Consider the following 72089-nt stretch of genomic DNA (forward strand, 5'->3'; position numbering starts at 1 on the left):
TAAGACTTGCTGTTCCCTAACACTAACCCTAGCCCAAAACGGAAACCCACCACCAGCCCTACACCTTAACCTACGCCGTAGCCTACTCCTGGCCTGTATGGTGGCACTGACCCTTGCGTCAGCATGTAGCCTGACCCTCCCACGTTTCCGTACCCTCACCTGTGCCCTAAACCTTGCCGTTCTGTAACCCTAACCCTAGCCCGGAACGGAAAACCACCACCAGCCCTACACCTTACCCCCAAGCCGTAGCCTACTCCTGGCCCGTTCGGTGGCAGTAACCCTAGCATCAGCAAGTAGCCTGACCCTCCCACGTTTCTGTACCCTCACACGTGCCCTAAGCCTTGCCGTTCTGTAACCCTAACCCTAGACCGGAACGGAAACCCACCGCCAGCCCTACACCTTTCCCTATGCCGTAGCCTATTCCTGGCTCATACGCAGGCACTGACACTTTCATCAGCACTTAGCCTGAACCTCCCAGGTTTCTGTACCCTCACCTGTGCCCTAAGCCTTGCCGTTCACTAACCCTAACCCTAGCCCGGAACGGAAACCCACCACCAGCCCTACAACTTACCTCCAAGCCGTAGCCTACTCCTGGCCGGTACGCTGGCACTGACACGTGCGTCAGCACGTAGCCTGACCCTCACACGTTTCCGTACCCTCACCTGTGCCCTAAGCCTTGCCGTTTCCTAACCCTAACCCTAGCCCGGAACAGAAACCCACCACCAGCCCTACACTCTACCCTACGCCATAGCCTATTCCTGGCCCGTACACTGGCACTGAGCCGTGCGTCAGCACGTAGCCTGACCCTCCCACGTTTCCGTACCCTCACCTGTGCCCTAAGCCTTGAGGTTCCCTAACCCTAACTCTAGCCCGGAACAGAAAACCACCAACAGCCCTACAACTTACGACCACGCCGTAGCCTACTCCTGGCCCATATGCTGGCACTGACACGTGCGTCAGCACGTAGCCTGTCCCTCCCACGTTTCCGTAACCTCACCTGTGCCCTAAGCCTTGCCGTTTCCTAACCTTAACCCTAGCCCTGAACGGAAACCCACCACCAGCCCTACACCTTACACTATGCCGTAGCCTACACCTGGCCCGTACGCGGGCACTGACCTGTGCTTCAGCACGTAGCCTGACCCTCCCATGTTACTGTACTCTCACCTGGGCCCTAAGCCTTGCCGTTCCCTAACCCTAACCCGAGCCTGGCACGGAATCCCACCCCCAGCCCTACACCTTATCGTATGCCGTAGCCTAGTCCTGGCCCGTACGCTGGCACTGAACCGTGCGTCAACATATACCCTGAACCTCCCACGTTTCCGTACCCTCACCTGTGCCCTAAGCCTTGCCGTTCCCTAACCCTAACCCTAGCCCGGAACGGAAACCCACCAGCAGCCCTAAACCTTACCCTACACCATAGCCTACTCCTGGCCCGTACGGTGGCACTGACCAGTGCGTCAGCACGTAGCCTGACCCTCACACGTTTCCGTACCCTCACCTGTGCCCTAAGCCTTGTCGTTCCCTAACCCTAACCCTAGTCTGGAACGGAAGCCCACCACCAGCCCTACAGCTTACCCCCGATCCATAGCCTATTCCTGGCCCGTACGCTGGCACTGACCCGTGCTTCAGCATGTAGCCTGACCCTCCCACGTTTCCGTAACCTCACCTGTGCCCTAAGCATTGCCGTTCCCTAACCCTAACCCTAGCCCGGAACAGAATCCCACCACCAGCCCTACACCTTACCATACGCCGTAGCCTACTCCTGGCCCGTACGCTGGCACTGACCCGTAAGTCAGCACGTAGACTGACCCTCCCACATTTCCGTACCCTCACCTGTGCCCTAAGCCTTGCCGTTCCCTCACCCTATCCCTAGCCCGGAACGGAAACCCACCAGCAGCCCTAAACCTTACCCTACACCATAGCCTACTCCTGGCCCGTACGGTGGCACTGACTAGTGCATCAGCACGTAGCCTGACCCTCACACGTTTCCGTACCCTCACCTGTGCCCTAAGCCTTGTCGTTCCCTAACCCTAACCCTAGTCCAGAACGGAAGCCCACCACCAGCCCTACAGCTTACCCCCGATCCATAGCCTATTCCTGGCCCGTACGCTGGCACTGACCCGTGCTTCAGCATGTAGCCTGACCCTCCCACGTTTCCGTACCCTCACCTGTGCCCTAAGCCTTGCCATTCCCTAACCCTAACCCTAGCCCGGAACGGAAACCCACCACCAGCCCTACACCTAACCCCCAAGCCGTAGCCTACTCATGGCTGGTACGCTGGCACTGACCCGTTGAACAGCACGTAGCCTGACCCTCCCACGTTTCCGTACCCTCACCTGTGCCCTAAGCCTTGCCGTTCCCTATCCCTAACCCTGGCCCAGAACGGAAAGCCACCACCAGCCCTAAAACTTACCCCAAAGCCGTAGCCTATTCCTGGCCCGTACGCAGGCACTGACCCTTTCATCAGCACGTAGCCTGACCCTCCCACGTTTCCGTACCCTCACCTGTGCCCTAAGCCTTGCCGTTCCCTAACCCTAACCCTAGCCCGGAACGGAAACCCACCACCAGCCCTAAACCTTACCCCCAAGCCGTAGCCTACTCCTGGTCCATACGCTGGCAATGACCTGTGCGTCAGCACGTAGCCTGAACTTCCCACATTACCGTACCCTCACCTGTGCCCTAAGCCTTGCCGTTCCCTAACCCTAACCCTAGTACGGAACGGAAACACACCACCAGCCCTACACCTAACCCCCAAGCCGTAGCCTACTCCTGGCCGGTACGCTGGCAGTGACCCGTGCGTCAGCACGTAGCCTGACCCTCCCACGTTTCCGTACCCTCACCTGTGCCCTAAGACTTGCTGTTCCCTAACACTAAACCTAGCCTGGAATGGAAACACACCATCAGCCCTACACCTAACCACCAAGCCGTAGGCTACTCCTGGCCGGTACGCTGGCACTGACCCGTGCGTCAGCACGTAGCCTGACCCTCCCACGTTTCAGTACACTCACCTGTGCCCTAAGCCTTGCCATTCCCTAACACTAACCCTAGCCCGGAACGGAAACCCACCAATAGCCCTAAACCTTTCCCTACGCCGTAGCCTACACCTGGCCCGTACGCTGGCACTGACCCATGCGTCAGCACGTTGTCTGACCCTCCCACGTTTCCGTACCCTCACCTGGGCCCTAAGCCTTGCCGTTTCCTAACCCTAACACTAGCCCATGAACGGAAACCCACCACCAGCCCTACACATTACCCTACGCCGTAGCATACTCCTGGCCCGTACGCTGGCACTGACCCGTGTGTCAGCACGTAGCCTAACCCTCTCACGTTTCCGAAACCTCACCTGTGCTGTAAGCCTTGCCGTTCCCTAACCCTAACCCTAGCCCTGAACGGAAACCCACCACCAGCCCTACACCTTACCCCCAAGCCGTAGCCTACTCCTGGCCCGTACGCTGGCACAGACCCGTGCGTCAGCACGAAGCCTGACCCTCCCACGTTTGCGGACACTCACCTGTGCCCTAAGCCTTGCCGTTCCCTAACCCTAACCCTAGCCTGGAACCGAAACCCACCACCAGCCCTACACCTTTCCCTACGCCGTAGCCTATTCCTGGCTCATACGCAGGCACTGACCCTATCATCAGCAAGTAGACTGACCCTCCCACGTTTCCGTACCCTCACCTGTGCCCTAAGCCTTGCCATTCACTAACCCTAACCCTAGCCCGGAACGGAAACCCACCACCAGCCCTATACCTTACTCTATGCCGTAGCCTACACCTGGCCCGTACGCGGGCACTGACCTGTGCTTCAGCACGTAGCCTGACCCTCCCATGTTACCGTACGCTCACCTGTGCCCTAAGCCTTGTCGTTCCCTAACCCTAACCCTAGCCCGGCACGGAATCTCACCACCAGCTCTACAGCTTATCGTATGCCGTAGCCTAGTCCTGGCCCGTACGCTGGCACTGACCCGTGTGTCAGCATGTAGCCTGACCCTCCCACGTTTCCGTAACCTCACCTGTGCCCTAAGCATTGCCGTTCCCTAACCCTAACCCTAGCCCGGAACAGAAACCCACCACCAGCCCTACACCTTACCATACGCCGTAGCCTACTCCTGGCCCGTACGCTGGCACTGACCCGTGAGTCAGCACGTAGACTGACCCTCCCACATTTCCGTACCCTCACCTGTGCCCTAAGCCTTGCCGTTCCCTCACCCTAACCCTAGCCAAGAACGGAAACCCACCAGCAGCCCTAAACCTTACCCTACACCATAGCCTACTCCTGACCCGTACGGTGGCACTGACCAGTGCGTCAGCACGTAGCCTGACCCTCACACGTTTCCGTACCCTCACCTGTGCCCTAAGCCTTGTCGTTCCCTAACCCTAACCCTAGTCTGGAACGGAAGACCACCACCAGCCCTACAGCTTACCCCCGATCCATAGCCTATTCCTGGCCCGTACGCTGGCAGTGACCCGTGCTTCAGCATGTAGCCTGACCCTCCCACGTTTCCGTACCCTCACCTGTGCCCTAAGCCTTGCCATTCCCTAACCCTAACACTAGCCCGGAACGGAAACCCACCACCAGCCCTACACCTAACCCCCAAGCCGTAGCCTACTCCTGGCTGGTACGCTGGCACTGACCCGTTCATCAGCACGTAGCCTGACCCTCCCACGTTTCCGTACCCTCACCTGTGCCCTAAGCCTTGCCGTTCCCTATCCCTAACCCTAGCCCGGAACGGAAACCCACAACCAGCCCTAAAGCTTACCCCAAAGCCGTAGCCTATTCCTGGACCTTATGCTGGCACTGACCCGTGCGTCAGCACGTAGCCTGACCCTCCCACGTTTGCGGACCCTCACCTGTGCCCTAAGCCTTGCCATTCCCTAACCCTAACCCTAGACCGGAACGGAAAACCACCACCAGCCCTACACCTTTCCCTACGCCGTAGCCTATTCCTGGCCCGTACGCAGGCACTGACCCTTTCATCAGCACGTAGCCTGACCCTCCCACGTTTCCGTACCCTCACCTGTGCCCTAAGCCTTGCCGTTCCCTAACCCTAACCCTAGCCCGGAACGGAAACCCACCACCAGCCCTACAGCTTACCCCCAAGCCGTAGCCTACTCCTGGTCCATACGCTGGCACTGACCTGTGCGTCAGCACGTAGCCTGAACTTCCCACATTACCGTACCCACACCTGTGCCCTAAGCCTTGCCGTTCCCTAACCCTAATCCTAGTACGGAACGGAAACACACCACAAGCCCTACACCTAACCCCCAAGCCGTAGCCTACTCCTGGCCGGTACGCTGGCACTGACCCGTGCGTCAGCACGTAGCCTGACCCTCCCACGTTTCCGTATCCTCACCTGTGCCCTAAGACTTGCTGTTCCCTAACACTAAACCTAGCCTGGAACGGAAACCCACCACCAGCCCTACACCTTACTCTATGCCGTAGCCTACACCTGGCCTGTACGCGGGCACTGACCTGTGCTTCAGCACGTAGCCTGACCCTCCCATGTTACCGTACGCTCACCTGTGCCCTAAGCCTTGTCGTTCCCTAACCCTAACCCTAGCCCGGCACGGAATCTCACCACCAGCTCTACAGCTTATCGTATGCCGTAGCCTAGTCCTGGCCCGTACGCTGGCACTGACCCGTGTGTCAGCATGTAGCCTGACCCTCCCACGTTTCCGTAACCTCACCTGTGCCCTAAGCATTGCCGTTCCCTAACCCTAACCCTAGCCCGGAACAGAAACCCACCACCAGCCCTACACCTTACCCCAAGCCGTAGCCTATTCCTGGCCCGTACGCAGGCACTGACCCTTTCATCAGCACGTAGCCTGACCCTCCCACGTTTCCGTACCCTCATCTGTGCCCTAAGCCTTGCCGTTCGCTAACCCTAACCCTAGCCCGGAACGGAAACCCACCACCAGCCCTACACCTTAACCTACGCCGTAGCCTACTCCTGGCCTGTACGGTGGCACTGACCCTTGCGTCAGCATGTAGCCTGACCCTCCCACGTTTCCGTACCCTCACCTGTGCCCTAAACCTTGCCGTTCTGTAACCCTAACCCTAGCCCGGAACGGAAACCCAACACCAGCCCTACACCTTACCCCCAAGCCATAGCCTACTCCTGGCCCGTTCGGTGGCACTAACCCTAGCATCAGCAAGTAGCCTGACCCTCCCACGTTTCTGTACCCTCACACGTGCCCTAAGCCTTGCCGTTCTGTAACCCTAACCCTAGACCGGAACGGAAACCCACCACCAGCCCTACACCTTTCCCTACGCCGTAGCCTATTCCTGGCTCGTACGCAGGCACTGACACTTTCATCAGCACTTAGCCTGAACCTCCCAGGTTTCTGTACCCTCACCTGTGCCCTAAGCCTTGCCGTTCACTAACCCTAACCCTAGCCCGGATCGGAAACCCACCACCAGCCCTACAACTTACCCCCAAGCCGTAGCCTACTCCTGGCCCGTACGCTGGCACTGACACGTGAGTCAGCACGTAGCCTGACCCTCACACGTTTCCGTACCCTCACCTGTGCCCTAAGCCTTGCCGTTTCCTAACCCTAACCCTAGCCTGGAACAGAAACCCACCACCAGCCCTACACTCTACCCTACGCCATAGCCTATTCCTGGCCCGTACACTGGCACTGAGTTGTGCGTCTGCACGTAGCCTGACCCTCCCCCTTTTCCGTACCCTCACCTGTGCCCTAAGCCTTGAGGTTCCCTAACCCTAACTCTAGCCCGGAACAGAAAACCACCAACAGCCCTACAACTTACGACCACGCCGTAGCCTACTCCTGGCCCATATGCTGGCACTGACACGTGCGTCAGCACGTAGCCTGACCCTCCCACGTTTCCGTACCCTCACCTGTGCCCTAAGCTTTGCCGTTCCCTAACCCTAAGTGTAGCCCGGAACGGAAACCCACCACCAGCCCTACAACTTACCCCCAAGCCGTAGCCTACTCCTGGTCGATACGCTGGCAGTGACCCGTGCTTCAGAACGTATCCTGACCCTGCCACGTTGCCGTACCCTCACATGTGCCCTAAACCTTGCCGTTCCCTAACCCTAACCCTAGCCCGGAACGGAAAACCACCACAAGCCCTACATCTTACCCCCAAGCCGTAGCCTACTCGTGGTCCATACGCTGGCACTGAGCTTTGCGTCAGCACGTAGCCTGACCTTCCCACGTTACCGTAACGTCACCTGTGCCCTAAGCCTTCCTGTTCCCTAACACTAACCCTAGTACGGAACGGAAACCCACCACCAGCCCTACACCTAACCCCCAAGCCGTAGCCTACTCCTGGCCGGTTCGTTGGCACTGACCCGTGCGTCAGCACGTAGACTGACCCTCCCACGTTTCCGTACCCTCACCTGGGCCCTAAGCCTTGCCTTTCCCTAACCCTAACCCTAGCCCGGAACGGAAACACACTACCAGCCCTACACCTTGCCCTACGCCGTAGCCTACTCCTGGCACGTACGCTGGCACTGACACATGCGTCAGCAGGTAGCCTGACCCTCACACGTTTCCGTACCCTCACCTGTGCCCTAAGCCTTGCCGTTCCCTAACCCTAACCCTAGTCCGGAAAGGAAACACACCACCAGCCCTACAGCTTACCCCCAAGCCATAGCCAATTCCTGGCCCGTACGCTGGCACTGACCCGTGCGTCAGCATGTAGCCTGACACTCCAACGTTTCCGTACCCTCACCTGTGCCCTAAGCCTTGCCGTTTCCTAACCCTAACCCTAGCCCAGAACGGAAACCCACCACCAGCCCTACAACTAACCCCCAAGCCGTAGCTTACTCCTGGCCAGTACGCTGGCACTGACCCGTGCATCATCACGTAGCCTGACCCTCCCACGTTTCCGTACCCTCACCTGTGCCCTAAGCCTTGCCGTTCCCTAACCCTAACCCTAGCCCGGAACGGAAACCCACCACCAGCCCTACACCTTACCCCCAAGCTGTAGCCTACTCCTGGCCCGTACGCTGGCACAGACCCGTTCGTCAGCACGAAGCCTGACCCTCCCACGTTTGCGGACCCTCACCTGTGCCCTAAGCCTTGCCATTCCCTAACACTAACCCTAGACAGGAACGGAAACCCACCAACAGCCCTAAACCTTTCCCTACGCCGTAGCCTATTCCTGGCTCATACGCAGGCACTGACCCTTTCATCAGCAAGTAGCCTGACCCACCCACGTTTCCGTACCCTCACCTGTGCCCTAAGACTTGCCATTCCCTAACCCTAACCCTAGCCCGGAAGGGAAACCCACCACCAGCCCTACACCTTACTCTATGCCGTAGCCTACACCTGGCCCGTACGCGGGCACTGACCTGTGCTTCTGCACATAGCCTGACCCTCCCATGTTACCGTATGCTCACCTGTGCCCTAAGCCTTGCCGTTCCCTAACCCTAACACTCGTCCTGAACGGAAACCCACCACCAGACCTACACCTTACTCTATGCCGTAGCCTACACCTGGCCCGTACACGGGCACTGACCTGTGCTTCAGCACGTAGCCTGATCCTCCCATGTTACCGTACGCTCACCTGTGCCCTAAGCCTTGCCGTTCCCTAACCCTAACCCTAGCCCGGCACGGAATCCCACCACCAGCCATACACCTTATCGTATGCCGTAGCCTAGCCCTGGCCCGTACGCTGGCACTGACCCTTGCGTCAGCACGTAGCCTGATCCTGCCATGTTACCGTACGCTCACCTGTGCCCTAAGCCTTGCCGTTCCCTAACCCTAACCCTAATACGGGACGGAAACACACCACAAGCCCTACACCTAACCCACAAGCCATAGCATACTCCTGGCCCGTACGCTGGCACTGAACAGTGCGTCAGCACGTAGCCTGACCCTCCCAGGTTTCCGTACCCTCACCTATGCCCTAAGCCTTCCTGTTCCCTAACACTAACCCTAGCCCGTAACGGAAACCCACCACCAGCCCTACACCTAACACCCAAGCCTTAGGCTACTCCTGGCCGGTTCGCCTGCACTGACCCGTGCATCATCACGTAGCCTGACCCTCCCACGTTTCCGTACCCTCACCTGTGCCCTAAGCCTTGCCGTTCCCTATCCCTAACCCTAGCCCGGAACGGAAACCCACCACCAGCCCTAAAACTTACCCCAAAGCCGTAGCCTATTCCTGGACCTTATGCTGGCACTGACCCGTGCGTCAGCACGTAGCCTGACCCTCCCACGTTTGCGGACCCTCACCTGTGCCCTAAGCCTTGCCATTCCCTAACCCTAACCCTAGCCCGGAACCGAAACCCACCACCAGCCCTACACCTTTCCCTACGCCGTAGCCTATTCCTGGCTCATACGCAGGCACTGACCCTTTCATCAGCAAGTAGACTGACCCTCCCACGTTTCCGTACCCTCACCTGTGCCCTAAGCCTTGCCATTCACTAACCCTAACCCTAGCCCGGAACGGAAACCCACCACCAGCCCTACACCTTACTCTATGCCGTAGCCTACACCTGGCCCGTACGCGGGCACTGACCTGTGCTTCAGCACATAGCCTGACCCTCCCATGTTACCGTACCCTCACCTGTGCCCTAAGCCTTGTCGTTCCCTAACCCTAACCCTAGCCCGGCACGGAATCTCACCACCAGCTCTACAGCTTATCGTATGCCGTAGCCTAGTCCTGGCCCGTACGCTGGCACTGACACGTGTGTCAGCATGTAGCCTGACCCTCCCACGTTTCCGTAACCTCACCTGAGCCCTAAGCATTGCCGTTCCCTAACCCTAACCCTAGCCCGGAACAGAAACCCACCACCAGCCCTACACCTTACCATACACCGTAGCCTACTCCTGGCCCGTACGCTGGCACTGACCCGTGAGTCAGCACGTAGACTGACCCTCCCACATTTCCGTACCCTCACCTGTGCCCTAAGCCTTGCCGTTCCCTCACCCTAACCCTAGCCAAGAACGGAAACCCACCAGCAGCCCTAAACTTTACCCTACACCATAGCCTACTCCTGGCCCGTACGGTGGCACTGACCAGTGCGTCAGCACGTAGCCTGACCCTCACACGTTTCCGTACCCTCACCTGTGCCCTAAGCCTTGTCGTTCCCTAACCCTAACCCTAGTCCGGAACGGAAGCCCACCACCAGCCCTACAGCTTACCCCCGATCCATAGCCTATTCCTGGCCCGTACGCTGGCACTGACCCCTGCTTCAGCATGTAGCCTGACCCTCCCACGTTTCCGTACCCTCACCTGTGCCCTAAGCCTTGCCATTCCCTAACCCTAACCGTAGCCCGGAACGGAAACCCACCACCAGCCCTACACCTTACCCCCAAGCCGTAGCCTACTCCTGGCTGGTACGCTGGCACTGACCCGTTCATCAGCACGTAGCCTGACCCTCCCACGTTTCCGTACCCTCACCTGTGCCCTAAGCCTTGCCGTTCCCTAACCCTAACCCTAGCCCGGAACCGAAACCCACCACCAGCCCTACACCTTTCCCTACGCCGTAGCCTATTCCTGGCTCATACGCAGGCACTGACCCTTTCATCAGCAAGTAGACTGACCCTCCCACGTTTCCGTACCCTCAACTGTGCCCTAAGCCTTGCCGTTCCCTATCCCTAACACTAGCCCAGAACGGAAACACACCACCAGCCCTAAAACTTACCCCAAAGCCGTAGCCTATTCCTGGACCTTATGCTGGCACTGACCCGTGTGTCAGCACGTAGCCTGACCCTCCCACGTTTGCGGACCCTCACCTGTGCCCTAAGCCTTGCCATTCCCTAACCCTAACCCTAGACCGGAACGGAAACCCACCACCAGCCCTACACCTTTCCCTACGCCGTAGCCTATTCCTGGCCCGTACGCAGGCACTGACCCTTTCATCAGCACGTAGCCTGACCCTCCCACGTTTGCGTACCCTCACCTGTGCCCTAAGCCTTGCCGTTCCCTAACCCTAACCCTAGCCCGGAACGGAAACCCACCACCAGCCCTAAACCTTACCCCCAAGCCGTAGCCTACTCCTTGTCCATACGCTGACACTGACCTGTGCGTCAGCACGTAGCCTGAACTTCCCACATTACCGTACCCTCACCTGTGCCCTAAGCCTTGCCGTTCCCTAACCCTAACTCTAGTACGGAACGGAAACACACCACAAGCCCTACACCTAACCCCCAAGCTGTAGCCTACTCCTGGCCGGTACGCTGGCACTGACCCGGGCTTCAGCACGTAGCCTGACCCTCCCACGTTTCCGTACCCTCACCTGTGCCCTAAGACTTGCTGTTCCCTAAAACTAAACCTAGCCTGGAACAGAAACACACCATCAGCCCTACACGTAACCACTAAGCCGTAGCCTACTCCTGGCCGGTACGCTGGCACTGACCCGTGCGTCAGCACGTAGCCTGACCCTCCCACGTTTCCGTACCCTCACCTGTGCCCTAAGCCTTGCCGTTCCCTAACCCTAACCCTAGCCCGGAACGGAAACCCACCACTAGCCCTAAACCTTTCCCTACGCCGTAGCCTACACCTGGCCCGTACGCTGGCACTGACCCATGCGTCAGCACATAGTCTGACCCTCCCACGTTTCCGTACCCTCACCTGGGCCCTAAGCCTTGCCGTTTCCTAACCCTAACCCTAGCCCATGAACGGAAACACACCACCAGCCCTACACCTTACCCTACGCCGTACCATACTCCTGGCCCGTACGCTGGCACTGACCCGTGCGTCAGCACGTAGCCTAACCCTCTCACGTTTCCGTACCCTCACCTGTGCTGTAAGACTTGCCGTTCCCTAACCCTAACCCTAGCCCTGAACGGAAACCCACCACCAGCCCTACACCTTACCCCCAAGCCGTAGCCTACTCCTGGCTGGTACACTGGCACTGACCCGTGCGTCATCACGTAGCCTGACCCTCCCACGTTTCCGTACCCTCACCTGTGCCCTAAGCTTTGCCGTTCCCTAACCCTAAGTGTAGCCCGGAACGGAAACCCACCACCAGCCCTACAACTTACCCCCAAGCCGTAGCCTACTCCTGGTCGATACGCTGGCAGTGACCCGTGCTTCAGAACGTATCCTGACCCTGCCACGTTGCCGTACCCTCACATGTGCCCTAAACCTTGCCGTTCCCTAACCCTAACCCTAGCCCGGAACGGAAAACCACCACAAGCCCTACATCTTACCCCCAAGCCGTAGCCTACTCGTGGTCCATACGCTGGCACTGAGCTTTGCGTCAGCACGTAGCCTGACCTTCCCACGTTACCGTAACGTCACCTGTGCCCTAAGCCTTCCTGTTCCCTAACACTAACCCTAGTACGGAACGGAAACCCACCACCAGCCCTACACCTAACCCCCAAGCCGTAGCCTACTCCTGGCCGGTTCGTTGGCACTGACCCGTGCGTCAGCACGTAGACTGACCCTCCCACGTTTCCGTACCCTCACCTGGGCCCTAAGCCTTGCCTTTCCCTAACCCTAACCCTAGCCCGGAACGGAAACACACTACCAGCCCTACACCTTGCCCTACGCCGTAGCCTACTCCTGGCACGTACGCTGGCACTGACACATGCGTCAGCAGGTAGCCTGACCCTCACACGTTTCCGTACCCTCACCTGTGCCCTAAGCCTTGCCGTTCCCTAACCCTAACCCTAGTCCGGAAAGGAAACACACCACCAGCCCTACAGCTTACCCCCAAGCCATAGCCAATTCCTGGCCCGTACGCTGGCACTGACCCGTGCGTCAGCATGTAGCCTGACACTCCAACGTTTCCGTACCCTCACCTGTGCCCTAAGCCTTGCCGTTTCCTAACCCTAACCCTAGCCCAGAACGGAAACCCACCACCAGCCCTACAACTAACCCCCAAGCCGTAGCTTACTCCTGGCCAGTACGCTGGCACTGACCCGTGCATCATCACGTAGCCTGACCCTCCCACGTTTCCGTACCCTCACCTGTGCCCTAAGCCTTGCCGTTCCCTAACCCTAACCCTAGCCCGGAACGGAAACCCACCACCAGCCCTACACCTTACCCCCAAGCTGTAGCCTACTCCTGGCCCGTACGCTGGCACAGACCCGTTCGTCAGCACGAAGCCTGACCCTCCCACGTTTGCGGACCCTCACCTGTGCCCTAAGCCTTGCCATTCCCTAACACTAACCCTAGACAGGAACGGAAACCCACCAACAGCCCTAAACCTTTCCCTACGCCGTAGCCTATTCCTGGCTCATACGCAGGCACTGACCCTTTCATCAGCAAGTAGCCTGACCCACCCACGTTTCCGTACCCTCACCTGTGCCCTAAGACTTGCCATTCCCTAACCCTAACCCTAGCCCGGAAGGGAAACCCACCACCAGCCCTACACCTTACTCTATGCCGTAGCCTACACCTGGCCCGTACGCGGGCACTGACCTGTGCTTCTGCACATAGCCTGACCCTCCCATGTTACCGTATGCTCACCTGTGCCCTAAGCCTTGCCGTTCCCTAACCCTAACACTCGTCCTGAACGGAAACCCACCACCAGACCTACACCTTACTCTATGCCGTAGCCTACACCTGGCCCGTACACGGGCACTGACCTGTGCTTCAGCACGTAGCCTGATCCTCCCATGTTACCGTACGCTCACCTGTGCCCTAAGCCTTGCCGTTCCCTAACCCTAACCCTAGCCCGGCACGGAATCCCACCACCAGCCATACACCTTATCGTATGCCGTAGCCTAGCCCTGGCCCGTACGCTGGCACTGACCCTTGCGTCAGCACGTAGCCTGATCCTGCCATGTTACCGTACGCTCACCTGTGCCCTAAGCCTTGCCGTTCCCTAACCCTAACCCTAATACGGGACGGAAACACACCACAAGCCCTACACCTAACCCACAAGCCATAGCATACTCCTGGCCCGTACGCTGGCACTGAACAGTGCGTCAGCACGTAGCCTGACCCTCCCAGGTTTCCGTACCCTCACCTATGCCCTAAGCCTTCCTGTTCCCTAACACTAACCCTAGCCCGTAACGGAAACCCACCACCAGCCCTACACCTAACACCCAAGCCTTAGGCTACTCCTGGCCGGTTCGCCTGCACTGACCCGTGCATCATCACGTAGCCTGACCCTCCCACGTTTCCGTACCCTCACCTGTGCCCTAAGCCTTGCCGTTCCCTATCCCTAACCCTAGCCCGGAACGGAAACCCACCACCAGCCCTAAAACTTACCCCAAAGCCGTAGCCTATTCCTGGACCTTATGCTGGCACTGACCCGTGCGTCAGCACGTAGCCTGACCCTCCCACGTTTGCGGACCCTCACCTGTGCCCTAAGCCTTGCCATTCCCTAACCCTAACCCTAGACCGGAACGGAAAACCACCACCAGCCCTACACCTTTCCCTACGCCGTAGCCTATTCCTGGCCCGTACGCAGGCACTGACACTTTCATCAGCACGTAGCCTGACCCTCCCACATTTCCGTACCCTCACCTGTGCCCTAAGACTTGCCGTTCCCTAACCCTAACCCTAGCCCGGAACGGAAACCCACCACCAGCCCTACACCTTACCCCCAAGCCGTAGCCTAATCCTGGTCCATACGCTGGCACTGACCTATGCGTCAGCACGTAGCCTGAACTTCCCACATTACCGTACCCTCACCTGTGCCCTAAGCCTTGCCGTTCCCTAACCATAACCCTAGTACGGAACGGAAACACACCACAAGCCCTACACCTAACCCCAAGCCGTAGCCTACTCCTGGCCGGTACGCTGGCACTGACCCGTGCGTCAGCACGTAGCCTGACCCTCCCACTTTTCCGTAGCCTCACCTGTGCCCTAAGACTTGCTGTTCCCTAACACTAAACCTAGCCTGGAACGGAAACCCACCACCAGGCCTACACCTTACTCTATGCCGTAGCCTACACCTGGCCCGTACGCGGGCACTGACCTGTGCTTCAGCACGTAGCCTGACCCTCCCATGTTACCGTACGCTCACCTGTGCCCTAAGCCTTGTCGTTCCCTAACCCTAACCCTAGCCCGGCACGGAATCTCACCACCAGCTCTACAGCTTATCGTATGCCGTAGCCTACTCCTGGCCCGTACGGTGGCACTGACCAGTGCGTCAGCACGTAGCCTGAACCTCACACGTTTCCGTACCCTCACCTTTGCCCTAAGCCTTGTCGTTCCCTAACCCTAACCCTACTCCAGAACGGAAGCCCACCACCAGCCCTACAGCTTACCCCCGATCCATAGCCAATTCCTGGCCCGTACGCTGGCACTGACCCGTGCTTCAGCATGTAGCCTGACCCTCCCACGTTTCCGTACCCTCACCTGTGCCCTAAGCCTTGCCATTCCCTAACCCTAACCCTAGCCCGGAACGGAAACCCACCACCAGCCCTACACCTAACCCCCAAGCCGTAGCCTACTCCTGGCTGGTACGCTGGCACTGACCCGTTAATCAGCACGTAGCCTGACCCTCCCACGTTTCCGTACCCTCACCTGTGCCCTAAGCCTTGCCGTTCCCTATCCCTAACCCTAGCCCGGAACGGAAACCCACCACCAGCCCTAAAACTTACCCCAAAGCCGTAGCCTATTCCTGGACCTTATGCTGGCACTGACCCGTGCGTCAGCACGTAGCCTGACCCTCCCACGTTTGCGGACCCTCACCTGTGCCCTAAGCCTTGCCATTCCCTAACCCTAACCCTAGACCGGAACGGAAACCCACCACCAGCCCTACACCTTTCCCTACGCCGTAGCCTATTCCTGGCCCGTAGGCAGGCACTGACACTTTTATCAGCACGTAGCCTGACCCTCCCACGTTTCCGTACCCTCACCTGTGCCCTAAGCCTTGCCGTTCCCTAACCCTAACCCTAGCCCGGAATGGAAACCCACCACCAGCCCTAAACCTTACCCCCAAGCCGTAGCCTAATCCTGGTCCATACGCTGGCACTGACCTGTGCGTCAGCACGTAGCCTGAACTTCCCACATTACCGTACCCTCACCTGTGCCCTAAGCCTTGCCGTTCCCTAACCCTAACCCTAGTCCGGAACGGAAACACACCACCAGCCCTACACCTAACCCCCAAGCCGTAGCTTACTCCCGGCCAGTACGCTGGCACTGACCTGTGCATCATCACGTAGCCTGACCCTCCCACGTTTCCGTACCCTCACCTGTGCCCTAAGCCTTGCCGTGCCCTAACCCTAACCCTAGCCCGGAACGGAAACCCACCACAATCCCTACACCTTACCATACGCCGTAGCCTACTCCTGGCCCGTACGCTGGCACTGACCCGTGAGTCAGCACGTAGACTGACCCTCCCACATTTCCGTACCCTCACCTGTGCCCTAAGCCTTGCCGTTCCCTCACCCTAACCCTAGCCAAGAACGGAAACCCACCAGCAGCCCTAAACCTTACCCTACACCATAGCCTACTCCTGGCCCGTACGGTGGCACTGACCAGTGCGTCAGCACGTAGCCTGACCCTCACACGTTTCCGTACCCTCACCTGTGCCCTAAGCCTTGTCGTTCCCTAACCCTAACCCTAGTCCGGAACGGAAGCCCACCACCAGCCCTACAGCTTACCCCCGATCCATAGCCTATTCCTGGCCCGTACGCTGGCACTGACCCGTGCTTCAGCATGTAGCCTGACCCTCCCACGTTTCCGTACCCTCACCTGTGCCCTAAGCCTTGCCGTTCCCTCACCCTAACCCTAGCCCGGAACGGAAACCCACCACCAGCCCTACACCTAACCCCCAAGCCGTAGCCTACTCCTGGCTGGTACGCTGGCACTGACCCGTTTATCAGCACGTAGCCTGACCCTCCCACGTTTCCGTACCCTCACCTGTGCCCTAAGCCTTGCCGTTCCCTATCCCTAACACTAGCCCAAAACGGAAACACACCACCAGCCCTAAAACTTACCCCAAAGCCATAGCCTATTCCTGGACCTTATGCTGGCACTGACCCGTGTGTCAGCACGTAGCCTGACCCTCCCACGTTTGCGGACCCTCACCTGTGCCCTAAGCCTTGCCATTCCCTAACCCTAACCCTAGACCGGAACGGAAACCCACCACCAGCCCTACACCTTTCCCTACGCCGTAGCCTATTCCTGGCCCGTATGCAGGCACTGACCCTTTCATCAGCACGTAGCCTGACCCTCCCACGTTTGCGTACCCTCACCTGTGCCCTAAGCCTTGCCGTTCCATAACCCTAACCCTAGCCCGGAACGGAAACCCACCACCAGCCCTAAACCTTACCCCCAAGCCGTAGCCTACTCCTGGTCCATACGCTGGCACTGACCTGTGCGTCAGCACGTAGCCTGAACTTCCCACATTACCGTACCCTCACCTGTGCCCTAAGCCTTGCCGTTCCCTAACCCTAACCCTAGTACGGAACGGAAACACACCACAAGCCCTACACCTAACCCCCAAGCCGTAGCCTACTCCTGGCCGGTACGCTGGCACTGACCCGGGCTTCAGCACGTAGCCTGACCCTCCCACGTTTCCGTACCCTCACCTGTGCCCTAAGACTTGCTGTTCCCTAAAACTAAACCTAGCCTGGAACAGAAACACACCATCAGCCCTACACGTAACCACCAAGCCGTAGCCTACTCCTGGCCGGTACGCTGGCACTGACCCGTGCGTCAGCACGTAGCCTGACCCTCCCACGTTTCCGTACCCTCACCTGTGCCCTAAGCCTTGCCGTTCCCTAACCCTAACCCTAGCCCGGAACGGAAACCCACCACTAGCCCTAAAACTTTCCCTACGCCGTAGCCTACACCTGGCCCGTACGCTGGCACTGACCCATGCGTCAGCACGTTGTCTGACCCTCCCACGTTTCCGTACCCTCACCTGGGCCCTAAGCCTTGCCGTTTCCTAACCCTAACCCTAGCCCATGAACGGAAACCCACCACCAGCCCTACACCATACCCTACGCCGTACCATACTCCTGGCCCGTACGCTGGCACTGACCCGTGCGTCAGCACGTAGCCTAACCCTCTCACGTTTCCGTACCCTCACCTGTGCTGTAAGACTTGCCGTTCCCTAACCCTAACCCTAGCCCTGAACGGAAACCCACCACCAGCCCTACACCTTACCCCCAAGCCGTAGCCTACTCCTGGCTGGTACGCTGGCACTGACCCGTGCGTCATCACGTAGCCTGACCCTCCCACGTTTCCGTACCCTCACCTGTGCCCTAAGCTTTGCCGTTCCCTAACCCTAACTGTAGCCCGGAACGGAAACCCACCACCAGCCCTACAACTTACCCCCAAGCCGTAGCCTACTCCTGGTCCATACGCTGGCAGTGACCCGTGCTTCAGAACGTATCCTGACCCTGCCACGTTGCCGTACCCTCACATGTGCCCTAAACCTTGCCGTTCCCTAACCCTAACCCTAGCCCGGAACGGAAACCCACCACAAGCCCTACACCTTACCCCCAAGCCATAGCCTACTCGTGGTCCATACGCTGGCACTGACCTGTGCGTCAGCATGTAGCCTGAACTTCCGACGTTACCATTACGTCACCTGTGCCCTAAGCCATGCCGTTCCCTAACCCTAACCCTACTACTGGACAGAAACACACCACAAGCCCTACACCTAACCCACAAGCCATAGCCTACTCCTGGCCCGCACGCTGGCACTGACCAATGCGTCAGCACGTAGCCTGACCCTCCCACGTTTCCGTACCCTCACCTATGCCCTAAGCCTTGCTCTTCCCTAACACTAACCCTAGCCCGGAACGGAAACCCACCACCAGCCCTACACTAACCCCCAAGCCGTAGCCTATTCCTGGCCGGTACGATGCCACTAACGCGTGCGTCAGCACGTAGCCTGACCCTCCCACGTTTCCGTACCCTCACCTGGGCCCTAAGCCTTGCCTTTCCCTAACCCTAACCCTAGCCCGGAACGGAAACCCACCACCAGCCCTAGACCTTAACCTATACCGTAGCCTACTCCTGGCCTGTACGCTGGCACTGACCCATGCGTCAGCACGTAGCCTGACGCTCCCACGTTTCCGTACCCTCACCTGTGCCCTAAGCCTTGCCGTTCCCTAACCCTAACCCTAGCCCGGAACGGAAACCCACCACCAGCCCTACACTTTACCGTACGCCGTAGCCTACTCCTGGACCATATGCGGACACTGACCCATGCGTCAGCACGTAGCCTGACCCTCCCACGTTTCCATAACCCTCACCAGTGCCCTAAGCCTTGCCGTTCCGTAACCCTAACGCTAGCCCGGCACGGAAACGGACCACCAGCCCTACATCTTACCCCCAAGCCGTAGACTACTCCTGGCCCATACGCTGGCACTGATCCATGGGTCAGCACGTAGCCTGACCCTCCCACTTTTCCGTACCCTCTGCTAAACCCTAAGCCTTGGCCTTCCCTAACTCTAACCCAAGCCCGGAACGGAATCCCACCACCAGCCCTACACCTTAATGTATGCCGTAGCCTATTCCTGGCCCGTACGCTGGCACTGACCCGTGCGTCAGCACGTAGCCTGACCCTCCCACGTTTCCGTACCCTCCCCTGTGCCCTAAGACTTGCCGTTCCCTAACCCTAACCCTAGCCCGGAACGGAAACCCACCACCAGCCCTAAACCTTTCCCTACGCCGTAGCCTACTCCTGGCCCGTACGCTGGCACTGACCCGTTCGTCAGCATGTAGTCTGACCCCCACACGTTTCCGTACCCTCACCTGGGCCCTAAGCCTTTCCGTTCCCTAACAGTAACCCTAGCCCGGAACGGAAACCCACCACAAGCCCTACACCTTACCTAATGCCGTAGCCTACTCCTGGCCCGAACGCTGGCACTGACCTGTGCGTCAGCACATAGCCTGAACTTCCCACATTTCCGTACCTTCACCTGTGCCGTAAGCCTTGCTGTTCCCTAACCCTAACCCTAGTACGGAACGGAAAACCACCACCAGCCCTACACCTAACCTCCAAGCCATAGCCTACTTATGGCCCGTACGCTGGCACTGACCCGTGCGTCAGCACGTAGCCTGACCCTCCCACGTTTCCGTACCATCACCTTTGCCCTAAGCCTTGCCGTTCTCTAACCCTAACCCTAGCCCGGTACAGAAACCCACCACCAGCCCTACACCTAAACCCCAAGCCGTAGCCTAATCCTGCCCGGTACGATTGCACTGACCCGTGCGTCAGCACGTAGCCTGACCCTCCCACGTTTCTGTATCCTCACCTGTGCCCTAAGCCTTGCCGTTCCCTAACCCTAGCCCTAGCCCTAAATGGAAAACCACCACCAGCCCTACACTTTACCCTACGCCGTAGCCTATTCCTGGACCGTACGCTGGCACTGACCCGTACGTCAGCATGTAGCCTGACCCTCCCACTTTTCTGTACCCTCACCTGTGCCCTAAGCCTTGCCGTTCCCTAACCCTAACCCTAGCCCAGAACGGAAAACCACCACCAGCCCTATACCTTACCCCCAAGCAGTAGCCTACTCCTGGCCCGTATGCTGGCTCTGACACATGGGTCAGCACGTAGCCTGACCATCCCACGTTTCCGTACCCTCACCTGTGCCCTAAGCCTTTCCGTTCCATAACCCTAACCCTAGCCCGGAACGGAAACCCACCACCAGCCCTACACATTACCCTACGCCGTAGCCTACTCCTGGACCATACGCTGGCACTGACCCGTGCGTCAGCACCTAGCCTCACCTTCCCACATTTCCGTACCCTCACCTGTGCCCTAAGCCTTGCGGTTCCCTAACCCTAACCCTAGCCCGGAACGGAAACCCACCACCAGCCCTACACCATACCCTACACCGTAGCCTACTCCTGGCCCGTACGCTGGCACTGATCCGTGCGTCAGCATGTAGCCTGACCCTCTCACGTTTCCGTACCCTCACCTGTGCCCTAAGCTTTGACGTTCCCTAACCCTAACCCTAGCCCGGAACGCAAACCCACCACCAGCCCTACACCTTTCTCTATGCCGTAGCCTACTCCTGGCCCGTACGCTGGCACTGACCCGTGGGTCAGCACGTAGCCGGACCCTCCCACGTTTCCGTACCCTCACCTGTGCCCTAAGCCTTGCCGTTCCCTTACCCTAACCCTAGCACGGAACAGAAACCCACCACCAGCCCTATACCTTTCCCTACGCTGTAGCCTATTCCTGGCCCGTACGCAGGCCCTGACCCTTTCATCAGCACGTAGCCTGACCCTCCCACGTTTCCGTACCCTCACCTGTGCCCTAAGCCTTGCCGTTCCCTAACCCTAACCCTAGCCCGGAACGGAAACCCACCACCAGCCCTAAACCTTACCCCCAAGCCGTAGCCTACTCCTGGTCCATACGCTGGCAATGACCTGTGCGTCAGCACGTAGCCTGACCCTCCCACGTTTCCGTACCCTCACCTGTGCCCTAAGACTTGCTGTTCCCTAACACTAACCCTAGCCTGTAACGGAAACACACCATCAGACCTACACCTAACCACCAAGCAGTAGCCTACTCCTGGCCGGTACGCTGGCAATGACCCATGCGTCAGCACGTAGCCTGACACTCCCACGTTTTCGTACCCTCACCTGTGCCCTAAGCCTTGCCGTTACCTAACACTAACCCTAGCCCAGAACGGAAACCCACCACTAGCCCTAAACCTTTCCCTACGCCGTAGCCTACACCTGGCCCGTACGCTGGCACTGAACCATGCGTCAGCACGTAGTCTGACCCTCCCACGCTTCCGTACCCTCACCTGGGCCCTAAGACTTGCCGTTTCCTAACCCTAACCCTAGCCCATGAACGGAAACCCACCACCAGCCCTACACCTTACCGTACGCCGTAGCATACTCTTGGCCCATACGCTGGCACTGACACGTGCGTCAGCACGTAGCCTAACCCTCTCACGTTTCCGTACCCTCACCTCTGCTGTAAGCCTTGCCGTTCCCTAACCCTTACCCTAGCCCTAAACGGAAACCCACCACCAGCCCTACACCTTACCCTACGCCGTAGCCTACTCCTGGCCCGAATGCTGGCACTGACCCGTGCGTCAGCACGTAGCCAGACCCTCCCACGTTTCCGTACCCTCACCTGTGCCCTAAGCCTTGCCGTTCCCTAACCCTAACCCTAGCCCGGAACAGAAACCCACCACCAGCCCTACACCTTACCCCCAAGCCGTAGCCTACTCCTGGCCGGTACTCTGGCACTGACCCGTGCGTCACCACGTAGCCTGACCCTCCCACGTTTCCGTAACCTCACCTGTGCCCTAAGCCTTGCCGTTCCCTAACCTTATCCCTAGCCCGGAACGGAAACCCACCACCAGCCCTACACCTTACCCTATGCCGTAGCCTACACCTGGCCCGTTCGCGGGCACTGACCTGTGCTTCAGCACGTAGCCTGACCCTCCCATGTTACCATACACTCACCTGTGCCCTAAGCCTTGCCGTTCCCTAATCCTAATCCTAGCCCGGAACGGAAACCCACCCCCAGCCCTACACCTTACCCTATGCTGTAGCCTACACCTGGACCGTACGCGGGCACTGACCTGTGCTTCAGCATGTAGCCTGACCCTCCCATGTTACTGTACCCTCACCTGTGCCCTAAGGCTTGTCGTTCCCTAACTCTAACCCTAGCCCGAAACGGAAACCCACCATCATCCCTAATCCTAACCCACAAGCCGTGGCTTACTCCTGGCCCGTACGCTGGCACTGACCGTGCGTCAGCACGTAGCCTGACCCTCCCACGTTTCCGTACCATCACCTGTGCCCTAAGCCTTGCCGTTCCCTAACCCTAACCCTAGCCCTGCACAGGAACCCACCACCAGCCCTACACTTTACCCTACGCCGTAGCCTACTCCTGGCCCGAACGCTGGCACTGACCCGTGTGTCAGCACGTAGCCTGACCCTCCCACGTTTCCGTACCCTCACCTGTGCCCTAAGCCTTTCTGTTCCCTAACCCTAACCCTAGCCCGGAACGGAAACCCACCACCAGCCCTAAACCTTACCCACAATCCGTAGCCTACACCTGGCCCGTACACTGGCACTGACCCGTGCGTCAGCACGTAGCCTGACCCTCCCACTTTCCTGTACCCTTACCTGAGCCCTAAGACTTGCCGTTCCCTAACCCTAACCCTAGACCGGAACGGAATCCCACCACCAGCCCTACACCTTACCATATGCCGTAGCCTACTCCTGGCCGGTACGCTGCCACTGAGCCATGCATCAGCACGTAGCCTGACCCTCCCACGTTTCTGTACCCTTAGCTGTGCCCTAAGCCTTGCCGTTCCCTAACCCTAACCCTAGTCCGGAACGGAAACACACCACCAGCCCTACAACTTACCCCCAAGCCGTAGCCTACTCCTGGCCTGTACGCTGGCACTGACCCGTGCGTCAGCACGTAGCCTGACCCTCCCACGTTTCCGTACCCTCACCTGTGCCCTAAGCCTTGCTGTTCCCTAACACTAACCCTAGCCTGGAATGGAAACCCACCACCAGCTCTACACCTAACCACCAAACCGTAGCCTACTCCTGGCCGGTACGCTGGCACAGACACGTGCGTCATCACGTAGCCTGAACCTCCCTCGTTTCCGTACCCTCACGTGTGCCCTAAGCTTTGCCGTTCCCTAACCCTAACTGTAGCCCGGAACGGAAACCGACCAACAGCCCTACACCTTACCCCCAACTGTAGCCTACTCCTGGTCCATACGCTGGCACTGACCCGTGCGTCAGAACGTATCCTGAACCTGCCACGTTGCTGTAACCTCACCTGTGCCCTAAACCTTGCCATTCCCTAACCCTAACCCTAGCCCGGAACGGAAACCCACCACAAGCCCTACACCTTACCCCCAAGCCATAGCCTACTCGTGGTCCATACGCTGGCACTGACCTGTGCGTCAGCATGTAGCCTGAACTTCCGACGTTACCATTACGTCACCTGTGCCCTAAGCCATGCCGTTCCCTAACCCTAACCCTAGTACTGGACAGAAACACACCACAAGCCCTACACCTAACCCACAAGCCATAGCCTACTCCTGGCCCGCACGCTGGCACTGACCAATGCGTCAGCACGTAGCCTGACCCTCCCACGTTTCCGTACCCTCACCTATGCCCTAAGCCTTGCTCTTCCCTAACACTAACCCTAGCCCGGAACGGAAACCCACCACCAGCCCTACACTAACCCCCAAGCCGTAGCCTATTCCTGGCCGGTACGATGGCACTAACGCGTGCGTCAGCACGTAGCCTGACCCTCCCACGTTTCCGTACCCTCACCTGGGCCCTAAGCCTTGCCTTTCCCTAACCCTAACCCTAGCCCGGAACGGAAACCCACCACCAGCCCTAGACCTTAACCTATACCGTAGCCTACTCCTGGCCTGTACGCTGGCACTGACCCATGCGTCAGCACGTAGCCTGACGCTCCCACGTTTCCGTACCCTCACCTGTGCCCTAAGCCTTGCCGTTCCCTAACCCTAACCCTAGCCCGGAACGGAAACCCACCACCAGCCCTACACTTTACCGTACGCCGTAGCCTACTCCTGGACCATATGCGGACACTGACCCATGCGTCAGCACGTAGCCTGACCCTCCCACGTTTCCATAACCCTCACCAGTGCCCTAAGCCTTGCCGTTCCGTAACCCTAACGCTAGCCCGGCACGGAAACGGACCACCAGCCCTACATCTTACCCCCAAGCCGTAGACTACTCCTGGCCCATACGCTGGCACTGATCCATGGGTCAGCACGTAGCCTGACCCTCCCACTTTTCCGTACCCTCTGCTAAACCCTAAGCCTTGGCCTTCCCTAACTCTAACCCAAGCCCGGAACGGAATCCCACCACCAGCCCTACACCTTAATGTATGCCGTAGCCTATTCCTGGCCCGTACGCTGGCACTGACCCGTTCGTCAGCATGTAGTCTGACCCCCACACGTTTCCGTACCCTCACCTGGGCCCTAAGCCTTTCCGTTCCCTAACACTAACCCTAGCCCGGAACGGAAACCCACCACAAGCCCTACACCTTACCCTATGCCGTAGCCTACTCCTGGCCCGAACGCTGGCACTGACCTGTGCGTCAGCACATAGCCTGAACTTCCCACATTTCCGTACCTTCACCTGTGCCGTAAGCCTTGCTGTTCCCTAACCCTAACCCTAGTACGGAACGGAAAACCACCACCAGCCCTACACCTAACCTCCAAGCCATAGCCTACTTATGGCCCGTACGCTGGCACTGACCCGTGCGTCAGCACGTAGCCTGACCCTCCCACGTTTCCGTACCATCACCTTTGCCCTAAGCCTTGCCGTTCTCTAACCCTAACCCTAGCCCGGTACAGAAACCCACCACCAGCCCTACACCTAAACCCCAAGCCGTAGCCTAATCCTGCCCGGTACGATTGCACTGACCCGTGCGTCAGCACGTAGCCTGACCCTCCCACGTTTCTGTATCCTCACCTGTGCCCTAAGCCTTGCCGTTCCCTAACCCTAGCCCTAGCCCTAAACGGAAAACCACCACCAGCCCTACACTTTACCCTACGCCGTAGCCTATTCCTGGACCGTACGCTGGCACTGACCCGTACGTCAGCATGTAGCCTGACCCTCCCACTTTTCTGTACCCTCACCTGTGCCCTAAGCCTTGCCGTTCCCTAACCCTAACCCTAGCCCAGAACGGAAAACCACCACCAGCCCTATACCTTACCCCCAAGCAGTAGCCTACTCCTGGCCCGTATGCTGGCTCTGACACATGGGTCAGCACGTAGCCTGACCATCCCACGTTTCCGTACCCTCACCTGTGCCCTAAGCCTTTCCGTTCCATAACCCTAACCCTAGCCCGGAACGGAAACCCACCACCAGCCCTACACATTACCCTACGCCGTAGCCTACTCCTGGACCGTACGCTGGCACTGACCCGTGCGTCAGCACCTAGCCTCACCTTCCCACATTTCCGTACCCTCACCTGTGCCCTAAGCCTTGCCGTTCCCTAACCCTAACCCTAGCCCGGAACGGAAACCCACCACCAGCCCTACACCATACCCTACACCGTAGCCTACTCCTGGCCCGTACGCTGGCACTGATCCGTGCGTCAGCATGTAGCCTGACCCTCTCACGTTTCCGTACCCTCACCTGTGCCCTAAGCTTTGACGTTCCCTAACCCTAACCCTAGCCCGGAACGCAAACCCACCACCAGCCCTACACCTTTCCCTATGCCGTAGCCTACTCCTGGCCCGTACGCTGGCACTGACCCGTGGGTCAGCACGTAGCCGGACCCTCCCACGTTTCCGTACCCTCACCTGTGCCCTAAGCCTTGCCGTTCCCTTACCCTAACCCTAGCACGGAACAGAAACCCACCACCAGCCCTATACCTTTCCCTACGCTGTAGCCTATTCCTGGCCCGTACGCAGGCCCTGACCCTTTCATCAGCACGTAGCCTGACCCTCCCACGTTTCCGTACCCTCACCTGTGCCCTAAGCCTTGCCGTTCCCTAACCCTAACCCTAGCCCGGAACGGAAACCCACCACCAGCCCTAAACCTTACCCCCAAGCCGTAGCCTACTCCTGGTCCATACGCTGGCAATGACCTGTGCGTCAGCACGAAGCCTGACCCTCCCACGTTTCCGTACCCTCACCTGTGCCCTAAGACTTGCTGTTCCCTAACACTAACCCTAGCCTGTAACGGAAACACACCATCAGACCTACACCTAACCACCAAGCCGTAGCCTACTCCTGGCCGGTACGCTGGCAATGACCCATGCGTCAGCACGTAGCCTGACACTCCCACGTTTTCGTACCCTCACCTGTGCCCTAAGCCTTGCCGTTACCTAACACTAACCCTAGCCCAGAACGGAAACCCACCACTAGCCCTAAACCTTTCCCTACGCCGTAGCCTACACCTGGCCCGTACGCTGGCACTGAACCATGCGTCAGCACGTAGTCTGACCCTCCCACGCTTCCGTACCCTCACCTGGGCCCTAAGACTTGCGGTTTCCTAACCCTAACCCTAGCCCATGAACGGAAACCCACCACCAGCCCTACACCTTACCGTACGCCGTAGTATACTCTTGGCCCATACGCTGGCACTGACACGTGCGTCAGCACGTAGCCTAACCCTCTCACGTTTCCGTACCCTCACCTCTGCTGTAAGCCTTGCCGTTCCCTAACCCTTACCCTAGCCCTAAACGGAAACCCACCACCAGCCCTACACCTTACCCTACGCCGTAGCCTACTCCTGGCCCGAATGCTGGCACTGACCCGTGCGTCAGCACGTAGCCAGACCCTCCCACGTTTCCGTACCCTCACCTGTGCCCTAAGCCTTGCCGTTCCCTAACCCTAACCCTAGCCCGGAACGGAAACCCACCACCAGCCCTACACCTTACCCCCAAGCCGTAGCCTACTCCTGGCCGGTACTCTGGCACTGACCCGTGCGTCACCACGTAGCCTGACCCTCCCACGTTTCCGTAACCTCACCTGTGCCCTAAGCCTTGCCGTTCCCTAACCTTATCCCTAGCCCGGAACGGAAACCCACCACCAGCCCTACACCTTACCCTATGCCGTAGCCTACACCTGGCCCGTTCGCGGGCACTGACCTGTGCTTCAGCACGTAGCCTGACCCTCCCATGTTACCATACACTCACCTGTGCCCTAAGCCTTGCCGTTCCCTAACCCTAACCCTAGCCAGGAACGGAAACACATCACCAGCCCTAAACCTTACCCACAAGCCGTACTCTACTCCTGGCCCGTACGCTGGCACTGACCCATGCGTCAGCACGTAGCCTGACCTTCCCACGTTTCCGTAACATAATCTGTGCCCTAAGCCTTGCCGTTCCCTAACACTAACCCTAGCCCAGAACAGAAACCCACCACCAGCCCTAAACCTTACCACCACGCCGTAGCCTGCTCCTGGCCCATATGCTGGCACTGAGCCGTGTGTCAGCACGTAGCCTGACCCTCCCATGATTCCGTAACCTCACCTGTGCCCTAAGCCTTGCCGTTCCCTAATCCTAATCCTAGCCCGGAACGGAAACCCACCCCCAGCCCTACACCTTACCCTATGCTGTAGCCTACACCTGGACCGTACGCGGGCACTGACCTGTGCTTCAGCATGTAGCCTGACCCTCCCATGTTACTGTACCCTCACCTGTGCCCTAAGGCTTGTCGTTCCCTAACTCTAACCCTAGCCCGAAACGGAAACCCACCATCATCCCTAATCCTAACCCACAAGCCGTGGCTTACTCCTGGCCCGTACGCTGGCACTGACCGTGCGTCAGCACGTAGCCTGACCCTCCCACGTTTCCGTACCATCACCTGTGCCCTAAGCCTTGCCGTTCCCTAACCCTAACCCTAGCCCTGCACAGGAACCCACCACCAGCCCTACACTTTACCCTACGCCGTAGCCTACTCCTGGCCCGAACGCTGGCACTGACCCGTGTGTCAGCACGTAGCCTGACCCTCCCACGTTTCCGTACCCTCACCTGTGCCCTAAGCCTTTCTGTTCCCTAACCCTAACCCTAGCCCGGAACGGAAACCCACCACCAGCCCTAAACCTTACCCACAATCCGTAGCCTACACCTGGCCCGTACACTGGCACTGACCCGTGCGTCAGCACGTAGCCTGACCCTCCCACTTTCCTGTACCCTTACCTGAGCCCTAAGACTTGCCGTTCCCTAACCCTAACCCTAGACCGGAACGGAATCCCACCACCAGCCCTACACCTTACCATATGCCGTAGCCTACTCCTGGCCGGTACGCTGCCACTGAGCCATGCATCAGCACGTAGCCTGACCCTCCCACGTTTCTGTACCCTTAGCTGTGCCCTAAGCCTTGCCGTTCCCTAACCCTAACCCTAGTCCGGAACGGAAACACACCACCAGCCCTACAACTTACCCCCAAGCCGTAGCCTACTCCTGGCCTGTACGCTGGCACTGACCCGTGCGTCAGCACGTAGCCTGACCCTCCCACGTTTCCGTACCCTCACCTGTGCCCTAAGCCTTGCTGTTCCCTAACACTAACCCTAGCCTGGAATGGAAACCCACCACCAGCTCTACACCTAACCACCAAACCGTAGCCTACTCCTGGCCGGTACGCTGGCACAGACACGTGCGTCATCACGTAGCCTGAACCTCCCTCGTTTCCGTACCCTCACGTGTGCCCTAAGCTTTGCCGTTCCCTAACCCTAACTGTAGCCCGGAACGGAAACCCACCAACAGCCTTACACCTTACCCCCAACTGTAGCCTACTCCTGGTCCATACGCTGGCACTGACCCGTGCGTCAGAACGTATCCTGAACCTGCCACGTTGCTGTAACCTCACCTGTGCCCTAAACCTTGCCATTCCCTAACCCTAACCCTAGCCCGGAACGGAAACCCACCACAAGCCCTACACCTTACCCCCAAGCCATAGCCTACTCGTGGTCCATACGCTGGCACTGACCTGTGCGTCAGCATGTAGCCTGAACTTCCGACGTTACCATTACGTCACCTGTGCCCTAAGCCATGCCGTTCCCTAACCCTAACCCTAGTACTGGACAGAAACACACCACAAGCCCTACACCTAACCCACAAGCCATAGCCTACTCCTGGCCCGCACGCTGGCACTGACCAATGCGTCAGCACGTAGCCTGACCCTCCCACGTTTCCGTACCCTCACCTATGCCCTAAGCCTTGCTCTTCCCTAACACTAACCCTAGCCCGGAACGGAAACCCACCACCAGCCCTACACTAACCCCCAAGCCGTAGCCTATTCCTGGCCGGTACGATGGCACTAACGCGTGCGTCAGCACGTAGCCTGACCCTCCCACGTTTCCGTACCCTCACCTGGGCCCTAAGCCTTGCCTTTCCCTAACCCTAACCCTAGCCCGGAACGGAAACCCACCACCAGCCCTAGACCTTAACCTATACCGTAGCCTACTCCTGGCCTGTACGCTGGCACTGACCCATGCGTCAGCACGTAGCCTGACGCTCCCACGTTTCCGTACCCTCACCTGTGCCCTAAGCCTTGCCGTTCCCTAACCCTAACCCTAGCCCGGAACGGAAACCCACCACCAGCCCTACACTTTACCGTACGCCGTAGCCTACTCCTGGACCATATGCGGACACTGACCCATGCGTCAGCACGTAGCCTGACCCTCCCACGTTTCCATAACCCTCACCAGTGCCCTAAGCCTTGCCGTTCCGTAACCCTAACGCTAGCCCGGCACGGAAACGGACCACCAGCCCTACATCTTACCCCCAAGCCGTAGACTACTCCTGGCCCATACGCTGGCACTGATCCATGGGTCAGCACGTAGCCTGACCCTCCCACTTTTCCGTACCCTCTGCTAAACCCTAAGCCTTGGCCTTCCCTAACTCTAACCCAAGCCCGGAACGGAATCCCACCACCAGCCCTACACCTTAATGTATGCCGTAGCCTATTCCTGGCCCGTACGCTGGCACTGACCCGTTCGTCAGCATGTAGTCTGACCCCCACACGTTTCCGTACCCTCACCTGGGCCCTAAGCCTTTCCGTTCCCTAACACTAACCCTAGCCCGGAACGGAAACCCACCACAAGCCCTACACCTTACCCTATGCCGTAGCCTACTCCTGGCCCGAACGCTGGCACTGACCTGTGCGTCAGCACATAGCCTGAACTTCCCACATTTCCGTACCTTCACCTGTGCCGTAAGCCTTGCTGTTCCCTAACCCTAACCCTAGTACGGAACGGAAAACCACCACCAGCCCTACACCTAACCTCCAAGCCATAGCCTACTTATGGCCCGTACGCTGGCACTGACCCGTGCGTCAGCACGTAGCCTGACCCTCCCACGTTTCCGTACCATCACCTTTGCCCTAAGCCTTGCCGTTCTCTAACCCTAACCCTAGCCCGGTACAGAAACCCACCACCAGCCCTACACCTAAACCCCAAGCCGTAGCCTAATCCTGCCCGGTACGATTGCACTGACCCGTGCGTCAGCACGTAGCCTGACCCTCCCACGTTTCTGTATCCTCACCTGTGCCCTAAGCCTTGCCGTTCCCTAACCCTAGCCCTAGCCCTAAACGGAAAACCACCACCAGCCCTACACTTTACCCTACGCCGTAGCCTATTCCTGGACCGTACGCTGGCACTGACCCGTACGTCAGCATGTAGCCTGACCCTCCCACTTTTCTGTACCCTCACCTGTGCCCTAAGCCTTGCCGTTCCCTAACCCTAACCCTAGCCCAGAACGGAAAACCACCACCAGCCCTATACCTTACCCCCAAGCAGTAGCCTACTCCTGGCCCGTATGCTGGCTCTGACACATGGGTCAGCACGTAGCCTGACCATCCCACGTTTCCGTACCCTCACCTGTGCCCTAAGCCTTTCCGTTCCATAACCCTAACCCTAGCCCGGAACGGAAACCCACCACCAGCCCTACACATTACCCTACGCCGTAGCCTACTCCTGGACCGTACGCTGGCACTGACCCGTGCGTCAGCACCTAGCCTCACCTTCCCACATTTCCGTACCCTCACCTGTGCCCTAAGCCTTGCCGTTCCCTAACCCTAACCCTAGCCCGGAACGGAAACCCACCACCAGCCCTACACCATACCCTACACCGTAGCCTACTCCTGGCCCGTACGCTGGCACTGATCCGTGCGTCAGCATGTAGCCTGACCCTCTCACGTTTCCGTACCCTCACCTGTGCCCTAAGCTTTGACGTTCCCTAACCCTAACCCTAGCCCGGAACGCAAACCCACCACCAGCCCTACACCTTTCCCTATGCCGTAGCCTACTCCTGGCCCGTACGCTGGCACTGACCCGTGGGTCAGCACATAGCCGGACCCTCCCACGTTTCCGTACCCTCACCTGTGCCCTAAGCCTTGCCGTTCCCTTACCCTAACCCTAGCACGGAACAGAAACCCACCACCAGCCCTATACCTTTCCCTACGCTGTAGCCTATTCCTGGCCCGTACGCAGGCCCTGACCCTTTCATCAGCACGTAGCCTGACCCTCCCACGTTTCCGTACCCTCACCTGTGCCCTAAGCCTTGCCGTTCCCTAACCCTAACCCTAGCCCGGAACGGAAACCCACCACCAGCCCTAAACCTTACCCCCAAGCCGTAGCCTACTCCTGGTCCATACGCTGGCAATGACCTGTGCGTCAGCACGTAGCCTGACCCTCCCACGTTTCCGTACCCTCACCTGTGCCCTAAGACTTGCTGTTCCCTAACACTAACCCTAGCCTGTAACGGAAACACACCATCAGACCTACACCTAACCACCAAGCCGTAGCCTACTCCTGGCCGGTACGCTGGCAATGACCCATGCGTCAGCACGTAGCCTGACACTCCCACGTTTTCGTACCCTCACCTGTGCCCTAAGCCTTGCCGTTACCTAACACTAACCCTAGCCCAGAACGGAAACCCACCACTAGCCCTAAACCTTTCCCTACGCCGTAGCCTACACCTGGCCCGTACGCTGGCACTGAACCATGCGTCAGCACGTAGTCTGACCCTCCCACGCTTCCGTACCCTCACCTGGGCCCTAAGACTTGCCGTTTCCTAACCCTAACCCTAGCCCATGAACGGAAACCCACCACCAGCCCTACACCTTACCGTACGCCGTAGTATACTCTTGGCCCATACGCTGGCACTGACACGTGCGTCAGCACGTAGCCTAACCCTCTCACGTTTCCGTATCCTCACCTCTGCTGTAAGCCTTGCCGTTCCCTAACCCTTACCCTAGCCCTAAACGGAAACCCACCACCAGCCCTACACCTTACCCTACGCCGTAGCCTACTCCTGGCCCGAATGCTGGCACTGACCCGTGCGTCAGCACGTAGCCAGACCCTCCCACGTTTCCGTACCCTCACCTGTGCCCTAAGCCTTGCCGTTCCCTAACCCTAACCCTAGCCCGGAACGGAAACCCACCACCAGCCCTACACCTTACCCCCAAGCCGTAGCCTACTCCTGGCCGGTACTCTGGCACTGACCCGTGCGTCACCACGTAGCCTGACCCTCCCACGTTTCCGTAACCTCACCTGTGCCCTAAGCCTTGCCGTTCCCTAACCTTATCCCTAGCCCGGAACGGAAACCCACCACCAGCCCTACACCTTACCCTATGCCGTAGCCTACACCTGGCCCGTTCGCGGGCACTGACCTGTGCTTCAGCACGTAGCCTGACCCTCCCATGTTACCATACACTCACCTGTGCCCTAAGCCTTGCCGTTCCCTAACCCTAACCCTAGCCAGGAACGGAAACACATCACCAGCCCTAAACCTTACCCACAAGCCGTACTCTACTCCTGGCCCGTACGCTGGCACTGACCCATGCGTCAGCACGTAGCCTGACCTTCCCACGTTTCCGTAACATAATCTGTGCCCTAAGCCTTGCCGTTCCCTAACACTAACCCTAGCCCAGAACAGAAACCCACCACCAGCCCTAAACCTTACCACCACGCCGTAGCCTGCTCCTGGCCCATATGCTGGCACTGAGCCGTGTGTCAGCACGTAGCCTGACCCTCCCATGATTCCGTAACCTCACCTGTGCCCTAAGCCTTGCCGTTCCCTAATCCTAATCCTAGCCCGGAACGGAAACCCACCCCCAGCCCTACACCTTACCCTATGCTGTAGCCTACACCTGGACCGTACGCGGGCACTGACCTGTGCTTCAGCATGTAGCCTGACCCTCCCATGTTACTGTACCCTCACCTGTGCCCTAAGGCTTGTCGTTCCCTAACTCTAACCCTAGCCCGAAACGGAAACCCACCATCATCCCTAATCCTAACCCACAAGCCGTGGCTTACTCCTGGCCCGTACGCTGGCACTGACCGTGCGTCAGCACGTAGCCTGACCCTCCCACGTTTCCGTACCATCACCTGTGCCCTAAGCCTTGCCGTTCCCTAACCCTAACCCTAGCCCTGCACAGGAACCCACCACCAGCCCTACACTTTACCCTATGCCGTAGCCTACTCCTGGCCCGAACGCTGGCACTGACCCGTGTGTCAGCACGTAGCCTGACCCTCCCACGTTTCCGTACCCTCACCTGTGCCCTAAGCCTTTCTGTTCCCTAACCCTAACCCTAGCCCGGAACGGAAACCCACCACCAGCCCTAAACCTTACCCACAATCCGTAGCCTACACCTGGCCCGTACACTGGCACTGACCCGTGCGTCAGCACGTAGCCTGACCCTCCCACTTTCCTGTACCCTTACCTGAGCCCTAAGACTTGCCGTTCCCTAACCCTAACCCTAGACCGGAACGGAATCCCACCACCAGCCCTACACCTTACCATATGCCGTAGCCTACTCCTGGCCGGTACGCTGCCACTGAGCCATGCATCAGCACGTAGCCTGACCCTCCCACGTTTCTGTACCCTTAGCTGTGCCCTAAGCCTTGCCGTTCCCTAACCCTAACCCTAGTCCGGAACGGAAACACACCACCAGCCCTACAACTTACCCCCAAGCCGTAGCCTACTCCTGGCCTGTACGCTGGCACTGACCCGTGCGTCAGCACGTAGCCTGACCCTCCCACGTTTCCGTACCCTCACCTGTGCCCTAAGCCTTGCTGTTCCCTAACACTAACCCTAGCCTGGAATGGAAACCCACCACCAGCTCTACACCTAACCACCAAACCGTAGCCTACTCCTGGCCGGTACGCTGGCACAGACACGTGCGTCATCACGTAGCCTGAACCTCCCTCGTTTCCGTACCCTCACGTGTGCCCTAAGCTTTGCCGTTCCCTAACCCTAACTGTAGCCCGGAACGGAAACCCACCAACAGCCCTACACCTTACCCCCAACTGTAGCCTACTCCTGGTCCATACGCTGGCACTGACCCGTGCGTCAGAACGTATCCTGAACCTGCCACGTTGCTGTAACCTCACCTGTGCCCTAAACCTTGCCATTCCCTAACCCTAACCCTAGCCCGGAACGGAAACCCACCACAAGCCCTACACCTTACCCCCAAGCCATAGCCTACTCGTGGTCCATACGCTGGCACTGACCTGTGCGTCAGCATGTAGCCTGAACTTCCGACGTTACCATTACGTCACCTGTGCCCTAAGCCATGCCGTTCCCTAACCCTAACCCTAGTACTGGACAGAAACACACCACAAGCCCTACACCTAACCCACAAGCCATAGCCTACTCCTGGCCCGCACGCTGGCACTGACCAATGCGTCAGCACGTAGCCTGACCCTCCCACGTTTCCGTACCCTCACCTATGCCCTAAGCCTTGCTCTTCCCTAACACTAACCCTAGCCCGGAACGGAAACCCACCACCAGCCCTACACTAACCCCCAAGCCGTAGCCTATTCCTGGCCGGTACGATGGCACTAACGCGTGCGTCAGCACGTAGCCTGACCCTCCCACGTTTCCGTACCCTCACCTGGGCCCTAAGCCTTGCCTTTCCCTAACCCTAACCCTAGCCCGGAACGGAAACCCACCACCAGCCCTAGACCTTAACCTATACCGTAGCCTACTCCTGGCCTGTACGCTGGCACTGACCCATGCGTCAGCACGTAGCCTGACGCTCCCACGTTTCCGTACCCTCACCTGTGCCCTAAGCCTTGCCGTTCCCTAACCCTAACCCTAGCCCGGAACGGAAACCCACCACCAGCCCTACACTTTACCGTACGCCGTAGCCTACTCCTGGACCATATGCGGACACTGACCCATGCGTCAGCACGTAGCCTGACCCTCCCACGTTTCCATAACCCTCACCAGTGCCCTAAGCCTTGCCGTTCCGTAACCCTAACGCTAGCCCGGCACGGAAACGGACCACCAGCCCTACATCTTACCCCCAAGCCGTAGACTACTCCTGGCCCATACGCTGGCACTGATCCATGGGTCAGCACGTAGCCTGACCCTCCCACTTTTCCGTACCCTCTGCTAAACCCTAAGCCTTGGCCTTCCCTAACTCTAACCCAAGCCCGGAACGGAATCCCACCACCAGCCCTACACCTTAATGTATGCCGTAGCCTATTCCTGGCCCGTACGCTGGCACTGACCCGTTCGTCAGCATGTAGTCTGACCCCCACACGTTTCCGTACCCTCACCTGGGCCCTAAGCCTTTCCGTTCCCTAACACTAACCCTAGCCCGGAACGGAAACCCACCACAAGCCCTACACCTTACCCTATGCCGTAGCCTACTCCTGGCCCGAACGCTGGCACTGACCTGTGCGTCAGCACATAGCCTGAACTTCCCACATTTCCGTACCTTCACCTGTGCCGTAAGCCTTGCTGTTCCCTAACCCTAACCCTAGTACGGAACGGAAAACCACCACCAGCCCTACACCTAACCTCCAAGCCATAGCCTACTTATGGCCCGTACGCTGGCACTGACCCGTGCGTCAGCACGTAGCCTGACCCTCCCACGTTTCCGTACCATCACCTTTGCCCTAAGCCTTGCCGTTCTCTAACCCTAACCCTAGCCCGGTACAGAAACCCACCACCAGCCCTACACCTAAACCCCAAGCCGTAGCCTAATCCTGCCCGGTACGATTGCACTGACCCGTGCGTCAGCACGTAGCCTGACCCTCCCACGTTTCTGTATCCTCACCTGTGCCCTAAGCCTTGCCGTTCCCTAACCCTAGCCCTAGCCCTAAACGGAAAACCACCACCAGCCCTACACTTTACCCTACGCCGTAGCCTATTCCTGGACCGTACGCTGGCACTGACCCGTACGTCAGCATGTAGCCTGACCCTCCCACTTTTCTGTACCCTCACCTGTGCCCTAAGCCTTGCCGTTCCCTAACCCTAACCCTAGCCCAGAACGGAAAACCACCACCAGCCCTATACCTTACCCCCAAGCAGTAGCCTACTCCTGGCCCGTATGCTGGCTCTGACACATGGGTCAGCACGTAGCCTGACCATCCCACGTTTCCGTACCCTCACCTGTGCCCTAAGCCTTTCCGTTCCATAACCCTAACCCTAGCCCGGAACGGAAACCCACCACCAGCCCTACACATTACCCTACGCCGTAGCCTACTCCTGGACCGTACGCTGGCACTGACCCGTGCGTCAGCACCTAGCCTCACCTTCCCACATTTCCGTACCCTCACCTGTGCCCTAAGCCTTGCCGTTCCCTAACCCTAACCCTAGCCCGGAACGGAAACCCACCACCAGCCCTACACCATACCCTACACCGTAGCCTACTCCTGGCCCGTACGCTGGCACTGATCCGTGCGTCAGCATGTAGCCTGACCCTCTCACGTTTCCGTACCCTCACCTGTGCCCTAAGCTTTGACGTTCCCTAACCCTAACCCTAGCCCGGAACGCAAACCCACCACCAGCCCTACACCTTTCCCTATGCCGTAGCCTACTCCTGGCCCGTACGCTGGCACTGACCCGTGGGTCAGCACGTAGCCGGACCCTCCCACGTTTCCGTACCCTCACCTGTGCCCTAAGCCTTGCCGTTCCCTTACCCTAACCCTAGCACGGAACAGAAACCCACCACCAGCCCTATACCTTTCCCTACACTGTAGCCTATTCCTGGCCCGTACGCAGGCCCTGACCCTTTCATCAGCACGTAGCCTGACCCTCCCACGTTTCCGTACCCTCACCTGTGCCCTAAGCCTTGCCGTTCCCTAACCCTAACCCTAGCCCGGAACGGAAACCCACCACCAGCCCTAAACCTTACCCCCAAGCCGTAGCCTACTCCTGGTCCATACGCTGGCAATGACCTGTGCGTCAGCACGTAGCCTGACCCTCCCACATTTCCGTACCCTCACCTGTGCCCTAAGACTTGCTGTTCCCTAACACTAACCCTAGCCTGTAACGGAAACACACCATCAGACCTACACCTAACCACCAAGCCGTAGCCTACTCCTGGCCGGTACGCTGGCAATGACCCATGCGTCAGCACGTAGCCTGACACTCCCACGTTTTCGTACCCTCACCTGTGCCCTAAGCCTTGCCGTTACCTAACACTAACCCTAGCCCAGAACGGAAACCCACCACTAGCCCTAAACCTTTCCCTACGCCGTAGCCTACACCTGGCCCGTACGCTGGCACTGAACCATGCGTCAGCACGTAGTCTGACCCTCCCACGCTTCCGTACCCTCACCTGGGCCCTAAGACTTGCCGTTTCCTAACCCTAACCCTAGCCCATGAACGGAAACCCACCACCAGCCCTACACCTTACCGTACGCCGTAGCATACTCTTGGCCCATACGCTGGCACTGACACGTGTGTCAGCACGTAGCCTAACCCTCTCACGTTTCCGTACCCTCACCTCTGCTGTAAGCCTTGCCGTTCCCTAACCCTTACCCTAGCCCTAAACGGAAACCCACCACCAGCCCTACACCTTACCCTACGCCGTAGCCTACTCCTGGCCCGAATGCTGGCACTGACCCGTGCGTCAGCACGTAGCCAGACCCTCCCACGTTTCCGTACCCTCACCTGTGCCCTAAGCCTTGCCGTTCCCTAACCCTAACCCTAGCCCGGAACGGAAACCCACCACCAGCCCTACACCTTACCCCCAAGCCGTAGCCTACTCCTGGCCGGTACTCTGGCACTGACCCGTGCGTCACCACGTAGCCTGACCCTCCCACGTTTCCGTAACCTCACCTGTGCCCTAAGCCTTGCCGTTCCCTAACCTTATCCCTAGCCCGGAACGGAAACCCACCACCAGCCCTACACCTTACCCTATGCCGTAGCCTACACCTGGCCCGTTCGCGGGCACTGACCTGTGCTTCAGCACGTAGCCTGACCCTCCCATGTTACCATACACTCACCTGTGCCCTAAGCCTTGCCGTTCCCTAACCCTAACCCTAGCCAGGAACGGAAACACATCACCAGCCCTAAACCTTACCCACAAGCCGTACTCTACTCCTGGCCCATACGCTGGCACTGACCCATGCGTCAGCACGTAGCCTGACCTTCCCACGTTTCCGTAACATAATCTGTGCCCTAAGCCTTGCCGTTCCCTAACACTAACCCTAGCCCAGAACAGAAACCCACCACCAGCCCTAAACCTTACCACCACGCCGTAGCCTGCTCCTGGCCCATATGCTGGCACTGAGCCGTGTGTCAGCACGTAGCCTGACCCTCCCATGATTCCGTAACCTCACCTGTGCCCTAAGCCTTGCCGTTCCCTAATCCTAATCCTAGCCCGGAACGGAAACCCACCCCCAGCCCTACACCTTACCCTATGCTGTAGCCTACACCTGGACCGTACGCGGGCACTGACCTGTGCTTCAGCATGTAGCCTGACCCTCCCATGTTACTGTACCCTCACCTGTGCCCTAAGGCTTGTCGTTCCCTAACTCTAACCCTAGCCCGAAACGGAAACCCACCATCATCCCTAATCCTAACCCACAAGCCGTGGCTTACTCCTGGCCCGTACGCTGGCACTGACCGTGCGTCAGCACGTAGCCTGACCCTCCCACGTTTCTGTACCATCACCTGTGCCCTAAGCCTTGCCGTTCCCTAACCCTAACCCTAGCCCTGCACAGGAACCCACCACCAGCCCTACACTTTACCCTACGCCGTAGCCTACTCCTGGCCCGAACGCTGGCACTGACCCGTGTGTCAGCACGTAGCCTGACCCTCCCACGTTTCCGTACCCTCACCTGTGCCCTAAGCCTTTCTGTTCCCTAACCCTAACCCTAGCCCGGAACGGAAACCCACCACCAGCCCTAAACCTTACCCACAATCCGTAGCCTACACCTGGCCCGTACACTGGCACTGACCCGTGTGTCAGCACGTAGCCTGACCCTCCCACTTTCCTGTACCCTTACCTGAGCCCTAAGACTTGCCGTTCCCTAACCCTAACCCTAGACCGGAACGGAATCCCACCACCAGCCCTACACCTTACCATATGCCGTAGCCTACTCCTGGCCGGTACGCTGCCACTGAGCCATGCATCAGCACGTAGCCTGACCCTCCCACGTTTCTGTACCCTTAGCTGTGCCCTAAGCCTTGCCGTTCCCTAACCCTAACCCTAGTCCGGAACGGAAACCCACCACCAGCCCTACAACTTACCCCCAAGCCGTAGCCTACTCCTGGCCGGTACGCTGGCACAGACACGTGCGTCATCACGTAGCCTGAACCTCCCTCGTTTCCGTACCCTCACGTGTGCCCTAAGCTTTGCCGTTCCCTAACCCTAACTGTAGCCCGGAACGGAAACCCACCAACAGCCCTACACCTTACCCCCAACTGTAGCCTACTCCTGGTCCATACGCTGGCACTGACCCGTGCGTCAGAACGTATCCTGAACCTGCCACGTTGCTGTAACCTCACCTGTGCCCTAAACCTTGCCATTCCCTAACCCTAACCCTAGCCCGGAACGGAAACCCACCACAAGCCCTACACCTTACCCCCAAGCCATAGCCTACTCGTGGTCCATACGCTGGCACTGACCTGTGCGTCAGCATGTAGCCTGAACTTCCGACGTTACCATTACGTCACCTGTGCCCTAAGCCATGCCGTTCCCTAACCCTAACCCTAGTACTGGACAGAAACACACCACAAGCCCTACACCTAACCCACAAGCCATAGCCTACTCCTGGCCCGCACGCTGGCACTGACCAATGCGTCAGCACGTAGCCTGACCCTCCCACGTTTCCGTACCCTCACCTATGCCCTAAGCCTTGCTCTTCCCTAACACTAACCCTAGCCCGGAACGGAAACCCACCACCAGCCCTACACTAACCCCCAAGCCGTAGCCTATTCCTGGCCGGTACGATGGCACTAACGCGTGCGTCAGCACGTAGCCTGACCCTCCCACGTTTCCGTACCCTCACCTGGGCCCTAAGCCTTGCCTTTCCCTAACCCTAACCCTAGCCCGGAACGGAAACCCACCACCAGTCCTAGACCTTAACCTATACCGTAGCCTACTCCTGGCCTGTACGCTGGCACTGACCCATGCGTCAGCACGTAGCCTGACGCTCCCACGTTTCCGTACCCTCACCTGTGCCCTAAGCCTTGCCGTTCCCTAACCCTAACCCTAGCCCGGAACGGAAACCCACCACCAGCCCTACACTTTACCGTACGCCGTAGCCTACTCCTGGACCATACGCGGACACTGACCCATGCGTCAGCACGTAGCCTGACCCTCCCACGTTTCCATAACCCTCACCAGTGCCCTAAGCCTTGCCGTTCCGTAACCCTAACGCTAGCCCGGCACGGAAACGGACCACCAGCCCTACATCTTACCCCCAAGCCGTAGACTACACCTGGCCCATACGCTGGCACTGATCCATGGGTCAGCATGTAGCCTGACCCTCCCACTTTTCTGTACCCTCACCTGTGCCCTAAGCCTTGCCGTTCCCTAACCCTAACCCTAGCCCAGAACGGAAAACCACCAGCAGCCCTATACCTTACCCCCAAGCAGTAGCCTACTCCTGGCCCGTATGCTGGCTCTGACACATGGGTCAGCACGTAGCCTGACCATCCCACGTTTCCGTACCCTCACCTGTGCCCTAAGCCTTTCCGTTCCATAACCCTTACCCTAGCCCGGAACGGAAACCCACCACCAGCCCTACACATTACCCTACGCCGTAGCCTACTCCTGGACAGTACGCTGGCACTGACCCGTGCGTCAGCACCTAGCCTCACCTTCCCACATTTCCGTACCCTCACCTGTGCCCTAAGCCTTGCCGTTCCCTAACCCTAACCCTAGCCCGGAACGGAAACCCACCACCAGCCCTACACCATACCCTACACCGTAGCCTACTCCTGGCCCGTACGCTGGCACTGATCCGTGCGTCAGCATGTAGCCTGACCCTCTCACGTTTCCGTACCCTCACCTGTGCCCTAAGCTTTGACGTTCCCTAACCCTAACCCTAGCCCGGAACGCAAACCCACCACCAGCCCTACACCTTTCCCTATGCCGTAGCCTACTCCTGGCCCGTACGCTGGCACTGACCCGTGGGTCAGCACATAGCCGGACCCTCCCACGTTTCCGTACCCTCACCTGTGCCCTAAGCCTTGCCGTTCCCTTACCCTAACCCTAGCACGGAACAGAAACCCACCACCAGCCCTATACCTTTCCCTACGCTGTAGCCTATTCCTGGCCCGTACGCAGGCCCTGACCCTTTCATCAGCACGTAGCCTGACCCTCCCACGTTTCCGTACCCTCACCTGTGCCCTAAGCCTTGCCGTTCCCTAACCCTAACCCTAGCCCGGAACGGAAACCCACCACCAGCCCTAAACCTTACCCCCAAGCCGTAGCCTACTCCTGGTCCATACGCTGGCAATGACCTGTGCGTCAGCACGTAGCCTGACCCTCCCACGTTTCCGTACCCTCACCTGTGCCCTAAGACTTGCTGTTCCCTAACACTAACCCTAGCCTGTAACGGAAACACACCATCAGACCTACACCTAACCACCAAGCCGTAGCCTACTCCTGGCCGGTACGCTGGCAATGACCCATGCGTCAGCACGTAGCCTGACACTCCCACGTTTTCGTACCCTCACCTGTGCCCTAAGCCTTGCCGTTACCTAACACTAACCCTAGCCCAGAACGGAAACCCACCACTAGCCCTAAACCTTTCCCTACGCCGTAGCCTACACCTGGCCCGTACGCTGGCACTGAACCTTGCGTCAGCACGTAGTCTGACCCTCCCACGCTTCCGTACCCTCACCTGGGCCCTAAGACTTGCCGTTTCCTAACCCTAACCCTAGCCCATGAACGGAAACCCACCACCAGCCCTACACCTTACCGTACGCCGTAGTATACTCTTGGCCCATACGCTGGCACTGACACGTGCGTCAGCACGTAGCCTAACCCTCTCACGTTTCCGTATCCTCACCTCTGCTGTAAGCCTTGCCGTTCCCTAACCCTTACCCTAGCCCTAAACGGAAACCCACCACCAGCCCTACACCTTACCCTACGCCGTAGCCTACTCCTGGCCCGAATGCTGGCACTGACCCGTGCGTCAGCACGTAGCCAGACCCTCCCACGTTTCCGTACCCTCACCTGTGCCCTAAGCCTTGCCGTTCCCTAACCCTAACCCTAGCCCGGAACGGAAACCCACCACCAGCCCTACACCTTACCCCCAAGCCGTAGCCTACTCCTGGCCGGTACTCTGGCACTGACCCGTGCGTCACCACGTAGCCTGACCCTCCCACGTTTCCGTAACCTCACCTGTGCCCTAAGCCTTGCCGTTCCCTAACCTTATCCCTAGCCCGGAACGGAAACCCACCACCAGCCCTACACCTTACCCTATGCCGTAGCCTACACCTGGCCCGTTCGCGGGCACTGACCTGTGCTTCAGCACGTAGCCTGACCCTCCCATGTTACCATACACTCACCTGTGCCCTAAGCCTTGCCGTTCCCTAACCCTAACCCTAGCCAGGAACGGAAACACATCACCAGCCCTAAACCTTACCCACAAGCCGTACTCTACTCCTGGCCCGTACGCTGGCACTGACCCATGCGTCAGCACGTAGCCTGACCTTCCCACGTTTCCGTAACATAATCTGTGCCCTAAGCCTTGCCGTTCCCTAACACTAACCCTAGCCCAGAACAGAAACCCACCACCAGCCCTAAACCTTACCACCACGCCGTAGCCTGCTCCTGGCCCATATGCTGGCACTGAGCCGTGTGTCAGCACGTAGCCTGACCCTCCCATGATTCCGTAACCTCACCTGTGCCCTAAGCCTTGCCGTTCCCTAATCCTAATCCTAGCCCGGAACGGAAACCCACCCCCAGCCCTACACCTTACCCTATGCTGTAGCCTACACCTGGACCGTACGCGGGCACTGACCTGTGCTTCAGCATGTAGCCTGACCCTCCCATGTTACTGTACCCTCACCTGTGCCCTAAGGCTTGTCGTTCCCTAACTCTAACCCTAGCCCGAAACGGAAACCCACCATCATCCCTAATCCTAACCCACAAGCCGTGGCTTACTCCTGGCCCGTACGCTGGCACTGACCGTGCGTCAGCACGTAGCCTGACCCTCCCACGTTTCCGTACCATCACCTGTGCCCTAAGCCTTGCCGTTCCCTAACCCTAACCCTAGCCCTGCACAGGAACCCACCACCAGCCCTACACTTTACCCTATGCCGTAGCCTACTCCTGGCCCGAACGCTGGCACTGACCCGTGTGTCAGCACGTAGCCTGACCCTCCCACGTTTCCGTACCCTCACCTGTGCCCTAAGCCTTTCTGTTCCCTAACCCTAACCCTAGCCCGGAACGGAAACCCACCACCAGCCCTAAACCTTACCCACAATCCGTAGCCTACACCTGGCCCGTACACTGGCACTGACCCGTGCGTCAGCACGTAGCCTGACCCTCCCACTTTCCTGTACCCTTACCTGAGCCCTAAGACTTGCCGTTCCCTAACCCTAACCCTAGACCGGAACGGAATCCCACCACCAGCCCTACACCTTACCATATGCCGTAGCCTACTCCTGGCCGGTACGCTGCCACTGAGCCATGCATCAGCACGTAGCCTGACCCTCCCACGTTTCTGTACCCTTAGCTGTGCCCTAAGCCTTGCCGTTCCCTAACCCTAACCCTAGTCCGGAACGGAAACACACCACCAGCCCTACAACTTACCCCCAAGCCGTAGCCTACTCCTGGCCTGTACGCTGGCACTGACCCGTGCGTCAGCACGTAGCCTGACCCTCCCACGTTTCCGTACCCTCACCTGTGCCCTAAGCCTTGCTGTTCCCTAACACTAACCCTAGCCTGGAATGGAAACCCACCACCAGCTCTACACCTAACCACCAAACCGTAGCCTACTCCTGGCCGGTACGCTGGCACAGACACGTGCGTCATCACGTAGCCTGAACCTCCCTCGTTTCCGTACCCTCACGTGTGCCCTAAGCTTTGCCGTTCCCTAACCCTAACTGTAGCCCGGAACGGAAACCCACCAACAGCCCTACACCTTACCCCCAACTGTAGCCTACTCCTGGTCCATACGCTGGCACTGACCCGTGCGTCAGAACGTATCCTGAACCTGCCACGTTGCTGTAACCTCACCTGTGCCCTAAACCTTGCCATTCCCTAACCCTAACCCTAGCCCGGAACGGAAACCCACCACAAGCCCTACACCTTACCCCCAAGCCATAGCCTACTCGTGGTCCATACGCTGGCACTGACCTGTGCGTCAGCATGTAGCCTGAACTTCCGACGTTACCATTACGTCACCTGTGCCCTAAGCCATGCCGTTCCCTAACCCTAACCCTAGTACTGGACAGAAACACACCACAAGCCCTACACCTAACCCACAAGCCATAGCCTACTCCTGGCCCGCACGCTGGCACTGACCAATGCGTCAGCACGTAGCCTGACCCTCCCACGTTTCCGTACCCTCACCTATGCCCTAAGCCTTGCTCTTCCCTAACACTAACCCTAGCCCGGAACGGAAACCCACCACCAGCCCTACACTAACCCCCAAGCCGTAGCCTATTCCTGGCCGGTACGATGGCACTAACGCGTGCGTCAGCACGTAGCCTGACCCTCCCACGTTTCCGTACCCTCACCTGGGCCCTAAGCCTTGCCTTTCCCTAACCCTAACCCTAGCCCGGAACGGAAAACCACCACCAGCCCTAGACCTTAACCTATACCGTAGCCTACTCCTGGCCTGTACGCTGGCACTGACCCATGCGTCAGCACGTAGCCTGACGCTCCCACGTTTCCGTACCCTCACCTGTGCCCTAAGCCTTGCCGTTCCCTAACCCTAACCCTAGCCCGGAACGGAAACCCACCACCAGCCCTACACTTTACCGTACGCCGTAGCCTACTCCTGGACCATATGCGGACACTGACCCATGCGTCAGCACGTAGCCTGACCCTCCCACGTTTCCATAACCCTCACCAGTGCCCTAAGCCTTGCCGTTCCGTAACCCTAACGCTAGCCCGGCACGGAAACGGACCACCAGCCCTACATCTTACCCCCAAGCCGTAGACTACTCCTGGCCCATACGCTGGCACTGATCCATGGGTCAGCACGTAGCCTGACCCTCCCACTTTTCCGTACCCTCTGCTAAACCGTAAGCCTTGGCCTTCCCTAACTCTAACCCAAGCCCGGAACGGAATCCCACCACCAGCCCTACACCTTAATGTATGCCGTAGCCTATTCCTGGCCCGTACGCTGGCACTGACCCGTTCGTCAGCATGTAGTCTGACCCCCACACGTTTCCGTACCCTCACCTGGGCCCTAAGCCTTTCCGTTCCCTAACACTAACCCTAGCCCGGAACGGAAACCCACCACAAGCCCTACACCTTACCCTATGCCGTAGCCTACTCCTGGCCCGAACGCTGGCACTGACCTGTGCGTCAGCACATAGCCTGAACTTCCCACATTTCCGTACCTTCACCTGTGCCGTAAGCCTTGCTGTTCCCTAACCCTAACCCTAGTACGGAACGGAAAACCACCACCAGCCCTACACCTAACCTCCAAGCCATAGCCTACTTATGGCCCGTACGCTGGCACTGACCCGTGCGTCAGCACGTAGCCTGACCCTCCCACGTTTCCGTACCATCACCTTTGCCCTAAGCCTTGCCGTTCTCTAACCCTAACCCTAGCCCGGTACAGAAACCCACCACCAGCCCTACACCTAAACCCCAAGCCGTAGCCTAATCCTGCCCGGTACGATTGCACTGACCCGTGCGTCAGCACGTAGCCTGACCCTCCCACGTTTCTGTATCCTCACCTGTGCCCTAAGCCTTGCCGTTCCCTAACCCTAGCCCTAGCCCTAAACGGAAAACCACCACCAGCCCTACACTTTACCCTACGCCGTAGCCTATTCCTGGACCGTACGCTGGCACTGACCCGTACGTCAGCATGTAGCCTGACCCTCCCACTTTTCTGTACCCTCACCTGTGCCCTAAGCCTTGCCGTTCCCTAACCCTAACCCTAGCCCAGAACGGAAAACCACCACCAGCCCTATAACTTACCCCCAAGCAGTAGCCTACTCCTGGCCCGTATGCTGGCTCTGACACATGGGTCAGCACGTAGCCTGACCATCCCACGTTTCCGTACCCTCACCTGTGCCCTAAGCCTTTCCGTTCCATAACCCTAACCCTAGCCCGGAACGGAAACCCACCACCAGCCCTACACATTACCCTACGCCGTAGCCTACTCCTGGACCGTACGCTGGCACTGACCCGTGCGTCAGCACCTAGCCTCACCTTCCCACATTTCCGTACCCTCACCTGTGCCCTAAGCCTTGCCGTTCCCTAACCCTAACCCTAGCCCGGAACGGAAACCCACCACCAGCCCTACACCATACCCTACACCGTAGCCTACTCCTGGCCCGTACGCTGGCACTGATCCGTGCGTCAGCATGTAGCCTGACCCTCTCACGTTTCCGTACCCTCACCTGTGCCCTAAGCTTTGACGTTCCCTAACCCTAACCCTAGCCCGGAACGCAAACCCACCACCAGCCCTACACCTTTCCCTATGCCGTAGCCTACTCCTGGCCCGTACGCTGGCACTGACCCGTGGGTCAGCACGTAGCCGGACCCTCCCACGTTTCCGTACCCTCACCTGTGCCCTAAGCCTTGCCGTTCCCTTACCCTAACCCTAGCACGGAACAGAAACCCACCACCAGCCCTATACCTTTCCCTACACTGTAGCCTATTCCTGGCCCGTACGCAGGCCCTGACCCTTTCATCAGCACGTAGCCTGACCCTCCCACGTTTCCGTACCCTCACCTGTGCCCTAAGCCTTGCCGTTCCCTAACCCTAACCCTAGCCCGGAACGGAAACCCACCACCAGCCCTAAACCTTACCCCCAAGCCGTAGCCTACTCCTGGTCCATACGCTGGCAATGACCTGTGCGTCAGCACGTAGCCTGACCCTCCCACATTTCCGTACCCTCACCTGTGCCCTAAGACTTGCTGTTCCCTAACACTAACCCTAGCCTGTAACGGAAACACACCATCAGACCTACACCTAACCACCAAGCCGTAGCCTACTCCTGGCCGGTACGCTGGCAATGACCCATGCGTCAGCACGTAGCCTGACACTCCCACGTTTTCGTACCCTCACCTGTGCCCTAAGCCTTGCCGTTACCTAACACTAACCCTAGCCCAGAACGGAAACCCACCACTAGCCCTAAACCTTTCCCTACGCCGTAGCCTACACCTGGCCCGTACGCTGGCACTGAACCATGCGTCAGCACGTAGTCTGACCCTCCCACGCTTCCGTACCCTCACCTGGGCCCTAAGACTTGCCGTTTCCTAACCCTAACCCTAGCCCATGAACGGAAACCCACCACCAGCCCTACACCTTACCGTACGCCGTAGCATACTCTTGGCCCATACGCTGGCACTGACACGTGTGTCAGCACGTAGCCTAACCCTCTCACGTTTCCGTACCCTCACCTCTGCTGTAAGCCTTGCCGTTCCCTAACCCTTACCCTAGCCCTAAACGGAAACCCACCACCAGCCCTACACCTTACCCTACGCCGTAGCCTACTCCTGGCCCGAATGCTGGCACTGACCCGTGCGTCAGCACGTAGCCAGACCCTCCCACGTTTCCGTACCCTCACCTGTGCCCTAAGCCTTGCCGTTCCCTAACCCTAACCCTAGCCCGGAACGGAAACCCACCACCAGCCCTACACCTTACCCCCAAGCCGTAGCCTACTCCTGGCCGGTACTCTGGCACTGACCCGTGCGTCACCACGTAGCCTGACCCTCCCACGTTTCCGTAACCTCACCTGTGCCCTAAGCCTTGCCGTTCCCTAACCTTATCCCTAGCCCGGAACGGAAACCCACCACCAGCCCTACACCTTACCCTATGCCGTAGCCTACACCTGGCCCGTTCGCGGGCACTGACCTGTGCTTCAGCACGTAGCCTGACCCTCCCATGTTACCATACACTCACCTGTGCCCTAAGCCTTGCCGTTCCCTAACCCTAACCCTAGCCAGGAACGGAAACACATCACCAGCCCTAAACCTTACCCACAAGCCGTACTCTACTCCTGGCCCGTACGCTGGCACTGACCCATGCGTCAGCACGTAGCCTGACCTTCCCACGTTTCCGTAACATAATCTGTGCCCTAAGCCTTGCCGTTCCCTAACACTAACCCTAGCCCAGAACAGAAACCCACCACCAGCCCTAAACCTTACCACCACGCCGTAGCCTGCTCCTGGCCCATATGCTGGCACTGAGCCGTGTGTCAGCACGTAGCCTGACCCTCCCATGATTCCGTAACCTCACCTGTGCCCTAAGCCTTGCCGTTCCCTAATCCTAATCCTAGCCCGGAACGGAAACCCACCCCCAGCCCTACACCTTACCCTATGCTGTAGCCTACACCTGGACCGTACGCGGGCACTGACCTGTGCTTCAGCATGTAGCCTGACCCTCCCATGTTACTGTACCCTCACCTGTGCCCTAAGGCTTGTCGTTCCCTAACTCTAACCCTAGCCCGAAACGGAAACCCACCATCATCCCTAATCCTAACCCACAAGCCGTGGCTTACTCCTGGCCCGTACGCTGGCACTGACCGTGCGTCAGCACGTAGCCTGACCCTCCCACGTTTCTGTACCATCACCTGTGCCCTAAGCCTTGCCGTTCCCTAACCCTAACCCTAGCCCTGCACAGGAACCCACCACCAGCCCTACACTTTACCCTACGCCGTAGCCTACTCCTGGCCCGAACGCTGGCACTGACCCGTGTGTCAGCACGTAGCCTGACCCTCCCACGTTTCCGTACCCTCACCTGTGCCCTAAGCCTTTCTGTTCCCTAACCCTAACCCTAGCCCGGAACGGAAACCCACCACCAGCCCTAAACCTTACCCACAATCCGTAGCCTACACCTGGCCCGTACACTGGCACTGACCCGTGTGTCAGCACGTAGCCTGACCCTCCCACTTTCCTGTACCCTTACCTGAGCCCTAAGACTTGCCGTTCCCTAACCCTAACCCTAGACCGGAACGGAATCCCACCACCAGCCCTACACCTTACCATATGCCGTAGCCTACTCCTGGCCGGTACGCTGCCACTGAGCCATGCATCAGCACGTAGCCTGACCCTCCCACGTTTCTGTACCCTTAGCTGTGCCCTAAGCCTTGCCGTTCCCTAACCCTAACCCTAGTCCGGAACGGAATCCCACCACCAGCCCTACAACTTACCCCCAAGCCGTAGCCTACTCCTGGCCGGTACGCTGGCACAGACACGTGCGTCATCACGTAGCCTGAACCTCCCTCGTTTCCGTACCCTCACGTGTGCCCTAAGCTTTGCCGTTCCCTAACCCTAACTGTAGCCCGGAACGGAAACCCACCAACAGCCCTACACCTTACCCCCAACTGTAGCCTACTCCTGGTCCATACGCTGGCACTGACCCGTGCGTCAGAACGTATCCTGAACCTGCCACGTTGCTGTAACCTCACCTGTGCCCTAAACCTTGCCATTCCCTAACCCTAACCCTAGCCCGGAACGGAAACCCACCACAAGCCCTACACCTTACCCCCAAGCCATAGCCTACTCGTGGTCCATACGCTGGCACTGACCTGTGCGTCAGCATGTAGCCTGAACTTCCGACGTTACCATTACGTCACCTGTGCCCTAAGCCATGCCGTTCCCTAACCCTAACCCTAGTACTGGACAGAAACACACCACAAGCCCTACACCTAACCCACAAGCCATAGCCTACTCCTGGCCCGCACGCTGGCACTGACCAATGCGTCAGCACGTAGCCTGACCCTCCCACGTTTCCGTACCCTCACCTATGCCCTAAGCCTTGCTCTTCCCTAACACTAACCCTAGCCCGGAACGGAAACCCACCACCAGCCCTACACTAACCCCCAAGCCGTAGCCTATTCCTGGCCGGTACGATGGCACTAACGCGTGCGTCAGCACGTAGCCTGACCCTCCCACGTTTCCGTACCCTCACCTGGGCCCTAAGCCTTGCCTTTCCCTAACCCTAACCCTAGCCCGGAACGGAAACCCACCACCAGTCCTAGACCTTAACCTATACCGTAGCCTACTCCTGGCCTGTACGCTGGCACTGACCCATGCGTCAGCACGTAGCCTGACGCTCCCACGTTTCCGTACCCTCACCTGTGCCCTAAGCCTTGCCGTTCCCTAACCCTAACCCTAGCCCGGAACGGAAACCCACCACCAGCCCTACACTTTACCGTACGCCGTAGCCTACTCCTGGACCATACGCGGACACTGACCCATGCGTCAGCACGTAGCCTGACCCTCCCACGTTTCCATAACCCTCACCAGTGCCCTAAGCCTTGCCGTTCCGTAACCCTAACGCTAGCCCGGCACGGAAACGGACCACCAGCCCTACATCTTACCCCCAAGCCGTAGACTACACCTGGCCCATACGCTGGCACTGATCCATGGGTCAGCACGTAGCCTGACCCTCCCACTTTTCCGTACCCTCTGCTAAACCCTAAGCCTTGGCCTTCCCTAACTCTAACCCAAGCCCGGAACGGAATCCCACCACCAGCCCTACACCTTAATGTATGCCGTAGCCTATTCCTGGCCCGTACGCTGGCACTGACCCGTGCGTCAGCACGTAGCCTGACCCTCCCACGTTTCCGTACCCTCCCCTGTGCCCTAAGACTTGCCGTTCCCTAACCCTAACCCTAGCCCGGAACGGAAACCCACCACCAGCCCTAAACGTTCCCCTACGCCGTAGCCTACTCCTGGCCCGTACATTGGCACTGACCCGTTCGTCAGCATGTAGTCTGACCCCCACACGTTTCCGTACCCTCACCTGGGCCCTAAGCCTTTCCGTTCCCTAACACTAACCCTAGCCCGGAACGGAAACCCACCACAAGCCCTACACCTTACCCTATGCCGTAGCCTACTCCTGGCCCGAACGCTGGCACTGACCTGTGCGTCAGCACATAGCCTGAACTTCCCACATTTCCGTACCTTCACCTGTGCCGTAAGCCTTGCTGTTCCCTAACCCTAACCCTAGTACGGAACGGAAAACCACCACCAGCCCTACACCTAACCTCCAAGCCATAGCCTACTTATGGCCCGTACGCTGGCACTGACCCGTGCGTCAGCACGTAGCCTGACCCTCCCACGTTTCCGTACCATCACCTTTGCCCTAAGCCTTGCCGTTCTCTAACCCTAAACCTAGCCCGGTACAGAAACCCACCACCAGCCCTACACCTAAACCCCAAGCCGTAGCCTAATCCTGCCCGGTACGATTGCACTGACCCGTGCGTCAGCACGTAGCCTGACCCTCCCACGTTTCTGTATCCTCACCTGTGCCCTAAGCCTTGCCGTTCCCTAACCCTAGCCCTAGCCCTAAACGGAAAACCACCACCAGCCCTACACTTTACCCTACGCCGTAGCCTATTCCTGGACCGTACGCTGGCACTGACCCGTACGTCAGCATGTAGCCTGACCCTCCCACTTTTCTGTACCCTCACCTGTGCCCTAAGCCTTGCCGTTCCCTAACCCTAACCCTAGCCCAGAACGGAAAACCACCACCAGCCCTATACCTTACCCCCAAGCAGTAGCCTACTCCTGGCCCGTATGCTGGCTCTGACACATGGGTCAGCACGTAGCCTGACCATCCCACGTTTCCGTACCCTCACCTGTGCCCTAAGCCTTTCCGTTCCATAACCCTAACCCTAGCCCGGAACGGAAACCCACCACCAGCCCTACACATTACCCTACGCCGTAGCCTACTCCTGGACCGTACGCTGGCACTGACCCGTGCGTCAGCACCTAGCCTCACCTTCCCACATTTCCGTACCCTCACCTGTGCCCTAAGCCTTGCCGTTCCCTAACCCTAACCCTAGCCCGGAACGGAAACCCACCACCAGCCCTACACCATACCCTACACCGTAGCCTACTCCTGGCCCGTACGCTGGCACTGATCCGTGCGTCAGCATGTAGCCTGACCCTCTCACGTTTCCGTACCCTCACCTGTGCCCTAAGCTTTGACGTTCCCTAACCCTAACCCTAGCCCGGAACGCAAACCCACCACCAGCCCTACACCTTTCCCTATGCCGTAGCCTACTCCTGGCCCGTACGCTGGCACTGACCCGTGGGTCAGCACGTAGCCGGACCCTCCCACGTTTCCGTACCCTCACCTGTGCCCTAAGCCTTGCCGTTCCCTTACCCTAACCCTAGCACGGAACAGAAACCCACCACCAGCCCTATACCTTTCCCTACGCTGTAGCCTATTCCTGGCCCGTACGCAGGCCCTGACCCTTTCATCAGCACGTAGCCTGACCCTCCCACGTTTCCGTACCCTCACCTGTGCCCTAAGCCTTGCCGTTCCCTAACCCTAACCCTAGCCCGGAACGGAAACCCACCACCAGCCCTAAACCTTACCCCCAAGCCGTAGCCTACTCCTGGTCCATACGCTGGCAATGACCTGTGCGTCAGCACGAAGCCTGACCCTCCCACGTTTCCGTACCCTCACCTGTGCCCTAAGACTTGCTGTTCCCTAACACTAACCCTAGCCTGTAACGGAAACACACCATCAGACCTACACCTAACCACCAAGCAGTAGCCTACTCCTGGCCGGTACGCTGGCAATGACCCATGCGTCAGCACGTAGCCTGACACTCCCACGTTTTCGTACCCTCACCTGTGCCCTAAGCCTTGCCGTTACCTAACACTAACCCTAGCCCAGAACGGAAACCCACCACTAGCCCTAAACCTTTCCCTACGCCGTAGCCTACACCTGGCCCGTACGCTGGCACTGAACCATGCGTCAGCACGTAGTCTGACCCTCCCACGCTTCCGTACCCTCACCTGGGCCCTAAGACTTGCCGTTTCCTAACCCTAACCCTAGCCCATGAACGGAAACCCACCACCAGCCCTACACCTTACCGTACGCCGTAGCATACTCTTGGCCCATACGCTGGCACTGACACGTGCGTCAGCACGTAGCCTAACCCTCTCATGTTTCCGTACCCTCACCTCTGCTGTAAGCCTTGCCGTTCCCTAACCCTTACCCTAGCCCTAAACGGAAACCCACCACCAGCCCTACACCTTACCCTACGCCGTAGCCTACTCCTGGCCCGAATGCTGGCACTGACCCGTGCGTCAGCACGTAGCCAGACCCTCCCACGTTTCCGTACCCTCACCTGTGCCCTAAGCCTTGCCGTTCCCTAACCCTAACCCTAGCCCGGAACGGAAACCCACCACCAGCCCTACACCTTACCCCCAAGCCGTAGCCTACTCCTGGCCGGTACTCTGGCACTGACCCGTGCGTCACCACGTAGCCTGACCCTCCCACGTTTCCGTAACCTCACCTGTGCCCTAAGCCTTGCCGTTCCCTAACCTTATCCCTAGCCCGGAACGGAAACCCACCACCAGCCCTACACCTTACCCTATGCCGTAGCCTACACCTGGCCCGTTCGCGGGCACTGACCTGTGCTTCAGCACGTAGCCTGACCCTCCCATGTTACCATACACTCACCTGTGCCCTAAGCCTTGCCGTTCCCTAACCCTAACCCTAGCCAGGAACGGAAACACATCACCAGCCCTAAACCTTACCCACAAGCCGTACTCTACTCCTGGCCCGTACGCTGGCACTGACCCATGCGTCAGCACGTAGCCTGACCTTCCCACGTTTCCGTAACATAATCTGTGCCCTAAGCCTTGCCGTTCCCTAACACTAACCCTAGCCCAGAACAGAAACCCACCACCAGCCCTAAACCTTACCACCACGCCGTAGCCTGCTCCTGGCCCATATGCTGGCACTGAGCCGTGTGTCAGCACGTAGCCTGACCCTCCCATGATTCCGTAACCTCACCTGTGCCCTAAGCCTTGCCGTTCCCTAATCCTAATCCTAGCCCGGAACGGAAACCCACCCCCAGCCCTACACCTTACCCTATGCTGTAGCCTACACCTGGACCGTACGCGGGCACTGACCTGTGCTTCAGCATGTAGCCTGACCCTCCCATGTTACTGTACCCTCACCTGTGCCCTAAGGCTTGTCGTTCCCTAACTCTAACCCTAGCCCGAAACGGAAACCCACCATCATCCCTAATCCTAACCCACAAGCCGTGGCTTACTCCTGGCCCGTACGCTGGCACTGACCGTGCGTCAGCACGTAGCCTGACCCTCCCACGTTTCCGTACCATCACCTGTGCCCTAAGCCTTGCCGTTCCCTAACCCTAACCCTAGCCCTGCACAGGAACCCACCACCAGCCCTACACTTTACCCTACGCCGTAGCCTACTCCTGGCCCGAACGCTGGCACTGACCCGTGTGTCAGCACGTAGCCTGACCCTCCCACGTTTCCGTACCCTCACCTGTGCCCTAAGCCTTTCTGTTCCCTAACCCTAACCCTAGCCCGGAACGGAAACCCACCACCAGCCCTAAACCTTACCCACAATCCGTAGCCTACACCTGGCCCGTACACTGGCACTGACCCGTGCGTCAGCACGTAGCCTGACCCTCCCACTTTCCTGTACCCTTACCTGAGCCCTAAGACTTGCCGTTCCCTAACCCTAACCCTAGACCGGAACGGAATCCCACCACCAGCCCTACACCTTACCATATGCCGTAGCCTACTCCTGGCCGGTACGCTGCCACTGAGCCATGCATCAGCACGTAGCCTGACCCTCCCACGTTTCTGTACCCTTAGCTGTGCCCTAAGCCTTGCCGTTCCCTAACCCTAACCCTAGTCCGGAACGGAAACACACCACCAGCCCTACAACTTACCCCCAAGCCGTAGCCTACTCCTGGCCTGTACGCTGGCACTGACCCGTGCGTCCGCACGTAGCCTGACCCTCCCACGTTTCCGTACCCTCACCTGTGCCCTAAGCCTTGCTGTTCCCTAACACTAACCCTAGCCTGGAATGGAAACCCACCACCAGCTCTACACCTAACCACCAAACCGTAGCCTACTCCTGGCCGGTACGCTGGCACAGACACGTGCGTCATCACGTAGCCTGAACCTCCCTCGTTTCCGTACCCTCACGTGTGCCCTAAGCTTTGCCGTTCCCTAACCCTAACTGTAGCCCGGAACGGAAACCCACCAACAGCCCTACACCTTACCCCCAACTGTAGCCTACTCCTGGTCCATACGCTGGCACTGACCCGTGCGTCAGAACGTATCCTGAACCTGCCACGTTGCTGTAACCTCACCTGTGCCCTAAACCTTGCCATTCCCTAACCCTAACCCTAGCCCGGAACGGAAACCCACCACAAGCCCTACACCTTACCCCCAAGCCATAGCCTACTCGTGGTCCATACGCTGGCACTGACCTGTGCGTCAGCATGTAGCCTGAACTTCCGACGTTACCATTACGTCACCTGTGCCCTAAGCCATGCCGTTCCCTAACCCTAACCCTAGTACTGGACAGAAACACACCACAAGCCCTACACCTAACCCACAAGCCATAGCCTACTCCTGGCCCGCACACTGGCACTGACCAATGCGTCAGCACGTAGCCTGACCCTCCCACGTTTCCGTACCCTCACCTATGCCCTAAGCCTTGCTCTTCCCTAACACTAACCCTAGCCCGGAACGGAAACCCACCACCAGCCCTACACTAACCCCCAAGCCGTAGCCTATTCCTGGCCGGTACGATGGCACTAACGCGTGCGTCAGCACGTAGCCTGACCCTCCCACGTTTCCGTACCCTCACCTGGGCCCTAAGCCTTGCCTTTCCCTAACCCTAACCCTAGCCCGGAACGGAAAACCACCACCAGCCCTAGACCTTAACCTATACCGTAGCCTACTCCTGGCCTGTACGCTGGCACTGACCCATGCGTCAGCACGTAGCCTGACGCTCCCACGTTTCCGTACCCTCACCTGTGCCCTAAGCCTTGCCGTTCCCTAACCCTAACCCTAGCCCGGAACGGAAACCCACCACCAGCCCTACACTTTACCGTACGCCGTAGCCTACTCCTGGACCATACGCGGACACTGACCCATGCGTCAGCACGTAGCCTGACCCTCCCACGTTTCCATAACCCTCACCAGTGCCCTAAGCCTTGCCGTTCCGTAACCCTAACGCTAGCCCGGCACGGAAACGGACCACCAGCCCTACATCTTACCCCCAAGCCGTAGACTACTCCTGGCCCATACGCTGGCACTGATCCGTGGGTCAGCACGTAGCCTGACCCTCCCACTTTTCCGTACCCTCTGCTAAACCCTAAGCCTTGGCCTTCCCTAACTCTAACCCAAGCCCGGAACGGAATCCCACCACCAGCCCTACACCTTAATGTATGCCGTAGCCTATTCCTGGCCCATATGCTGGCACTGACCCGTGCGTCAGCATGTAGCCTGACCCTCCCAATTTTCCGTAACCTCACCTGTGCCCTAAGCCTTGCCGTTCCCTAACCCTAACCCTAGCCCAGAACGGAAACCCACCACCAGCCCTATACCTTACCCCCAAGCAGTAGCCTACTCCTGGCCCGTATGCTGGCTCTGACAAATGGGTCAGAACGTAGCCTGACCCTCCCACGTTTCCGTACCCTCACCTGTGCCCTAAGCCTTGTCGTTCCCTAACACTAACCCTAGCCCAGAACGGAAACCCACCACTAGCCCTAAACCTTTCCCTACGCCGTAGCCTACACCTGGCCCGTACGCTGGCACTGAACCATGCGTCAGCATGTAGTCTGACCCTCCCACGCTTCCGTACCCTCACCTGGGCCCTAAGACTTGCCGTTTTCTAACCCTAACCCTAGCCCATGAACGAAACCCACCACCAGCCCTACACCTTACCGTACGCCGTAGCATACTCTTGGCCCGTACGCTGGCACTGACCCGTGCGTCAGCACGTAGCCTAACCCTCTCACGTTTCCATACCCTCACCTGTGCTGTAAGCCTTGCCGTTCCCTAACCCTTACCCTAGCCCGGAACTGAAACCCACCACCAGCCCTACACCTTACCCTACGCCGTAGCCTACTCCTGGCCCGAATGCTGGCACTGACCCGTGTGTCAGCACGTAGCCAGAACCTCCCACGTTTCCGTACCCTCACTTGTGCCCTAAGCCTTGCCGTTCCCTAACACTAACCCTAGCCCGGAACGGAAACCCACCACCAGCCCTACACCTTACCCTATGCCGTAGCCTACACCTGGCCCGTTCGCGGGCACTGACCTGTGCTTCAGCACGTAGCCTGACCCTCCCATGTTACCGTACCCTCACCTGTGCCCTAAGCCTTGCCGTTCCCTAACCCTAACCCTAGCCAGGAACGGAAACACATCACCAGCCCTAAACCTTACCCACAAGCCGTACCCTACTCCTGGCCCGTACGCTGGCACTGACCCATGCGTCAGCACGTAGCCTGACCTTCCCACGTTTCCGTAATATCATCTGTGCCCTAAGCCTTGCCGTTCCCTCACCCTCACCCTAGCCAGGAACAGAAACCCATCAGCAGCCCTACACCTTACCCTACGCCGTAGCCTATTCCTGGCCCGTACGCTGGCACTGACCCGTGCGTCAGCATGTAGCCTGACACTCCCACGTTTCCGTACCCTCACCAGTGCCCTAAGCCTTGCCATTCCCTAACCCTAAACCTAGCGCGGAACGGAAACCCACCACCAGCCCTACACCTAACCCCCAAGCCATAGCTTACTCCTGGCCCGTACGCTGGCACAGACCCGTGCGTCAGCACGAAGCCTGACCCTCCCACGTTTGCGGACACTCTCCTGTGCCCTAAGCCTTGCCGTTCCCTAACCCTAACCCTAGCCCGGAACCGAAACCCACCACCAGCCCTACACCTTTCCCTACGCCGTAGCCTATTCCTGGCTCATACGCAGGCACTGACCCTTTCATCAGCAATTAGACTGACCCTCCCACGTTTCCGTACCCTCACCTGTGCCCTAAGCCTTGCCGTTCACTAACCCTAACCCTAGCCCGGAACGGAAACCCACCACCAGCCCTACACATTACTCTATGCCGTAGCCTACACCTGGCCCGTACGCGGGCACTGACCTGTGCTTCAGCACGTAGCCTGACCCTCCCATGTTACCGTACGCTCACCTGTGCCCTAAGCCTTGCCGTTCTGTAACCCTAACGCTAGCGCAGAACGGAAACCCACCAGCAGCCCTACACCTAACCCCCAAGCCGTAGCTTACTACTGGCCAGTACGCTGGCACTGACACGTGCATCTTCACGTAGCCTGACGCTCCCACGTTGCCGTACCCTCACCTCTGCCCTAAGCCTTGCCGTTCCCTAAACCTAACCGTAGCCCGGAACGGAAACCCACCACCAGCCCTACACCTTAGCCCCAAGCCGTATCCTACATCTGGCCCGTACGCTGGCACAGACCCGTGCGTCAGCACGAAGCCTGACCCTCCCACGTTTGTGGACCCTCACCTGTGCCCTAAGCCTTGCCGTCCCCTAACCCTATCCCTAGCCCAGAACGGAAACCCACCACCAGCCCTACAACTTACCCCAAAGCCGTAGCCTATTCCTGGACCTTATGCTGGAACTGACCCGTGCATCAGCACGTAGCCTGACCCTCCCACGTTTGCGGACCATCACCTGTTCCCTAAGCCTTGCCATTCCCTAACCCTAAACCTAGCCCTAAACGGAAACCCACCACCAGCCCTAAATCTAACGCCCAAACCATAGCCTACTCCTGCACCGTACGCTGGCACTGACCCGTGCGTCACAATGTAGCCTGACCCTCGCATGTTTCCGTACCCTCACCTGTGCCCTAAGCCTTGCCGTTCCCTAACCATAACACTACCATTGAATGGAAACCCTCCACCAGCCCTACATCTAACTCCCAAGCCGTAGCCTACTCCTGGCCGGTACGCTGGCACTGACACGTGCGTCAGCACGTACCCTGACCCTCCCACGTTTCCGTACCCTCACCTGTGCCCTAAGCTTTGCCGTTCCCTAACCCTAACCCTAGCCCGGAACAGAATCCAACCACCAGCCCTAAACTTTACCCTACGCCATAGCATATTCCTGGCCCAGACGATGGCACTGATCCTTGCGTCAGCACGTAGGCTGACCCTCTCAAGTTTCCGTACCCTCACCTGTGCCCTAAGCCTTGACGTTCGCTAACCCTAACCCTAGTCTGGAACAGAAACCCACCACCAGCCCTACACCTTACCACCACGCCGTAGCCTACTCCTGGCCCGTACGATGGCACTGACCCGTGCGTCAGCACGTAGCCTGACCCTCCCACATTTCCGTACCCTCACCTGTGCCCTAAGCCTTGCTGTTCCCTAACACTAACCCTAGCCTGGAACGGAAACACACCACCAACCTTACACCTAACCACCAAGCCGTAGCCTACTCCTGGCCGGTACGCTGGCACTGACATGTGCATCAGCATGTAGCCTGACCCTCCCACGTTTCCGTAACCTCACCTGTGCCCTACACTTTGCCATTCCCTAACCCTAACTGTAGCCCGAAAGGGAAACAGCCCTAAACCTTACCCTACGCCATAGCCTACTCCTGGCCGGTACGCTGGCACTGACACGTGCATCAGCATGTAGCCTGACCCTCCCACGTTTCGGTACCCTCACCTGTGCCCTAAGCCTTGCCGTTCCCTCACCCTAACCCTAGCCAGGAACGGAAACCCACCAGCAGCCCTACACCTTACCCTACGCCGTAGCCTACGCCTGGCCAGTACGCTGGCACTGACCCATGCGTCAGCACGTAGCCTGACCCTCACACGTTTCCTTACCCTCACCTGTGCCCTAAGCATTGCCGTTCCCTAACCCTAACCCTAGTCCGGAACGGAAACCCACCACCAGCCCTACAGCTTACCACCAAGCCATAGCCTATTCCTGGCCCGTACGCTGGCACTGACCCGTGTGTCAGCATGTAGCCTGACCCTCCCACGTTTCCGTAACCTCACCTGTGCCCTACGCCTTGCCGTTCCCTAAGCTTAACCCTAGCCCGGAATGGAAACCCACCACCAGCCCTACACCTTACCCTATGCCGTAGCCTACACCTGGCCCGTTCGTGGGCACTGACCTGTGCATCAGCACGTAGCCTGACCCTCCCATGTTACCGTACACTCACCTGTGCCCTAAGCCTTGCCGTTCCCTAACCCTAACCCTAGCCCGGAACGGAAACACACCACCAGCCCTAAAACTTACCCACAAGCCCTTAGCCTACTCCTGGCCCATACGCTGGCACTGACCCGTGCGTCAGCACGTAGCCTGACCCTCCCACGTTTCCGTACCATCACCTGTGCCCTAAGCCTTGCCGTTCCCTCACCCTCATCCTAGCCAGGAAAGGAAATCCACCAGCAACCCTACACCTTACCCTACGCCGTAGCCTACTCCTGGCCCGTATGCTGGCACTGACCCGTGCGTCAGCATGTAAACTGACACCCCACGTTTCCATACCCTCACCTGGGCCCTAAATCTTGCCGTTCCCTATCACTAACCCTAGCCCGGAACGGAAACCCACCACAAGCCCTACACCTTACCCTATGCCGTAGCCTACTCCTGGCCTGAACGCTGGCACTGACCCGTGCGTCAGCACGTAGCCTGACCTTCCCACATTTCCATACCTTCACCTGTGCCGTAAGCCTTGCTGTTCCCTAACCCTAACCCTAGTACGGAACGGAAAACCATCACCAGCCCTACACCTAACCTCCAAGCCATAGCCTACTTATGGCCCGTACGCTGGCACTGACACATGCGTCAGCACGTAGCCTGTCCCTCCCACGTTTCCGTACTATCACCTTTGCCCTAAGCCTTGCCGTTCCCTAACCCTAACCCTAGCCCGGTACAGAAAGCCACCACCAGCCTTACACCTAAACCCCAAGTCGTAGCCTACTCCTGGCCGGTACGATTGCACTGACCCGTGCGTCAGCATGTAGCCTGACCCTCCCACTTTTCCGTACCCTCACCTGTGCCCTAAGCCTTGCCGTTCCCTAACCCTAACCCTAGCCCAGAACGGAAACCCACCACCAGCCCTACACCTTGCCCCCAAGCAGTAGCCTACTCCTGGCCCGTATGCTGGCTCTGACACATGCGTCAGCACGTAGCCTGACCCTCCCACGTTTCCGTACCCTCACCTGTGCCCTAAGCCTTGCCGTTCCATAACCCTAACCCTAGCCCGGTACGGAAACCCACCACCAGCCCTACACCTTACCCTACGCCGTAGCCTACTCATGGCCCGTACGCTGGCACTGATCCGTGCGTCAGCACCTAGCCTCACCTTCCCACATTTCCGTACCCTCACCTGTGCCCTAAGCCTTGCCGTTCCCTAACCCTAACCCTAGCTCGGAACGGAAACCCACCACCAGCCCTACACCATACCCTACACCGTAGCCTACTCCTGGCCGTACGCTGGCACTGACCCGTGCATCAGCATGTAGCCTGACCCTCTCACGTTTCCGTACCCTCACCTGTGCCCTAAGCCTTGACATTCCCTAACCCTAACCCTAGCCCGGAACGCAAACCAACCACCAGCCCTACACCTTTCCCTACGACGTAGCCTACTCCTGGCCCGTACGCTGGCACTGACACATGCGTCAGCACGTAGCCTGACCCTCCCACGTTTCCGTACACTCACCTGTGCCCTAAGCCTTGCCGTTCCCTAACCAAAACCCTAACCCGGAACGGAAACCCACCACCATCCCTAAACCTTTCCCTACTGGGTAGCCTACTCCTCGCCCGTACGCTCGCACTGACCCATGCGTCAGCATGTAGTTTGACCCTCCCACGTTTCCGTACCCTCACCTGGGCCCTAAGCCTTGCCATTCCCTAACACTAACCGTAGTCCGGAAAGGAAATCCACCACCAGCCCTACACCTTACCCTATGCCGTAACCTACACCTGACCCATACGCAGGCACTGACCTGTGCTTCAGCACGTAGCCTGACCCTCCCACGTTTGCGGACCCTCACCTGTGCCCTAAGACTTGCCGTTCCCTAACACTAACCCTAGCCCAGAACGGAATCCCACCACCAGCCCTACACCTTTCCCTATGCCGTAGCCTATTCCTGGCTCGTACGCAGGCACTGACACTTTCATCAGCACGTAGCCTGACCCTCCCACGTTTCTGTACCCTCACCTGTGCCCTAAGCCTTGCCCTTCACTAACCCTAACCCTAGCCCGGAACGGAAACTCACCACCAGCCCTACACCTTACCCCCAAGCCGTAGCCTTCTCCTGGCCGGTACGCTGGCACTGACACGTGCGTCAGCACGTAGCCTGACCCTCACACGTTTCCGTACCCTCACCTGTGCCCTAAGCCTTGCCGTTTCCTAACCCTAACCCTAGCCCGGAACAGAAACCCACCACCAGCCCTACACTCTACCCTACGCCATAACCTATTCCTGGCCCGTACGCTGGCTATGAGCCGTGCGTCATCACGTATCCTGACCCTCCCACATTTCCGTACCCTCACCTGTGCCCTAAGCCTTGACGTTCCCTAACCCTAACCCTAGCCCGGAACAGAAACCCACCACCAGCCCTACAAATTACCACAACGCCGTAGCCAACTACTGGCCCATATGCTGGCTCTGACACATGCGTCAGCACGTAGCCTGACCCTCCCACGTTTCCGTACCCTCACCTGTGCCCTATGCCTTGCCGTTCCCTAACCCTAACCCTAGCACGGAACGGAAACCCACCTCCAGCCCTACACCTTACCCTATGCTGTAGCCTACACCTGGCCCGTACGTTGGCAATGACCCGTGCGTCAGCACGTAGCCTGACCCGCCCACGTTTCCGTACCCTCACCTGTGCCCTAAGCCTTGACGTTCCCTTACCCTAACCCTAGCCCGGAACGGAAAGCCACCACCAGCCCTACAACTTACCCCCAAGCTGTAGCCTACTCCTGGCCCGTATGCTGGCACTGACCCATGCGTCAGCACGTAGCCTGACCCTCCCAAGTTTCCGTACCCTCACCTGTGCCCTATGCCTTGCCGTTCCCTAACCCTAACCCTAGCACAGAACGGAAACCCACCTCCAGCCCTATACCTTACAATGCGCTGTAGCGTACTGCTGGCCCGTATGCTGGCACTGACCCATGCGTAAGCATGTAGCCCGACCCTCCCAGGTTTCCGTACCCTCACCTGTGCCCTAAGCCTTGACATTCCCTAACCATAACCCTAGCCCTGAACGGAAATCCACCACCAGCCCTACACCTTACCCTATGACGTAGCCTATACCTGGCCCGTACACGGGTAATAGCTTGTGCTTCAGCACGTAGCCTGACACTACCATGTTACCGTACCCACCGCTGTGCTCTAAGCCTTACCGTTCCCTTACCCTAGCCCTAGCCCGGAACGGAAACCAACCACCAGCCCTAAAACTTACCCACAAGCCATAGCCTACTCCTGGCCCGTACGCTGGCACTGACCCGTGCGTCAGCACGTAGCCTGACCCTCCCACGTTTCCGTACCATCACCTGTGCCCTAAGCCTTGCCCTTCCCTAACCCTAACCCTAGCCCGGAACGGAAACCCACCACCAGCCCTAGACCTTAACCTATGCCGTAGCCTACTCCTGGCCTGTACGCTGGCACTGACCCATGCGTCAGCACGTAGCCTGACGCTCCCACGTTTCCGTACCCTCACCTGTGCCCTAAGCCTTGCCGTTCCCTCACCCTCACCCTAGCCAGGAATAGAAACCCACCAGCAGCCCTACATCTTACGCCCAAGCTGTAGCCTACTCCTGGCCCGTGTGGTGGCACTGACCCATGCGTCAGCACGTAGCCTGACCCTCCCACGTTTCCGTACCCTCACCTGTGCCCTATGCATTGCCGTTCCCTAACCCTAACCCTAGCACAGAACGGAAACCCACCTCCAGCCCTATACCTTACCCTAGGCTGTAGCCTACTGCTGGCCCGTATGCTGGCACTGACCCATGCGTAAGCACGTAGCCTGACCCTCCCACGTTTCCGTACCCTCACCTGTGCCCTAAGCCTTGACGTTCCCTAACCATAACCCTAGCCCAGAACGGAAAACCACCACCAGCCCTAGACCTTACCCTACGGCTTAGCCTACTCCTGGCCTGTACGCTGACACTGACACGTGTGTCAGCACGTAGCCTGACCCTCCCACGTTTCCGTACCCTCACCTGTGCCCTAAGCTTTGCCGTTCCCTAACCCTAACCCTAGCCCGGCACGGAAACCCACCACCAGCCCTAAACCTTTCCCTACGCCGTAGCCTACTCCTGGCCCGTACGCTGGCACTGACCCGTGCGTCAGCATGTAGACTGACACCCCACGTTTCCATACCCTCACCTGGGCCCTAAACCTTGCCGTTCCCTAACACTAACACTAGCCCGGAATGGAAACCCACCACCAGCCCTAAAACTTACCCCCATGCCATAGCCTACTCCTGGCCCGTACACAGGCACTGACCCGTGCGTCATCACGTAGCCTGACACTCCCACTTTTCCGTACCCTCTGCTAAGCCCTAAGCCTTGGCCTTCCCTAAATCTAACCCAAGCCCGGAACGGAATCCCACCACCAGCCCTACACCTTAACGTATGCCGTAGCCTATTCCTAGCCCGTACGCTGGCACTGACACGTGCGTCAGCACGTAGCCTGACCCTCCCACGTTTCCGTACCCTCACCTGTGCCCTAAGCCTTGCCGTTCCCTAACCCTAACCCTAGCCAGGATCGGAAACCCACCAGAAGCCCTAAAGCTTACCATACGCCGTAGCCCAATCCTGGCCCGTACGCTGGCACTGACCCGTGAGTCAGCACGTAGCCTGACCCTCCCACGTTTCCGTACCCTCACCTGTGCCCTAAGCCTTGCCGTTCCCTCACCATAACCCTAGCCAGGAACGGAAATTCACCAGCAGCCCTACACATTACCCTACGCCGTAGCCTACTCCTGGCCCGTACGCTGGCACTGACCCGTGCGTCAGCACGTAGCCTGACCCTCACACATTTCCGTACCCTCACCTGTGCCCTAAGCCTTGCCTTTCCCTAACCCTAACCCTAGTCCGGAACAGAAACCCACCACCAGCCCTACAGCTTACCCCCAAGCCATAGACTATTCCTGGCCCGTACGCTGGCACTGACCCGTGCGTAAGCATGTAGCCTGACCCTCCCTCATTTCCGTACCCTCACCTGTGCCCTAAGCCTTGCAGTTCCCTAACCCTAAACCTAGCGCGGAACGGAAACCCACCACCAGCCCTACACCTAACCCCCAAGCCATAGCCTACTCCTAGCCGGTACGCTGGCACTGACCCATGCATCAGCACATAGCCTGACCCTCCCACGTTTCTGTACCCTCACCTGTGCCCTAAGCCTTGCCGTTCCCTAACCCTAACCCTAGCCCGGAACGGAAACCCACCACCAGCCCTACACCTTACCCCCAAGCCGTAGCCTACTCCTGGTCCATACGCTGGCACTGACCTGTGCGTCAGCACGTAGCCTGAACTTCCCACATTACCGTAACCTCACCTGTGCCCTAAGCCTTGCCGTTCCCTAACTCTAACCCTAGTACGGAACGGAAACACACCACCAGCCCTACAACTAACCCCCAAGCCATAGCCTACTCCTGGCCCGTACGCTGGCACTGACACGTGCGTCAGCACGTAGCCTGACCCTCCCACATTTCCGTACCCTCACCTGTGCCCTAAGCCTTGCTGTTCCCTAACACTAACCCTAGCCTGGAACGGAAACACACCACCAACCCTACACCTAACCACCAAGCCGTAGCCTACTCCTGGCCGGTACGCTGGCACTGACACGTGCATCAGCATGTAGCCTGAACCTCCCACGTTTCCGTAACCTCACCTGTGCCCTACGCTTTGCCATTCCCTAACCCTAACTGTAGCCCGAAAGGGAAACAGCCCTACACATTACCCTACGCCGTAGCCTACTCCTGGCCGGTACGCTGGCACTGACACGTGCATCAGCATGAAGCCTGACCCTCCCACGTTTCCGTACCCTCACCTGTGCCCTAAGCCTTGCCGTTCACTAACAATAACCCAAGCCGGAACGGAATCCCACCACCAGCCCTACACATTACCGTATGCCGTAGCCTATTCCTGACACGTACGCTGGCACTGACACGTGCGTCAGCATGTAGCCTGACCCTCACACGTTTCCGTACCCTCAAATGTGCCCTAAGCCTTGCCGTTCCCTAACCCTAACACTAGCCCGGAACAAAAACCCACCACAAGCCCTACACCTTACCATACGCCATAGCCTACTCCTGGCCCGTACGCAGGCACTGACCCGTAAGTCAGCACGTAGCCTGACCCTCCCACGTTTCCGTACCCTCACCTGTGCCCTAAGCCTTGCCGTTCCCTCACCCTAACCCTAGCCAGGAACGGAAACCCACCAGCAGCCCTAAACCTTACCCTACGCCGTAGCCTACTCCTGGCCCATACGATGGCACTGACCCTTGCGTCAGCACGTAGCCTGACCCTCACACGTTTCCGTACCCTCACTTGTGCCCTAAGCGTTGCCGTTCCCTAACCCTAACCCTAGTCCGGAACGGAAACCCACCACCAGCCCTACAGTTTACCACCAAGCCATAGCCTATTCCTGGCCCGTACGCTGGCACTGACCCGTGTGTCAGCATGTAGCCTGAACCTCCCACGTTTCCGTACCCTCACCTGAGCTCTAATCCTTGCCGTTCCCTAACCCTAAGCCTAGACATGAACGGAAATCCACCACCAGCCCTACAACTTACCCCCAAGCCGTACGCTACTCCTGGACCTTACGCTGGCACTGACCCGTGCATCATCACGTAGCCTGACCGTCCCACTTTTCCATACCCTCAGCTAAGCCCTAAGCCTTGGCCTCTCCTAAATCTAACCCAAGCCCGGAACAGAATACAACCACCAGCCCTACACCTTAACGTATGCCGTAGCCTATTCCTAGCCCGTACGCTGGCACTGAAACATGCGTCAGCACGTAGCCTGACCCTCCCACGTTTAAGTACCCTCACCTGTGCCCTAAGCCTTGCCGTTCCCTAACCCTAACCCTAGCCAGGATCGGAAACCCACCAGAAGCCCTAAGCCTTACCATACGCCGTAGCCCAATCCTGGCCCGTACGCTGGCACTGACCCGTGAGTCAGCACGTAGCCTGACCCTCCCACGTTTCCGTACCATCACCTGTGCCCTAAGCCTTGCCGTTCCCTCACCATAACCCTAGCCAGGAACGGAAATCCACCAGCAGCCCTACACCTTACCCTACGCCGTAGCCTACTCCTGGCCCGTACGCTGGCACTGACCCGTGCGTCAGCACGTAGCCTGACCCTCACACATTTCCGTACCCTCACCTGTGCCCTAAGCCTTGCCGTTCCCTAACCCTAACCCTAGTCCGGAACAGAATCCCACCACCAGCCCTACAGCTTACCCCCAAGCCATAGACTATTCCTGGCCCGTACGCTGGCACTGACCCGTGCGTAAGCATGTAGCCTGACCCTCCCACGTTTCCGTACCCTCACCTGTGCCCTAAGCCTTGCAGTTCCCTAACCCTAACCCTAGCGCAGAACGGAAACCCACCACCAGCCCTACACCTAACCCCCAAGCCGTAGCCTTCTCCTAGCCGGTACGCTGGCACTGACCCATGCATCAGCACATAGCCTGACCCTCCCACGTTTCCGTACGCTCACCTGTGCCCTAAGCCTTACCGTTCCCTAACCCTAACCCTAGCCCAGAATGGAAACACACCATCAGCCCTACACCTAACCCCGAAGCCTTACCCTACTCCTGGCTGGTATGCTGTCACTGACATGTGCGTCAGCACGTAGCCTGACCCCTACACTTTTCCTTACCCTCACCTGTGCCCTAAGCCTTGCCGTTCCCTAACACTAACCCTAGCCCAGAACAGAAACCCACCACCAGCCCTAAAGTCTACCCTACGCCGTAGCCTATTCCTGGCCCGTACGCTGGCACTGACCCATGCGTCAGCACGTAGCCTGACCCTCCCACGTTTCCGTACCCTCACCTGTGCCCTAAGCCTTGACGTTCCCTAACCCTAACCCTAGCCCGGAACAGAGACCCACCACCAGCCCTACACCTTACCACCACGCCGTAGCCTGCTCCTGGCCCATATGCTGGCACTGAGCCGTGTGTCAGCACGTAGCCTGACCCTCCCACGATTCCGTAACCTCACCTGTGCCATAAGCCTTGCCGTTCCCTAATCCTAATCCTAACCCGGAACGGAAACCCACCCCCAGCCCTACACCTTACTCTATGCCGTAGCCTACACCTGGACCGTACGCGGGCACTGACCTGTGCTTCAGCATGTAGCCTGACCCTCCCATGTTACCGTACCCTCACCTGTGCCCTAAGGCTTGTCGTTCCCTAACTCTAACCCTAGCCCGGAACGGAAACACACCACCAGCCCTAATCCTAACCCACAAGCCGTGGCTTACTCCTGGCCCGTACGCTGGCACTGACCATGCGTCAGCACGTAGCCTGACACTCCCACGTTTCCGTACCATCACCTGTGACCTAAGCCTTGCCGTTCCCTAACCATAACCCTAGCCCGGAACGGAAACCCATCACCAGCCCTAAACCTTACCCACAAGCCGTAGCCTACACCTGGCCCGTACACTGGCACTGACACGTGCGTCAGCACGTAGCCTGACCCTCCCACTTTCCTGTACCCTTCCCTGAGCCCTAAGACTTGCCGTTCCCTAACCCTAACCCTAGACCGGAACGGAATCCCACCACCAGCCCTACACCTTACCATATGCCGTAGCCTACTCCTGGCCGGTACGCTGCCACTGAGCCATGCATCAGCACGTAGCCTGACCCTCCCACGTTTCTGTACCCTCAGCTGTGCCCTAAGCCTTGCCGTTCCCTAACCCTAACCCTAGCCCAGAACGGAAACACACCACCAGCCCTACACCTTACCCCCAAGCCGTAGCCTACTCCTGGCCTGTACGCTGGCACTGACCCGTGTGTCAGCACGTAGCCTGACCCTCCCAAGTTTCCGTACCCTCACCTGTGCCCTAAGCCTTGCTGTTCCCTAACACTAACCCTAGCCTGGAATGGAAACCCACCACCAGCTCTACACCTAACCACCAAACCGTAGCCTACTCCTGGCCGGTACGCTGGCACAGACACGTGCGTCATCACGTAGCCTGAACCTCCCTCGTTTCCGTACCCTCACGTGTGCCCTAAGCTTTGCCGTTCCCTAACCCTAACTGTAGCCCGGAACGGAAACCCACCAACAGCCCTACACCTTACCCCCAACTGTAGCCTACTCCTGGTCCACACGCTGGCACTGACCCGTGCGTCAGAACGTATCCTGAAACTGCCACGTTGCTGTAACCTCACCTGTGCCCTAAACCTTGCCATTCCCTAACCCTAACCCTAGCCCGGAACGGAAAAGCACCACAAGCCCTACACCTTACCCCCAAGCCATAGCCTACTCGTGGTCCATACGCTGGCACTGACCTGTGCGTCAGCATGTAGCCTGACCTTCCCACGTTACCGTAACGTCACCTGTGCCCTAAGCCTTGCCGTTCCCTAACCCTAACCCTAGTACGGGACAGAAACACACCACAAGCCCTACACCAAACCCACAATCCATAGCCTACTCCTGGCCCGTACGCTGGCACTGACCCGTGGATCAGCAAGTAGCCTGACCCTCCCACGTTTCCGTACCCTCACCTGTGCCCTAAGCCTTGCCGTTGCCTAACCCTAACCCTAGCCCGAAACGGAAACCCACCACCAGCCCTACAACTTACCCCCAAGCCGTAGCCTACTCCTGTTCCGTACACTGGCACTGACCCGTGCGTCAGCACATAGCCTGACCCTCCCACCTTTCCGTACCCTCACCTGTGCCCTAAACCTTGCCTTTCCCTAACCCTAACCCTAGCCCGGAATGGAAACCCACCACCATCCCTAGACCATTCCCTACGCCGCAGCCTACTCCTGGCCCGTACGCTGGCACTGACCCGTGCGTCAGCACGTAGCCTGACCCTCCCACGTTTCCGTACCCTCACCTGTGCCCTATGCCTTGCCGTTCCCTAACCCTAACCCTAGCACAGAACGGAAACCCACCTCCAGCCCTACACATTACCCTATGCCGTAGCCTACACCTGGCCCGTACGATGGCAATGACCCATGCGTCAGCACGTAGCCTGACCCGCCCACGTTTCCGTACTCTCACCTGTGCCCTAAGCCTTGACGTTCCCTTACCCTAACCCTAGCCCGGAACGGAAAGCCACCACCAGCCCTACAACTTACCCCCAAGCTGTAGCCTACTCCTGGCCCGTATGCTGGCACTGACCCGTGCGTCAGCACGTAGCCTGACCCTCCCACGTTTCCGTACCCTCACCTGTGCCCTAAGCTTTGTCGTTCCCTAACCCTAACCCTAGCCGGGAACGGAAACCCACCACCACCCCTAAACCTTTCCCTACGCCGTAGCCTACTCCTGGCCCGTATGCTGGCACTGACCCGTGCGTCATCATGTAGACTGACACCCCACGTTTCCATACCCTCACCTGGGCCCTAAACCTTGCCATTCCCTAAGACTAAACCTAACCCGGAATGGAAACCCACCACCAGCCCTAAAACTTACCCCCATGCCATAGCCTACTCCTGGCCCGTACACAGGCACTGACACGTGCGTCAGCACGTAGCCTGACCCTCTCACTTTTCCGTACCCTCTGCTAAGCCCTAAGCCTTCGCCTTCCCTAACTCTAACCCAAGCCCGGAACGGAATCCCACCACCAGCCCTAAACTTTAATGTATGCCGTAGCCTACTCCTGGCCTGTACGCTGGCACTGACCCGTGCGTCAGCACGTAGCCTGACCCTCCCACGTTTCCGTACCCTCACCTGTGCCCTAAGCCTTGCCGTTCCCTAAGCCTAAACCTAGCCCGGAACGGAAACCCACCACCAGCCCTAAACCTTTCCCTACGCCGTAGCCTACTCCTGGCCCGTACGCTGGCACTGACCCGTGCGTCAGCATGTAGTCTGAACCCCACACGTTTATGTACCCTCATCTGGGCCCTAAGCCTTGCCGTTCCCTAACCCTAACCCTAGCCCGAAAGGGAAACCCACAACAAGCCCTACACCTTACCCTATGCCGTAGCCTACTCCTGGCCCGAACGCTGGCACTGACCCGTGCGTCAGCACGTAGCCTGACCTTCACACATTTCCGTACCTTCACCTGTGCCGTAAGCCTTGCTGTTCCCTAACCCTAACCCTACTACGGAACGGAAAATCATCACCAGCCCTACAACTAACCTCCAAGCCATAGCCTACTTATGGCCCGTACGCTGGCACTGACCCGTGAGTCATCACGTAGCCTGACCCTCCCACGTTTCCGTACCATCACCTTTGCCCTAAGCCTTGCCGTTCCCTAACCCTAACCCTAGCCCGGTACAGAAACCCACCACCAGCCCTACACCTAAACCCCAAGCCGTAGCCTACTCCTGGCCGGTACGATTGCACTGACCCGTGCGTCAGCACATAGCCTGACCCTCCCACGTTACTGTATCCTCACCTGTGCCCTAAGCCTTGCCGTTCCCTAACCCTAACCCTAGCCCTGAACGGAAAACCACCACCAGCCCTACACTTTACCCTACGCCGTAGCCTAC

The sequence above is a fragment of the Mesoplodon mirus genome (genome assembly GCF_964341445.2).
Source record: "Mesoplodon mirus genome assembly, contig: HAP1_SCAFFOLD_168, whole genome shotgun sequence".
In the NCBI taxonomy this organism is placed as follows: domain Eukaryota; kingdom Metazoa; phylum Chordata; class Mammalia; order Artiodactyla; family Ziphiidae; genus Mesoplodon; species Mesoplodon mirus.